Below are 72089 nucleotides of genomic sequence, written 5' to 3'. Positions count from 1 at the left end.
AGCATACATCAGTTTCCCTCGTAATCAGTGATCATGATCAACATCCATTTGCAGTTATCGGTCAGCGGCAAAAAGAAAAAGTGGGAAGTGGGAGAAAGCAGAAGCATGCCACTGATGTAACTAAGGTTGAGGGCAAAAAGAAAAAGGAACAGGATTTTCACATTCTTGAGTGGATTTTTCTGTCTGCTCAACCGAGATCAATTATTCAAACACAAATAGAGGCAGTTAGCAGACCTGGTGTGCAAGGGTCGATCTCGGATCATTGAGATCAGTGGACAAGGTCCGGGTGATATTAGCTTACCCATGGTTCAAGCTCACCTGGAATGGTGCATACAGCAGTCTGTACCATTGCAGGTGGCTCTGTTAGGTTATACAGGACAGGTCTATAATCGAACCCCAAAAGGGCCTTTGTGGCAGGTCATAAAAACATATGAGCGGCAGGAAAAACCACGGTTCTCCCCACGGCCAGTGATAGGTCGTACAGTTTACACAGACGCCAGAGTGGCAACAAGGAGAGCTGCTTGTGTGTGGTACGAGCAAGGTACCTGGGAGAAACATCTGATCCAGGGGGAACTGGGAGATTCTCGGCAAACATTAGAGCTACCAGCAGTTGTTTGGGCCTTCCAGCGCTAGCTATTTGAACCACTTAGTGTTCTATCAGACTCACTGTATGTAGTTAATGCGGTTAGCCAAATAAAAGATGCCCTGATACATCAGTCTAATCAAGATCATTTGCTAACACTGTGCAGCTGTGAGATGCTACCAAGGGAAGGCTGCTCTGAACATCAATGACACTAAGGCTGCTGACGGCATTAGCACCATTCATAACGGAAATTAAAACATGGCAAAACTTGAGGGTAACATGGGCAAATATAACTTGCACGCAAGAATTTTGTCTTTCAATGGCTTCAGCCACTGATCCCTTTAGGACATGCCTCATTGGGGTTCCTGGCTATGATCCACAGGACTTTAATCAATTCTCTGCTGCTATATGCAGTATGGGCATGGCGGTGGCCAACTGCTCGGCAAGGATATTGAACTTTCTTAATGATACATTGCCCTGGGACCCACAAGAGCTGCAGTTGGAAGACTCCCAGATGGTAGGAAAAACATCTTGTAACTGGACACAAACATGTTCTGTGTTCAGGGATGCCTTGCAGGATGCAAAACCTTACCAAAATTTGCATTTCACAGGACGGACAAATGTGACTGTGGGAGAGCTAAATGCTACGTAGCAAGAGCCAGGTGGTTTTTGTGGTACTACTAACAAACACCAAAGTCTAAGGAGCCTATAGCACTAATAGTGAGGGAGATGGTGACACCATATGGTACAACCACACAGCTAAAGCATTACCCCCTCGTGTTTCCTTGATCTCTGGAGACAGGGCCTGGCAAGGCACCCCTGCAAATATTAGAAGAGGACCATGCTATTTAAGGAAACTTACTATGTTTGCTAATAGTTTCACTCAATTGTGTAATATAACCTTGTCCACAGCAACCAGACTGTAGGGGAAATAACCCCAAAGAATGGTACTCAGAAAGAATAGCGCAGAGGATAGTATATTTTGTTAGGCTTCTATGGATAGTACACACACAACTGGTAAATAAAGAAAAGCTCACCTTTTTGGATGGTTGAGGCTCACCAACGATACTACTGAGGATGGATCTCCAACAAGAAAACCTTCCCAAGTGGTGGTCAGCCCTTAAATGGGGTCTGGGAGAGGTGGAGCCAGACTCCCCCCCTTCCAGTCACACAGGTACATTGCCTTCACCTGTGGCCCTGCAGCTGACTCAGTGCTTGCCTCAGGTAATCAATCAGGCCCTGATTCAACAGTTCCCATACACTCCACCCCTTCACAGCATGAACCACTGATCAAGTAACTATAGGGTGAGCTCCCCTTGATACAGAGACCCAATACATCGTGATGGTTACATAATTGTTCATCACAATGCATATCGATGTAATCCAAGATGAGTGTTGATTGGCATATAAGTTGTACTCTTCTTTGGGCCAGTGCTCAGTGGTGTCTACTGGAAGCATGCGATCACATGGTGCAGGTCCACCTTATACTTCATCAGTCCCGGTTAGACCATCAACAGATGCTGCACATGATCTTATAGCAACTCTGGAACTCTTCAGCATTATTTGGTTCCTTCTGGCGACTCATAGACTTATGGGGAGTAATATAAGTGTTTCAAAGGTACCAAGAGGGGAAGGTCTGCCCTCCAGGGCAAGATACAGGCCATAATCCTGTCTTGGGTCAACACTTCAGCTTGTACAGGGGCATGCCCTGGCCACCTGTACCAAACCCTTTGACCCGATGTCTATGGCTGCATGACTATATCAGGCACCAAAGGGGGTGTCCTGATCTGCCATAGAGGCATGATAGGGGTCCCTTTAGCAAAAAGACTGGAGTGTTGACCATAATATTGGTAGGTCATGTACCAATTATCAGGACTACAAAACCTCCCGCCTCCAGTAATCTCCCCCAAGGTGCAAGTAGGCCACACCATCGTGGTCCTACCTCCACCTTCCAGGGCCATCTTATTTTATTGGTACCTGGTTTTAGGTTCTCAGAGGAAGGGAGCAGAAGATTGTTTTCACGGCCAATTTGAGGTCTCATCTCATTATTGGTGCCCATTACTTGGATCCTAAGTGGGGAGGCCCATGTTGTCTGTAACATTTTCAAGGCACTGGGTCTGCAGTCTCTAGGTCTTTCATTCAGGTCCCGCAGGGTCTCGTGGAGTCTCTTTGTCCACCCCTGCAGAGACTGAGAGTGTGTCTTCAGGGTAGCCTTGAGAATACCACTGTAACGTTCGATAAGGCCTGCCCCCATTGGATTTTATGGCAGGTGGAATCGCCACTCAATATTATTTTCTTCTGCCCAGCGTTGTATAATTGCACCCGTGAAATGACGGGTGATTGCAGAGGTGATTGCCGAGCCACTTTCTGCCATCTATCAGAATTCCTGGTTATCTGGAGAGGTCCCACAAGATTGGAGGCTTGCCAATGTGACTCCCATCTTCAGGAAAGGCCATAAGGAAGACCCGGGGAACTACAGGCCTGTCAGCCTGACCTCAGTATCAGAGAAAATTATGGAGCAGATGATCTTGAGGGAAATCAAACGACACGTGCATGGCAATAAAGGGATCAGACCCAGCCAGCACGGGTTCACCAGGGGCAGGTCGTGCTTGTCCAACCTCATCTCCTTCTATGACTGGGTGACCAGACAGGTAGATGGGGGAAAGGCTGTTGATGTAGTCTACCTGGACTTCAGCAAGGCCTTCGACACGGTCTCCCACAGTATTCTCCTGAGGAAACTGGCAGCCCATGGTGTGGACAGGTTCACTCTTCTCTGGGTGGAGAACTGGCTGGAGGGCCGTGCCCAGAGGGTAGTGGTTAATGCAGTTAAGTCCAGCTGGCGTCCTGTTACGAGTGGTGTCCCCCAAGGGTCAGTTTTGGGGCCCATCTTGTTTAATATCTTTATTGATGACCTAGATGAGGGAATTGAGTGTACCCTCAGTAAGTTTGCAGATGACACCAAGTTGGGAGGATGTGTCAAACTGCCTGAGGGTAGGGAGGCCCTTCAGAGGGATTTGGATAGGCTGAACAGCTGGGCTGAGCTCAATGGGATGAGGTTCAATATGACCAAGTGCCGGGTCCTGCACTTTGGCCACAATAACCCCATGCAATGCTATAGGCTTGGGGCAGAATGGCTTGAAGAATGTAGAGAGGAAAAGGACCTGGGGGTGTTGGTTGATCCTCGGCTTAGCAGGAGCTGGCAGTGTGCCCAGGTGGCCAAGAAGGCCAACGGCATCCTGGCCTGTATTAGAAATAGTGTAGCCAGCAGGAGCAGGGAGGTGATCATCCCCCTGTACTCAGCTCTGGTACGGCCGCACCTCGAGTACTGTGTTCAGTTTTGGGCCCCTCACTACAAGGACATTGAGGCCCTGGAGCATGTTCAGAGAAGGGCAACAAAACTGGTGAAGGGTTTGGAACACAAGTCTTATGTGGAGCAGCTGAGGGAGCTGGGATTGTTTAGTCTGGAGAAGAGGAGGCTCAGAGGAGACCTTATTGCACTCTACCACTTCCTGAAGTGAGGTTGTGGTGAGGAGGGGGTCGGCCTCTTCTCCCTGATTAATAATGACAGAACGAGACGGAATGGCCATAAGTTGCGCCGGGGAAGATTTAGATTAGACCTGAGGAAACATTTTTTTTCTGAAAGAGTGGTCAGGCACTGGAATGGCCTGCCTAGGGAGGTGGTTGAGGCCCCATCCCTAGCACTGTTCAAGAAGCGTTTAGATGAGGTGCTAAGGGATTTGATTTAGTAGTTGGGTAGGGATAGTGATAGGAGGATGGTTGGACTAGATGATCTTGTAGGTCCTTTCCAACCTTATGAACCTATGAACCTATGAACCTATGACTTCCTTGGTCGCTCTCGATGACTTGTGTTGTCCCGTAGGCAGCCATCAACCTTGTGAGTGCCCTTATAGTGTATACCTGGTTGGCTTTTGGTACTGGATAGGGCAGTATTTGCCCACTCACGGTGTTGACACATGTTAGGGCATATCTTGCCCCCTCAGACCAAGGGAGGGGCCCAATATAATCAACCTGCCACCTCTGTAGAGAATTGTGTCCTCTAGCAAGATGGGCTGTAGTTTCAGGCAATGACCTCAGTCTTATCTTAGAGCAGGCATCACAGTCTCGGCATGCTTGAGCGATGTCCGATAGTTGTACAGGCAGTCCCCACGCTTTAGCGGCTGCCCACATGGTCTTCTGCCCAGCATTCCACAGCTTTTGATGTAGCCAGTAAGCGATATTCTCAGATGGCGAGTTCTCAACCCATCTAACTCGGGCCAGTGTGTCGGCTTCATCATTTCCTGGTGACTGTAGGGGTCAATGACCAGAAATATGGTAGACACGTACAGTTCTGTGTTTAACTGCATTCCATATGTCTAACCACATATCTTAGCCCCAGATCGGTCGGGAGTGGACAGTCCAATACTGGGTGCCCCACTGTGCGATCCAAAGAGTGAGCCCCCAATACACAGACCAACTATCTGTGCAAATATTCAGGATATCATCACCAGGTTCTTTGGTTATAACCACCTACACGGCCCGCAGCTCTGCCCACTGGCTGCTTTGACCATCCCCCTCTTCGAACCATATTGTGTCTGTGGCAGGATGGTACGCTACTGCTCCCCACTTACTTGGGTTGCCCTTGCTGGACCCATCCGTGTACCAGGCATCTTCAGGAATGGGATATTTTCCTTCCTGGATGGGACTCTTCTGTGGTGGAGCAACCAAAGTTTGTTTCGATGTATCATTGTGATATGTTACTGGATATAGAATCTTCTGAATCTCTTCTTTCAACGGTGAGGAAGACAGACTACTCCTCTGACTGAGATAGGCGACCCATCGTGCCACCATCTGTGCCTGGGCCACCCCTGTCTTAGGAAAGCCCGGAGTCTATACGGTCTTACATTAGTAATCCGTCATTGTTTTGGCAAACAAATTAGCTCATGTTTCGCATGGCCCCTCAATATTGTCCGTATTGCCCAGATACTAATGTACCTCTGCCGTAGTCTGAACTCTCCCACAGTCGTCTGGAGAGCCAGACCTCATAAAATTGGTATGCCCAGGATGTATTCTGGAATTGGGGTAATCAACACTTCATACTCCCGAGGCAGGAGACGCTCAACCCCCAATTTCAACCATGTTTGGGTGACTGGAATGGTCTGTCCCCCAAACCCACCAATCATCACTCTATTGCCCTTAAATTTCATTGGATCTCCATATATAATTGACGTTTCCACACCAGTATCCACTAGAGCCATCACTTTCTGCACATTTGTCTTAGACCAAAATATCGTTAATTCTACATAGGGCCTCCAGTCACATCCGGAGGCCCTAAGGAGACCAATGTTTTTCGTTAATCCATGAACTTTGCTAGATCCAGAACTTTTGCCACAGGTGGCTCAGGCACTGTAGCCCGTGACACTTGCCGATGTTTTTTTCTTCTTTTCGGTATTATGAAATCGGACAGATTCCAGATTGTCATAGGTGTTTCTTGTATTATTCGTACTCCCGATTTTCTGGGAGCACTCTGAAATTTTTTATCGTCCTTAAGCTGTTTCCACAGCTGTAACAAAACATGGTTGGGTTGCCCATAGATTTTGACAAATGCAACCCCAGCACGTATGAGCTTGTTGTACATAGTCTTTTGGGATACCCGTAAGGGCCCTGATCGGGGTATCTGTGGAGCAGGCTTTTTAGTTTTAATTGGGAAGGCCTCAGCTTCTTCCAATATGCGAACGTTGCGCTTGGTTCTTATGTGCTCCATTTCCCCTAAATCTGCCACCAACTGGGCTGCCTGTTGTATGATGGCCTCTGAAGCCACCAATGGATTTAGTATGGAAACTAACGTCTTGTATAGGTGGGAGAGGGCCTGCTACAATATTAAGTCTCGCATGCCTGCTGTAAATCTTTCTGTATAAGGGCTTTCAAATGTTTCTGAGTACATAGCCTCCCTCATACCTAATTCCTGGATTTATGTCTGAAAGTCCTCCATAGAGGACCAAAAACCGGTATTGAAGGGAATGTCAGTCTTGTTAGGCCATGTTAAGTGGCATACTGCCATCAACCAGTCAATAACAGAATGGTTTCAATTGGTATACTGGATGGCTGTATATAACCTTTGCCTCAAGGCTGGGTGTATGGTTATGGATGCTAATTTTGACATCTGTCCCATTCACTAAAACACTTTCAGCTCCTGTATCCCATAACCTTAGGAGCCATGATGGTATGCTTTCTCTCGGTTTTTGATGGAACCACTGTACTAGGTCCATCAACTCATTTGCTGTATATGGACGGGCTGTCACATGTAGGCAAGTTTCAGCAGGGGGCCATTGGTCAGGAGGCACCTCCACTGGTCTATCTTCTATCTTTTTTTTTTAATTTATTATTGGTCGGATCTCAAATGGATCCATCATAGATGGAGCTTCGAGATCTGCATTAGAAATCTTATTTCCTGAAATATCTAGGTCTGCTACTTCTGGTTCCTGGATGTCCTCTACTGATATGCTTCGTATTTGCCTTGTTGGGACATTCAGGCCAGGTTTTTTGGTTGTTAACGTACTCAACTGTTGTTATAGTTTTTCAGTGCATTTCCTTAATAATTTGTTTTCAGTCTCTATGTTAGTATTTGCAGTTTTTAATTTACGTAAGGCCATTACTAGAGGCCAGGCTGCTGCCGAAGCAGCTAGCCGCTGTTCCTTCATAATAAGTATATCTTTGTCTAGACCCTGAAAATAATCTGTCAAATAGGCTGGGGAGGGAGAGGCACTCCCTGGAACCCGCAGGGGTCCCCATTTCTCAATAACTGTTGCCAATCCATAATAGGGTGACCCCATAAACCCTGGAATTTGACCAGGGATTGTTTGATCTAGGGGAGTAATGTTCTCCCCCCTGACCCATTTGAACATATTCCAAATGAAAGACGTTTGATATAAATATATATATATATATATATTTTTTTTAAGCCTGCCTGGCTCGCCAAATGTAGGGTAAAAAATCCCCAAGGATGGTACTCAAAAATAGTATGGAAGATGGTATATTTCTGTAGGTCTAAATAGATGGTACACAAATAGTAAGCAAAAAGAAGGTGGCTCACCTTTAGGATGATAAAGGTTTGCTGTGGACTCCTTGTGGGAGGGATCTCCAAGAAGAGATCCACCCCTTCCAATCACACAGGTATATCACCTTCACATGTGCCCCTGTGGCTGACTCGGTGCTCACCTCAGGTGATCAATCAGGCCATGATTCAACAGTTCCTATACAGTTGTTCAGCCTGCCTTCAGCAAAGAAGGGCTCACAGGACTGCTGATAATTGTAACTATAGGTATTTTTAGAGTAAGCTGTCCTTGGTAGTCTATTCTGTTTAGTTAGCAGGTGTTCCCTTTGGGCTCTGTGTTATGCACTGGCCACGCTGATACGGTGCTCAAAGGAAACTACACTGTTTGAACATTGAGAAAAGTAAAAGCAGGAGATAGTCTGTGGCAGATGGAAAAGGAAAAGTACACATTGAAGCAGCAGGGGACACCCTGCCAGTGCTGCCTGCCACATCTGCCGCTGATGTGTTCCTGCCTTGTTTTTTAGGATTAGGACAATATCAAAAGTTATCTCGTCAAGGATGTGTTGAGAAACAGTACTGAGAAGTACTGTTAATTGTTGGGAGTTGTTTTAAAGTTGTTTTTCTTCAAGGCTCTCAGCCAATGATTGTGTGCTATTCTCTATACACCCCTGTCTTAAACACTATAAGAATAAGGCTGTCCGGGTAATAAAAGGAGCATGGTTTAACCATATTGGTGTATGTCACCAATATGATTGATGATCACCAAACTATATGATTGATAGGAGATTTGAAATTATTATAAGAGATACTGGAAGTGACAAAAAAAATGTGATGGCTATATTGATGTTGCTATTATGTTATTACAGAGTCTAAGCACTGTAGTGCTGTAAGAGATTATGTGACATTGCCTCAAAGCTTGCTGATGAACAAGTCCTGGCTAAGGGTTGCAAAATCCTTTGTCTGAGGGTCACAGATTGCCACAATTCCAGGGGCAACAAGAGAGAGAAAAGCTGCAGTTTAATGGCCAGAGAGCAGTGTTTTTTGTGGACTTATCTCAAGGGAGACAGCCATCTCAGGGGGTACTCACAAGGTACTTATTCAAGCACCCAGGGATGTCATGGAGGCAGGAAAAAAGGAGGATAAAAGAGGGATCCACAACCATGAGGATAGGTGTTCTGCCATCAGGAACCACAGGATCTGATCTCTGCATGCTGATGGACTCCCTCCTGGGCCTGTTACCTGAGACCTGCTACTTTCTCCTGGACTTCTCCTGCCACTTATTCCTGTTAACTGCTTGCTGCCCAAGGCTGGCCATTGCTGCTGCTGCTCTCCCCCTGTGCTTCTCCCTTGGAACACACCTCTACTTCCATTGGAACAGTGTGTAATGGAACTGCTCCTGAATACTGGTGGTGACTATCCCTGCTTTAAGCAATTCTTGCTTTTTTCCCATTTTTTCTGTTGCCCGCCTTCCATTCTGTTGTGGTTTTGTGGTTTTGATGCCGGTATTCCACATCAGAGCATCATGCAGCAGTTAAGGAGTTAATGCTGTGGGAGCAGCAGAGGGGCGGAGCTCCGCACCGGATGCCAGGCAGCGCTCTGCCTGGGCGCGTTCCTCTGGGCTGCTGTGGAGGTTCAGCACCTGTGTTTCCCCTGCAGTTTTCTCCTTAAGGTAAGCTCACGGCTTTTGGTTTGGAATTTTTTATCTCTCTCTCAATTGTTCAATTTTATTAGATTTAGTAAAGTTACCGTTCCTTCTCAGATCGTGCCGTTGTTTTCTTGTAGACCCATCTCTTTCCGCTGTTTCCCCCTCCCGGAGCGCGGCTCTGCTCGGGCGGCCGCGCGGCCACTGACGCAGTTTCTTTTTTTCTCTTCTCTCCCTTCTCGGTTTCCCTTGGGACACTGTCACGGATAACACCGTGACAATTATTGGTGGAGAATGCGGGCAGTGAAGTATTGGCACTCCATTGTAAATCTGGTGCTAAGTGGACTAAGGTTTTTCATGTACCTTATAGCATGCTGGCGTTTTTTTAAGCTCCTCATGTTCAGCACCGGAGTAATGTATGTATACAGCTACTTTAGTGTGCTGAGGGGGTTACATACCTCCTGCCTAAACACCCTGGCTAACGTGACAGATTATGCGGCATTTGGATTGGTTTCCAGTTACTCTTTTCAGGTCTTTACTTATATTCAGGATGTCAGCCTGGCAGTTGTGGCAGTTGTGTTATCTGTTTTTCTGAATGCACTCTCTGCAACAGTAATTTACATCATGTGGAGGGAGCGTTCCTCAAAACCAGAGAGTGTTGAATGGCAGGGAAGGTGGAAAAAATTAGGAAAGAAATTTGAAGCGTGGGGACCCCTGGTGTTATGCAGTTTTGATCTTGAGCACCTGTGGGATCCTGAGAAATTCAGTGAGTGTTTAGGTAAGGAATCATGTGACTCAGGACGATCTGAGAAGGAAAGGATTGTTTGGGGTCTGGCTTGTGCTTATCAAGCTATAATTGATATTCTGGAGAGAAATGGTTTCCAAACCAAGGTCCAAAGCAAAAATGAAAACCTCGAAGTTAGACCTGACCAATCACAGGAAGCACCGGCATCAGTGTCGGTTGCCCCTGTGGAAGGCCAGAAATGGACACAGCCGTCCTCGCGCCTAGAACGGAAAGAAGAAGAAGCAGAGAAAGAAAAGGAAGATCCAGGCAAGGGGCCCTCCTCAGCACCACCACCACCACCTAGAAAGGCCACTAAGAAAAGTGAGAGACATGGAGAAGACAGCGATGATGATGAAGTAACTGTTACCACTACTCGTCGGCCCCTAAAGATGACTGAAATCCAAGGTTCAAGAAAGGAGTTTGTACGGCGCTCAGGTGAATCTATTGTCACCTGGTTGCTGCGGTGTTGGGACAGCGGTGCCAGCAGCGTGTCCCTAGATGGCAGCGAAGCCCGCCAACTGGGAAGTATTGCCCGAGACCCAGCTATCGACAGAGGAATTGGCAGATGTCTGAATGGAGTTGCTACCCTCTGGGAACGAGTACTAGTGGCTGTAAAGGATAGATACCCTTACAAAGATGATCTGGAGCCTAAGGTGGAAAGATGGAACACCGTGGAGAAAGGCATCCAATTTTTGAGAGAAACAGCCGTAGTAGAGATGCTGTATGATCCCAATTTCGTCCCTAACAATCCACACCAGGACCGTGATCCTGATAGAGTAAGGTGTACACCTGATGTATATCGCAAGCTCTCAAAAACAGCACCAGAGAGGTACACAAGTACACTGGTAGCAATGTTCCATAGATTCGAGGGTCAAGACAGAAGACTCCCAGTTTATGAATTGACTATTACACTCCAAAACTTTGAACAACAGTTTCCACCATCACGTGCTTCCATTGCAGCTGTAGTAGCAGAAGAAGTAGGTGAGAAGAAGAAGACACAGAAAACTATACTGGAGGAACTGTCATTAATGATGAATAGGGATGAACCTGTGTCAGTATTGGAAACACCTGATGAAGACGAGCATGACCCAAAGAATCTGGTGAAGCAATTGATGAAACTGATGAAAGTCTCAGCCACCAAAGGGAACCACCTCCCTGCTTGAGCAAATGACAGCAGTAACATCATGTCATGTATGGCCTTGTGGAGCTTCTTACGAGAAAATGGAGAGGACATGAGGAAGTGGCATAAAAAACCCACTCCTGTACTGTGAGCACATGTGAGAGAACTACAGCAGAGATCAGCCACCAATGAAATTGCTCCCGTCACTGCAGGTAACCAATAGAGGGGCCCTGCCCTCAGCCAGGGGAGGGAAAGGGATAATAGAGTGTATTGGACTGTGTGGATTAGATGGCCTGGCACATTAGAGCCACAAAGATATAAGGCACTGGTGGACACTGGTGCACAGTGCACTCTGATGCCCTCGAGTTATAAAGGGACAGAATTGATTCATATTTCTGGAGTGACTGGGGGTTCTCAGGAACTGTCTGTGTTGGAGGCAGAAATAAGCCTCACCGGTAAAACCTGGCAGAAGCATCCCATAGTAACTGGACAGGGGGCTCCATGCATACTCGGTATTGACGATCTCAGAAGGGGACATTTCAAGGATCCCAAGGGTTACCGATGGGCTTTTGGAATAGCTGCTGTAGATGCAGACAACATTCAGCAGCTGTCTGTTTTACCTGGCCTGTCAGAAGATCCGTCTGTTGTGGGGGTACTGAAAGTGAAAGAGCAGCAGGTACCTATCGCTACAAAAACAGTGCACAGACGGCAGTACCGCACCAACAGGGATTCCTTGCTCCCCATTCATAACTTGATCCGTCAGCTAGAGAGCCAGGGAGTGATCAGCAAAACTCACTCACCTTTTAACAGCCCCATATGGCCGGTGCGTAAAACCGGTGGAGAATGGAGGCTGAGGGTAGATTACCGTAGCCTGAATGAAGTCATACCCCCACTGAGTGCAGCTGTGCCAGATATGTTGGAGCTGCAGTATGAACTGGAGTCAAAAAGCAGCCAAGTGGTATGCCACTATTGACATTGCCAATGCATTCTTTTCTATTCCTTTGGCCACAGAGTGCAGACCACAGTTTGCTTTCACCTGGAGGGTCGTTCAGTACACCTGGAACCGTTTGCCCCAGGGGTGGAAACACAGCCCAACCATCTGCCATGGGCTGATTCAAACCACACTGGAACAGGGTGGGGCACCTGAGCACCTCCAGTACATTGATGACATTGTTGTGTGGGGTGATAGAGCAGAGGAAGTTTTTAAAAAAGGAGAGGGAATAATCCAAATTCTTCTGGGTGCTGGTTTTGCTATTAAACGGAGCAAAGTGAAGGGACCTGCCCAAGAAATTCAATTCCTGGGAGTAAAATGGCAAGATGGACGTCGTCACATTCCAGGAGATGTGATTGACAAAATCACCAGTATGTCACCATCCACTAGCAAGAAAGAGACACAGTCTTTTCTGGGTGTAGTAGGTTTTTGGAGGATGCACATCCCAAACTACAGCCTCATAGTAAGCCCCCTCTATCAGGTGACCCGAAAAAAGAATAATTTTGCATGGGGTCCTGAACAGCAGCAGGCCTTTGAGCAAATTAAGCAGGAGATAGCCCGTGCTGTGGTCCTGGGGCCAGTACGGATGGGACAGGATGTAAAAAACATCCTCTACACTGCTGCTGGAGAGAAAGGTCCCACTTGGAGTCTGTGGCAAAGAGCCTCTGGGGAGACCCGAGGCCGACCCCTTGGATTTTGGAGCAGAGCATACAGGGGTTCAGAGGAGTGCTACACTCCAACTGAGAAGGAGATTTTGGCAGCATACGAGGGAGTTCGGGCTGCCTCTGAAGTAATTGGTACTGAGACACAGCTCCTCCTGGCACCTCGACTGCCAGTGCTGAATTGGATGTTCAAAGGAAAGGTTCCCCCCACCCATCATGCTACCGATGCCACCTGGAGTAAGTGGATTGCACTGATTACACAGCGAGCTCGGATGGGGAACCTCAACTGTCCACGAATCCTGGAGGTGATCATGGACTGGCCTGAAGGCAAGAAATTTGGAACATCCCCATCAGAGGAAATACCACGTGCTAAAGAGGCCCCACCATATAATGAACTAACAGAGAGTGAAAAAACGTATGCCCTCTTCACTGATGGATCGTGTCGTATCGTTGGGAAGCATCGCAGATGGAAGGCTGCTGTGTGGAGCCCCACACGACGAGTTGCAGAGGCCACCGAAGGAGAAGGAGAGTCAAGCCAATTTGCGGAGGTAAAGGCTGTCCAGCTGGCCTTAGATGTGGCTGAACGGGAGAGGTGGCCCATGCTATATCTTTATACTGACTCATGGATGGTGGCAAATGCTTTATGGGGGTGGTTGCAGCAGTGGGAACAGGACAACTGGCAACGGAGGGGTAAACCTATTTGGGCTGTTAAACTGTGGAAAGACATTGCTGTCCGAACAAAAAGGTTGGGTGTAAAGGTGCACCATGTAGATGCTCATGTGCCCAAGAATCGAGCTACTGAAGAGCAGAAAAATAACCATCAGGTAGATCGAGCTGCCAAAATTGAGGTGTCTCAGATAGACTTGGACTGGCAGAACAAAGGAGAGCTATTTTTAGCTCGGTGGGCCCATGAGACCTCAGGCCATCAAGGAAGGGATGCGACCTATAAGTGGGCTAGAGACTGAGGGGTGGACTTAACTATGGATGCCGTTGCACAGGTTATCCATGACTGTGACACATGTGCCATAATTAAACAGGCCAAGAGGATGAAACCTCTCTGGCAGGAAGGGCGATGGGAAAAGTATAAATATGGGGAAGCGTGGCAGGTTGATTATATCACCTTGCCACGAACTCGCGATGGTAAGCGTTATGTGCTCACCATGGTGGAGGCGACCACTGGGTGGCTTGAGACATACGCAGTACCCCATGCCACCACCCGAAACACCATCTTAGGGCTTGAGAAACAAGTCCTGTGGCGACATGGCACTCCAGAGAGAATTGAGTCCGATAATGGGACTCATTTCAAAAATTCACTTGTGGATATCTGGGCCAAAGAATACGTATCCATACCATATCCCCTACTATTCACCAGCTGCTGGTAAGATTGAGCGCTACAACGGGTTGTTAAAAACCATGTTGAGAGCAATGGGTGGCGGGACATTCAAGCACTGGGAGAAGCATCTGGCAGAAGCCACCTGGTTGGTCAACACTAGGGGATCAGTCAACTGAGAAGGTCCTACACAGTCCAGCTCCCTACAGACCATAGAGGGAGATAAGGTCCCTGTGGTACGTGTAAGGAGCATGTTGGGAAAAGCAGTGTGGGTCCTTCCAGCCTCTGGAAAGGGCAAACCCCTCCGTGGAACCGTTTTTGAGCAGGGACCTGGGTGCACCTGGTGGGTAATGGATAAAAATGGGGACGTCCAGTGTGTCCCACAAGGGAATTTGATATTTAGGGAATGCAGTCTGTAATTACATGTATATGTATGTATATATATATGTTTCTATGTAACTTGTGTTACTACTGTTTTGGTTACGTATAGATGTGTGTTAAGCATGATGTGATGATGTGGAATAAGGGGTGGAATGTTGTGGTTTTGATGCCGGTATTCCACATCAGAACATCATGCAGCAGTTAAGGAGTTAATGCTGTGGGAGCAGCAGAGGGGCGGAGCTCCGCACCGGATGCCAGGCAGCGCTCTGCCTGGGCGCGTTCCTCTGGGCTGCTGTGGAGGTTCAGCACGTGTGCTTCCCCTGCAGTTTTCTCCTTAAGGTAAGCTCACAGCTTTTGGTTTGGAAATTTGACCTCTCTCTCAATTGTTCAATTTTATTAGATTTAGTAAAGTTACCGTTCCTTCTCAGATCGTGCCGTTGTTTTCTTGTAGACCCATCTCTTCCCGCTGTTTCCCCCTCCCCCTCCCGGAGCGCGGCTCTGCTCGGGCGGCCGCGCGGCCACTGACGCAGTTTCTTTTTCTCTCCTCTCTCCCTTCTCGGTTTCACTTGGGTCACTTTCACGGATAACACCGTGACACATTCCCAATCACCCTAATTGGTAATTGTGTCCATCCTCCCCTTCCCCATCTCCCTGATTAAGATTTGTAATAAACTGGTCAGACCAACATTTGGACCATTGTTTCTTAATCTCACGACGGGTATACATATACCAAAGAACCTCCTCTCCCTCCTATAAACTGGAGCAAGACAAGTGCTTTTGGTGTTAACTGTCTTTTAGAGGTAAGATCTGTGTCTCCTTTGAGTAGCTGGAATAGAGGGTGTAGCTCTTGAGCAGAAATACCCAAAAGCAGTCACAACCAGTAGATGGTTCCTAATAATCTTTGAAGATCATTTAATGTCTGCACATGAGGTTCTATTTTGAGGATTTGTGGCTGAATGGTATGAGATGTAATTTTCCATCCTAAATATTTCCACCGAGAGCTGAGTTGCACCTTTTCTTCAGATATTTGTAAACTGACAGATTTTACTGCCTGCGGGATGAGCAGAAAACATCTATTAGGCTCTCTTCTTGTTATGCTGCTATTAATGTATTATCCATGTAACGATTAATAAGAATGGGAGATCTATCTTTTTTTACTGGTTGTAATGCATTTGCATTCCCAATACACCACATGATGTTATGATGTGGCATATCAATAATATAATAAAAATCACAAAACCATGATACACTGTCAATGGGAATATTTTTGGATTATTTTCAAAGCATTGCCTATCCATCTGTGCCTGGTCTTGAGGTGCTGTCCGAGCTCCTTCCCTCAGGAGCTCCTCCATTGCCAATATGATTTAAGTTAGCCAAATTACCTGTAGCTTGGACTGTAACCTGTTATCAGCATTCATTTATAAACACAGTATACTGCATGGGAGATAGAACCTTTCGTAACAAAACTTTCCAATCATGAGAAGTCATAACACAGCTGTCACCAATTGCAATCAAAAGATTATATGTAAAGGTAGACTGAATTCCATAATCTTTCACCAACTTCCGTAGCTCTTTCACTTCCTTATAAGGCAAGGTTTCCCACCAGGGGGGTCTGATTTGCACAATACATCACAGGAAAGGCTTGCAACCTATCAGCATCACCCTGTGATAATGCTTCTTTTCTGCATTACTCTAAAGCACTGTAGAAGAGACAAAATTTTTCCTTCTGTTATGGTTTTATGATTTTTGTTGTATTATTGATATTCCACATAATAACATCATGTGGTGTATTGGGAGTTAATGCTCTAGTTCTGTGGATCGTCAGTAGTTCTGGGTGTACCTGTCTCAGAAGAGAAGAAGAACTGCATTCCCCAAAGGACTTTGCGATGCTTTGCATTTTTACATATTTCCGCCCAGAGGGAAAGATAAAAACTGTCTGCGATCACGGGACTCTCTCTTCCCTTCGGGACCGAGCTCGGCAGTGGGTGTTTGTTGCAGCCGTCTGCCTTCAGCGTTAGCGTAAGGCCTTCGGTTTATCGGACACTCTCTCTCTTGCTCATTTTATTTGATCCATTTGCCTCAATTCCAATTATATTATATTATATTGTGTTATTTTCCTTTCTGATATCTTATTTAGTAAATTAGCTTTCCTCCTCAGATCGTTGCCGCTGTTTTGTTCCTAGGCCCATCTCCCTTCTCCTTTTTCCCTATTCCCCTTCCCCGGGGTGTGGGCCCGTGGGTCCCTGCCTCAATTGTCACGGTACCGGGTCAAACTGTCCCGCAAACCGTTGACACCTTCCAGTCCCCTTCAAATTATTGTCAGGAAAGGGTTTGTTCTCTGGACAAATTCACCTGTGTGACTGGAAGGGGTGGAGTCTGGCTCCACCTCTCCTATACCTCACTTAAGGGCTGACTGCTGACATGGAGGGATCTCTTTCTGGAGGTTGCTACTTTAGTTTTCCCACTCCGAGTCTGGAATATGGGTGAGATTTTCATCTCGTTTTGATTGTTCCGTTCCAATGCAAGGATCACTTTTGTTATATATTTTGGCTACCATACTGTTTGAGCTGCTTATCCTGTTAACTACGTCTGTTTATTGTACACTGGCTAAACGTGAGTTGTTATTATCTTTACCTGTATATTGGTAATCAATTTACAGTCTTTATTTCTAATTTCTGTGATGCTAGAGAGACAATGAATGAAATCCTTATCACGTTCTTATGCAGTAACAACATACTATTCTTACAGGACTCTCAGGAATTCTTGTTCAAGTTCCTGACACTTAGAATGTGGGTGGAACATATATTTGTTGCTTTTTTTTAACGGGTTTAATAGTATTTGTCATTATAGTATGATTGTGTTGTCTTATGTTCTTATGTTCTTCATGTTAACAATTGAAGCCTTGTTAAAGTCTTGATAACCTAAATGAATCTGGCAGTACTGTTACTAAATGTTATGTGAAATGAAGGAGATAGCTCTAACTCAGGTGGTTGGGATGCTGTGTACAAGGTGTGATTACTATTAATATAGTTAGTGTTATTTTGTAGTATGTTAATAGTTTGCTAATAAACCAAAAAGGAGGAGGGGGGTTGTGGGAGTACAAGAAAGTATATTCAGAACAGAAGTTGTGGAACAAAATATACAGCATAAGAAAGGAAGGCTGAGAACCAAAGACTCTTCCAGAAGAAAACAGGATCAAGTAAGCTGTGTGATGGTAGACCCCAATTGGAGGAAGAGTGCATGGCTTGGAACAAGTCATGACCCAGGTTGAATAAGTGCCAGCATGCACAGTTAAGGAGTGTTTTGGGAGAATTTTTTTGACATGTAACGGTGTGTGGGAATGATACAAGAGAACTTGTGAGTGTATATATGGTATGTTAGAACTTGTAATAAATGATTTGGACTGTTCGCATCTGAGTCTGTGCCTCAGATGCTGCAATTGGTTAAACTGCAGCTGGGGGAACAGAGTTAATAGGTTAATTTTCTGGTTGATTCAGGTGTCTCTTACTCTGATAAATTATTATTACCTGTAGATGCTGTTTTTCTACCTATAGTAGGAGATACTGGCCAACCAGAGAAGGCTTAATTTTTGGGTCTAATTGGATACAGGCTTTGAAAGCAAGTAGGCTGTCAATGCTTTATGGGCTGGTTCGGCTGGGTTGTGTAACGATGAGTGCAAGGAACCCACGTCTCAGGAAAGGGAAAAAGGGGATGGACCTAAAAACAAAACAGCAGCAATGACATGAGGAGGAAAGCTAAATTACTAAATAAGATATCGGAAAAAAAATAACACAACATAATACAAAATAACTAAAATTAAAACTTATAATTAAAATAAAATGAGTTACAGAGAGTGTCAGATAAAGCGAAGGCCTTACGCTAAATGCTGAAGGTGAGACGGCTAGTGAGCACGTGCTGCTGAGTCTATCCCAAAGGAAAGTGTGTGTCCCGTAACACAGAAGGAGTTTTTATCTTTCCCTCTGAGCGGAAACATGTAAAAATGCAAAGCATTGCACAGTCCTCTGGGGAACATAGTTCTTCTTCTCTTCTGAGACAGGTATACCCAGAAGTATTGATTATCGATAGAGATGGAGCATTAACTCTTAAACTCTTAATGCACTACATGGTAGTATGATGTGGAATACCAATGCAAAATATCATAAAACCATGACATTCCATCCCTTATTTCACATCACTACATCGTGCTTGATATATACAGAAGAGCAGTGATTAACATGCATTAAATACACACACACACAACATATAAACATGGAATTACTGACTACACTCCCCCAACATCAAATTCCCTTGTGGCACACGCTGAACATCCGCATTCTTCTGTATCACCCACCAAGTGGACCCAGGTCCCTGAGCAAAAACAGTTCCACGGAGAGGTTTGCCCTTTCAAGAAGCTGGAAGGACTCAAACCACTTTTCCTTTTTTTCATGTTCTTCACATGTACTAGAGGGACTGTATCTCCTTCTACAGCAGGTAGAGATCTGGATTGGGCAGGACCATCGCGATTCATGGATGCTCGAGTGTTGACCAACCAGGTGGTTTCTGCCAAATGCTTCTCCCAGTGCTTAAATGTTCCTCCACCCATTGCTTTCAACATGGTTTTTAGCAACCCATTGTGTCTTTCAATTTTACCAGAAGCTGGTGCATGATAGGGGATATGATAAATTCTCTTAGTGCCATGATCTTTTGCCCAAGTATTTACACAAGAATTTTTGAAATGAGTTCCATAATCTGACTCAATTCTTTCTGGAATTCCATGTGGCAATAGGACTTGCTTCTCGAGACCTGAGATAGTGTTTTGGGTGGTAGCATGGGGTACTGCATATGTTTCAAGCCACCCAGTGGTTGCTTCCACAATGGTTAAGCACATAACGCTTGCCATTGCGAGTTTGTGGCAAGGTGATATAATCAACCTGCCACGCCTCCCTGTTTTTATACTTTTGTCATCGCCCTTTCTCCCAAAGAGGTTTCATCCTCTTGGCTTGTTTAACTGAGGTGCATGTATCACAGTCATGGATAACCTGTGCAATAGCATCCATAGTTAAGTCCACCCCTTGGTCTCTAGCCCACTGTTATGTTGCATCTCTTCCTTGATGACTCGAGGTCTCATGGGCCTACTGAGCTAAAAATAATTCATCCTTGTGTTGCCAGTCCATGTCTACTTGAGCAACCTTAACTTTGACAGCTCGATCTACCTGATGGTTATTTTGTTGATCTTCAGTTGCCCGGCTCTTGGGAACATGTGCATCTACATGGCACACCTTTACAACCATATTCTTTAGTTGGGCAGCAGGATCTTTCCACAGTTCAGCAGCCCAAATAGGTTTACCCCCTCTGTTGCCAGGAGTTTTGTTCCCATTGCTTTAACCACCCCCATAAAGCATTTGCCACCATTCATGAGTCAGTGTAAAGATAAAGCACTGGCCACCTCTCGTTCAGCAATATCTAAGGCCATTTAGACGGCCTTTACCTCTGCAAATTGACTTGATTCTCCTTTTCCTTCAGTGGCCTCAGCAACTTGTCGTGTGGGGCTCCACAGAGCAGATTTGCATATGCATTGCTTTACCATAATATGGCTTGTTCCTTATGTGAACAGGGGAAATTTATTTTCATTTTCTGGTAATTCATTGTATGGAGGGGCTTCTTTGGCACGTGATACCTCCTATGCTGGTGTTGTTCCAAACTCTTTACCTTCAGGCCAGTCCATGATCCCTTCTAGGATTCCTGGGTGACTGAGGTTCCCCATCTGAGCTCACTGTGTAATCAGCACAATCCATTTACTCCAAGTGGCATCAGTAGCATGATGGGTGGAGGGAACCTTTCCTTTCAACATCCAGTTCAGCACTGGCAATCGAGGTGCTAGAAGGAGCTGCATTTCAGTGCCAATTACTTTGGAAGCTGCTCGAATCCCCTCATATATGGCTGAGATCTCTTTCACAGTTGGAGTGTAGCACTCCTCAGACCCCCTGTACACTCAACTCCAGAATCCAAGGGGTCGGCCTCGAGTCTCTCCAGAAGCTCTTTGCCGCAAACTCCAAGTGGGACCTTCCTTTCCAGCAGCAGTGTTGAGGATGTTCTTTACATCCTGCCCCATGCATACTGTCCCCAGGTCCACAGCACGGGCTATCTCCTGCTTAATTTGCACAAAAGCCTGCTGCTGCTCAGGACCCCACACTTGGCTGCTTTTGAATCCAGTTCGTACTGGAGTTGTAGCATGTCTTGCACAGCAGCACTCAGTGGGGGTGTGACTTCATTCAGACCATAATAATGTATTGTCAGCCTCCATTCTCCACTGGCTTTACACACCAGACATATGGGGCTGTTAAAAGGTGAGTGAGTTTTGCTGATCCATCCCTGGCTCTCTAGCTGATGAATCAAGTTATGAATGGGGAGCAAGGAATCTTTGTTAGTGTGGTACTGCCGTCTGTGCACCGTTTTCATAGCAATCAGTACTTGTTGCTCTTCCACTTACAAGTGGAACCCCACAACAGACGGATCTTCTGATAGGCCAGGCAAAGCAGACAGCTGCTTAATGTTATCTGTATCCACATGAGCTATTCCAAACGCCCATTGATACCCTTTGGGATACTTAAAATAACCCCTTCTGTGGTAATCAGTACCAAGTATACATGGAGCCTCTGGGCCAGTCACAATAGGATGTTTTTGCCGGTCTTTACCTGTGAGGCTTATTTCAGCCTCCAACACGGTCAACTCTTGGGAACCCCCAGTCACCCCAGAAATATAGATTAATTCTGTCCCTTGGTGACTCGAGGGCATTAGAATACACTGTGCACCAGTGTCCACCAATGCCTTATAGTTTTGTGGTTCTGATGTGCCAGGCCATCGAATCATCGCTTTTACTATTCTCAGTGTTCAAACAGTGTAGTTTCCTTTGAGCACTGTATCAGCGTGGCCAGTGCATAACACAGAGCCCAAAGGGAACACCTGCTAGCTAAACAGAATAGACTACCAACGATAGCTTACTCTAAAAATACCTATAGTTACAATTATCAGCAGTCCTTTGAGCCCTTCTTTGCTGAAGGCAGACTGAGCAATATAATCACAGAAGTTTCCCATAGACATCTTGGCAACTTGGGTTGCTCAGCTGAAGCAGTTCATGTCCACCTTGAGTTGTTTGTCACTTGGCCCAGGGACATCATGACCTCCTATCAACCTCTAATACTTTTCCATGAGTATATAGTCTGTGCTGCAGTGCAAACTATGCTCGTACATATCACCGTGACCTCCCTGCTCCTGGAGCCATTTCCCTACAATTTCTTCTTTTTTTTTTTACGAGCATAGCTTTCTGTATAGCCTTGTCAATACCCCTTATAATACAACTATACAGTATGCGAAGCACAATAAGCATGATTACAATAATCAATAGCCAATGCAAACCCTCCTTTACAAGGCTTGTAATCCATGGGGAAAGACCCCCTGAATAATGATCCTAACAAATCATCAAAGGGATTTTTGTCTACCTGTATTTTCTGTGTTTGATCCCTTAACTATTGGAGTTGACTATGTATAGACTGACTGTTGTGGTTTTGTGGTTTTGATGCCGGTATTCCACATCAGAACATCATGCAGGCAGTTAAGGAGTTAATGCTGTTGGGAGCAGCAGAGGGGCGGAGCTCTGTACCAGATGCCAGGCGGCGCTCCGCCTGGGCGTGTTCCTCTTGGCTGCTGTGGAGGTTCAGCACCTGTGCTTCCCCTGCAGTTTTCTCCTTAACATAAGCTCACAGCTTTTGGTTTGGAAATTTGACCTCTCTCTCAATTGTTCAATTTTATTAGATTTAGTAAAGTTACCGTTCCTTCTCAGATCGTGCCGTTGTTTTTTGTAGACCCATCTCTTCCCGCTGTTTCCGCCTCCCCCCGGAGCACGCGGCTCTGCTCAGGCAGCCACGTGGCCACTGATGCAGTTTTTTTCTTTTTCTCTCCTCTCTCCCTTCTCGGTTTCCCTTGGGTCACTGTCATGGATAACACCGTGACAATTATTGGTGGAGAATGCGGGCAGTGCAGTATTTGTACTCCATTGTAAATCTGGTGCTAAGCGGACTAAGGGTTTTCATGTATCTTAGAGCATGCTGGCGTCTTTTTAAGCTCCTCATGTTCAGCACTGGAGTAATATGTGCATACAGCTACTGTAGTGTGCTGATGGGGTTACATGCCTCCTGCCTAAACACCCTGGCTAACGTGACAGATTATACGGCATTTGGATTGGTTTCCAGGTACTCTTTTCAGGTCTTTACCTATATTCAGGATGTCAGCCTGGCAACTGTGTTATCTGTTTTTCTGAATGCACTCTCGGCAGCATTATTTTACATCATGTGGAGGAAGCTTTCCCCAAAACCAGAGAGTGTTGAATGGCAGGGAAGGTGGAAAAAATTAGGAAAGAAATTAGAAGCGTGGGGACCCCCGGTGTTATGCAATTTTGATCTTGAGCACCTGTGGGATCCTGAGAAATTCAGTGAGTTAGGGACAGACCCTAAGAGGCGTAGCCATGGAAGAAGATATAAAGAGATGTACGGGACAATAAAAGCGGAACTTTTGCCACACCACATTGGTGCAGTTTATTTACGTCAGGCAGCACCAGCACCGTATAGTTCCCAGGTTTGTCGGAGCGACGACAAATGGTGCCCCGTGTGAGGATCAGGCACATGTGATGGTGCTGGCTGCTTGCTGACGGGCTGCGACACGGACGCAGGAGCCCACCGTGGTGAAGCGGTGGAAGAGCCTGGCGGGGGTTGGCCACCCTCTGGGGCTTAGACGCCGATTTGGAGCCTCCAGTTCTCGCAGGTTACGACGAATCGGGGAAGGCGGCAGGGGAGCGGAATGTCCCAGGTGCCGCGATGGAATCCGTGATTAAGGTATTGCTTCAACTTTGTAAGAAGTACTGTGATAAGTATGCACCTTCTAAGAAGGAGATCGCAGCTGTTTTAACACTGCTCCAGAGAGAGGGGTTACTGACCTCCTTAGTGGAGATCTATGAACCCGACAAATGGGATCTTTTAACAACAACCTTGTCTCAGCATGCCATGTCTACGCAGAAGGCAGCTGAGCTTAAAACTTGGGGGTTGATCTTGGGAGCCCTTAAAGCAGCCCGAGAAGAGAAACAGACCACTTTCGGAGACTCAGACGAGCGTCCAGGGGGGTGTACAGGGGGGTCAGGCGGGGGAGGTTGTTCTGTTCCTGCAGACTCCAAGATGGCATCTGAGCCCTGTGCCCCTCCCTGGGAACCATCAGATAAGAACAAAGAAGTTTGCTCCTTATCACATATGCCAGGACGATGGAATGCGGAAGTCTCATGCGGCCCGCCTATCGGGAATGCGGGCCTGTCGCTGTATCCTTCCTTTCGTGACTTTTGCCAGGGGGAGGATCTTGCACGGGGAGGGGGAGGGGCTGAGGGGGCTGAGCAGCGGCCGCCCCCTGCCCCTGTGCTGCCCGCTGTGACTCCACCTGAGCGGTTGCCGCCCCCCGCAACCCCCCCCCGCCATCTCCGCTTTTCCAAATGCCTCCCCAAACAGCCGCGCCTCCAACTACTCTGCCTCTAACTAACTACTCTGCCTCTAACTACTCTGCCGCAGCAGAGTGGTGTGCGGTGCCAGCCAGGCAGGGGCCCAACCTCACTCACTGACTGGAGGCAGATAAGGGAGGAGATGGGAGCAGCGGAACTTTTGGGCGGTTACAGAGCTTTCCCAGCGGAGATTAGGTCAGGGGGACCCATTTGGGTTCCTTTGAATCCGAAAGCGGTGACTCGCCTTGCTGAGACGAGAGGGAAAAAGGGCTTGGGAAAAAGGGCTTGCGATCGCCCACCACGATCTCCGCATGTTGAACCTTAGCTGTGTTTGTGGGAATTTTAAGTAAAGTTGATCTTTTTCCTGTGTGCACCTCCTGGAGTTGCAAGGAGTGATAATTAGAGAATTTTAACGTGAGCACCTCTCAAGGAAGATCACTCCACATATTGAAACTTAACTGTGTCTTTGGAACTGTTTGTGTGTGTGCCTCTCGGGAACCTACGTCACACTCCAATATAAAGGAGGGAGACGAGGTTCTTAGATTATGTATATACCCAGCGTGATATTAAAAAACAACGGTTCAAATGTTGGTCCGACCAGTTTATTACCAATATTGACCAGGGAGATGGGGAAGGCGGACACTGTTAGGGTGATGGGGAAGGCGAGCGATAGGAAAGATAGGAAAGAAGCAAGGATTTGTATAACGCGGGGAAAGTCACCAGCCAGGATCCTGGGGCAGTCCGGTTGCAAACGGCTCCGACGGTCTGAGCCAGAAGAGCAGTGGTGGCAGAAGTGGGGAGAACAGCAGCAGCGACGGGCAGCCTTGAGCAGCAAGCAGCTGTCCTGGAGAAGCGGCACCGGGTCAGCACAGGAGAAGCAGCATGGGGAAGGTCAAGGAACAGCATCAGTCAGCACCGGAGAAGCAGCAAACAGTGATCAGCTCGTGAGGGTTCAGATGGTAGAACACCTTGAAGGAGCGGCGAGGTCCAGGAGAAAGCAGCATGTCTCAGGCAGCAGGCCCAGGAGGGAGCTCAGCAGCAGGGAACAGCTCATGAGGTTTCCGATGGAAGAACACCAACCCACAACAACAAAACCACAACAATCTCATGGTGGTCAATCCCTCTTTTATCCTTCATTTCTCTTGCCTACGTGGCAAATCCCGTGCTAGCCTGCCAGGTAAGCTTCTACTGAGATGGCTATCTCCCCACGGAGATGAGTACCACACAAAAGAATGTTCAGTGGCCACTGAGCTGCAGCTTATCACTCTTTCGTTGCCCCAGGACATGCCCATCTGCTTGTCCCTTAGACAAAGGATTTCACAACCCTTGCCCAGGACTAGATTGGACATGTTCGGACATGTTCATCAGCAAACTTTGAGGCAATGATATAAAATATTAGTCTCATACACCACACCGTGACTCAATGGTTGCTTAAATATTGGACAGTGGTGATCCATGATGGTGAGAAAAAGATAGGAAGCAGAAGGGTAAAGGAGGGAGGGGGGAGGGAATCAAAAGTTTCCTATGTTACAAAAGATTCTTTAGTCTTGGTTACAGTTGTTGCCCTGATACGTTTCATTTCATCAGCAGAGGAGGTTGTAAAGTACATAGAAGATAGCACATGTTGCCCAAGTTTACAACTGAATAAAACAGGGTATTATACAAGGAACGAACATAAGAGTTGCAATAACACACAATAAATAAAATATGTTTAGCCATGGGCCACCTGGGAGCCAGGAAAAGAGGTCAAGGTCTGGGCTTTTCCAAGTTTGGACAGGAACATGTGCTATTTTTCGTATACCGTGAGCAATTTGCTTGACAATTTTCCCATTATCATCAATCTTTAGACAACAAGTGGAATCATTTAATCTGCCACAGACACCCCCTTCTTCAGCTAGCAGGTAGTCCAGAACAATGCAATGCTGGATTACTTCTGCCCGCATCTGTGAGGCTTGATCTGCAAGGAGATCAAGGGCATAACATTGGGCGGATTACTCCAACATAACATACCCCAGTCCAGTTTACAGGTAGTCGTTTATATGCCTAATGAAAACAAATCAAATAATGTCCCTTCAGTGCCAATCGTGAGCTTCCTAACATTCACCCTTCACCCCCCCACTCACTTGAGAGGTGAAGGAATTAGTTTCCTGATGACTCTGGTAGTTCTTCTGGTGCTGGAGAGGCAACTAGGACCTAGGGTTTTGCTTTCCTCAGATCTAGTCAGCCATCCAGTCACCAGCATTTCGAGCCTATCTGTTGTCAGTCCATCCATCAAGTTTCATGGAATGCCCTTTTTCCAGCCCAGAGTCCAAAGACCATTACGTTTATGATCAATGCTTCGCCTACCCGTTCTTAGTGGGCATGAAAGCTTTTCAGTCTCATTAAGCTTTGGGCTAGGTGGCCTGAGGACAAGTCTGGCTGCTGCAAGCCTTACTCCTCTTGGCTCAAATTTACTGGAGGAAGAAACCACCGGCCCATATTTTCTTCCATAGTTAATTAACTCTTGGGCAACCTCCCCCCATGTCCATACTCTGCATCCTGACTGCAAATTATTAGAGGTTGCAGTTCCTTCTAACATTGCCCGGGTTCTTTCTCCCTGAGGCATAGCCTGTATCTTTCCTTGCAACTGTATGCCTATGGGTTTCAGTGATTCTGGAAGCCCCCTGATTAGAGGGGTCATTCTCTCAGGATCAACGGGCAACATCATGGGTGATTCATGGTGTAACTGCAGCTTCCTGTCATACATCATTTGGAGACAGGCAGCCTTCTGAACATTCTCTACTAGTTGATCAACAGTTCCAGTAATGGCAAGGGGGTCTCCCCTTTCTAGGGGATTAAGACCACCTGCCCAATAGGCAGCTCTCTGTGTAAGGGACCAAGGAGCACGACAGTTACCAGTAGTTAAAAATACTCCTGGTCCCCAATAACCTTCAGCCTCCTTTTCAGTTAAAAGTATCTGATCTCCACCTGTGAGGCTGACCCTCCATACGTACTCTGTTTCTGATTCTTTAGGAGAGCGGCCAAAATCTCTTTTCAATTTTGCTAGCTCAGTAGTAGAGAAAGGGATTTCTTTAATGTTCATTTGAGGATCTAAATCCTCGCTATTATTGTAGGAATACTCAGTTTTTATTAAAGGACGCAACTGAGCTGGGGAGGCTTCTAACTTGTCTACACTTGCCTTTATACCTTGCAATTCCTCCCTTGGATAAGTTTTCTCTTGAGGTGCACTAGTACCACTGGCATCCTTACTCGTTAACACTTCCCTTAAAGCTATTTGCAACAGATCAGAATTATGTTTTTCTCTTTCTACTTGCTCTTCTAGGTTTACAATTGGATTTTGCAGAGCTTTTATCAATTCCTGACTTACTTTAACTGATTCATGCAATGCTTGTAAAGCTTGGCTCTCTGTTTTAAGCTGCTGGTCGCGGAATTCTACAGCTGCAACCAGAGCAGAGCCCAATACCGCACAAATAAATGCCTTCCCTTTTCCAACTCGGGTACGAGCATTCTTTTGCAGAACACTAATACGGTCAGAGACGCTCTGCACATTATACCAGTTCTGCCGTGCCCAGTCTACCCCTGTTAACGAGGGTTTAGCACCATGCTTTTCCAAAAGTTCAAATAATACATCTTCACAACTCATTGTGGCACTGTCACACATTTTCTCAATACCCACAAAAGGTCTACACCGAGGGAGAGGAGGTATTCAAAAGCACAAATAACACCTCACCCCCACCCAGGGAGGCACAACACACCTATCAAGCAAAGGTAAATACTGTTCCAATCACTCCTCCCTTTTGCTGAGAGGAGTACACAAAAAGACAAAAGCTAAAAACAACACTTTCTAAGGTAAACAAACTTCTTGGAGAGGTACACAGTTCCTCACTACCCAAGAGGCGCACACGAAAAAGCTTTAGTTATCAAACACCAAATGCAGAGAGGTCTTCCCGAGGAAGCATGCACATATTTCACAAGTCCTCGAGAGGTATACACATAAACAGTAAAGTTTCAGAATTTGGAGCGGTCTTCCTGGAGAGGTGCCCACATCTAAGTTTTCAAAAATATCGCTCCTTGCAACTCCAGGAGGTACACACAGAAAAAGGTTCCAATTTCACACTTAAGTTATCAAATTCAGAATTCAGAGTGATCTTCTTGGAGAGGTACACACATTTAAATGAAAAAATATCACTCCTCACAACTCCAAGAGGCATACACAGAAAAAGGGTTCAAATTATATCTGGAAGGACAACACTCTCACGAAGGATATCCTGCCGACTACGCCATTAGAAATGTCAGCAGGCAATATAAAGGAGGGAGGCGAGTCATGGAAGTTATCCTGCCGACTACGCCATTAGAAATGTCACGCTCCAATATAAAGGAGGGTGACTAAGGTTCTTTGATTATGTATATACCCAGCGTGAGATTAAGAAACAACGGTTCAGATGTTTGTCCGACCAGTTTATTACTACTATAAACCAGGGAGATGGGGAAAGCGGACACTGTTAGGGTGATGGGGAAGGGAAGGCGAGCGATAGGAAAGATAGGAAGGAAGCAAGGGCTTGTACAAAGCAGGGATAGTCACCAGCCAGGATCCCAGGGGCGGTCCGGTTGCAAGCGGCTCCGACGGTCCGAGGCAGAAGAGCAGGGGCGGCAGAAGCGCGGAGAACAGCAGCAGCGACGGGCAGCCTTGAGCAGCAAGCAGTTGTCCTGGAGAAGCAGCACTGGGTCAGCACAGGAGGAGGGGTGCAGGGTCAGCACAGGAGAAGCAGCGAGGGGTCAACCCCCGGAGGGGCAGCAGCGAACAGTGATCAGCTCGTGAGGTCTCTCCAAAGAGAAGGCCTCTCCAGGAAGCAGCAGGCAGTGATCACCTCAGGAGGTCTCTACTAAGAGAAAGCTTCTCCAAGAGGAAGCCACTCCAGAGAAAACCCTCCAACTTCGTGGCTGCAGGACCCCTCTATTTATCTCCCAGATTTCTCCAGTCTACCTAACGAACCCCTCGAACCCCTCGAACCCCTCCTGCTTGGGCATCAGGCGGGTATCGCCTGAGATGGTTATCTCCCCCTGGAGATGAGTTCCACAAATGAGTGTTCTCCGGTCATTGAGCTGCAGCGTCAGGGGAGTATCACCTGAGATGGTTATCTTTCCCTGGAGGTGAGTTTCACAAAAGAGTGTTCAATGGCCACTGAGCTGCAGCTTAGGCTGCCCCAGGACATGCCCATCAGCTTGTCCCATAGACAAGGGATTTCACAACCCTTGCCCAGGTCAAGCTTGGACATGTTCAGACATGTTCATCAGCAACCTTTGAGGCAATGGTATAAGATATTAGTCTCTTACAGTGTCCCACAAGGGAATTTGATGCTGGGGGAATGCAGTCTGTAATTCCATGTATATGTATGCATATATATGTTTGTATTTAACTTATGTTATTACTGTTTTGGTTATGTATAGATGTGTGTTAAGCATGATGTGATGATGTGGAATAAGGGGTGGAATGTTGTGGTTTTGTGGTTTTGATGCTGGTATTCCACACCAGAACATCACGCAGGCAGTTAAGGACTTAATGCTGTTGGGTGCAGCAGAGGGGCGGAGCTCCGCACCGGATGCTAGGCCGCGCTCAGCGTGGGTGCGCCACGCTCAGCTGCCTTGGGAGTTCAGCACGTGTGCTTCCCCTGCAGTTTCCTCCTTAACAAGCTCACAGCTTTTGGTTTGGAAATTTTCTCTCTCTCTCAATTGTTCAATTTTATTATATTTAGTAAAGTTACCGTTCCTTCTCAGATCGTGCCGTTGTTTTTTGTAGACCCATCTCTTCCCGCTGTTTCCGCCTCCCCCCGGAGCGCGCGGCTCTGCTCAGGCGGCCGTGTGGCCACTGACGCAGTGTCATAAACGCTCAGAGTCCAATTGGAGTTTTTGCAATATTTTATTACAAGCAAAAGGTGAAAAGCAATAAGCAAGCAGCGCTGGGTGTGCCGGGGAGTCTCGCTCCACCAACGACACACACCAAAGAAAGAAAGAATACCTATTTAAAGGTATAGTTCATACATATTCATCACATTCCAAACTCTGGTTTATAGAGAGGATTACACTTAAGGGTCGATCTTGCTGTAAATCTTCAAACCTTGAAGGGGGAGAGCCCCTCACTGGTGTTTTGTTAGGAGGGACATCCATTTGGTCATCCTGTTGGGGGAACAGGATGTCCGTCCTGTTTTCTTATCGATAAGCTTAACACAGCTGGCCCAACAGATAAATCAGTAAGGGGATAGCACCTTTGGCGCCATGTGGTCCTTTTCCAGTGATCAGCTTCTCCAAGCTAAGTACCCCGAAAAGGACTACTGGCCCCTATTTACATCCATAACAGAGACATTAAGGCGCCGCGATCATTATCAAGATGATTTGCAGTCGAAAAATTCCCTGAAGCCCCTCTTCTTCAAGTGGCCTTTATGGATGAAGGCTGTTTCCTATTCGTCCCTTGGTGCATTCCAGGCCGGTCTTTGCAAGGTCTGCGTTAAAGATGCTTATCTCTCACTCCTTGGTGTGAGGATTTTGCTTTGTTTTGCAAGGCTAGTGTTTGAAATGCAGATAGAGTTCTATCCTTCCATGCCTTACAAGGAAATTTTACTTCTTTAAATAACTTTATATGCCAATTGGAATTAATGCCAGTTTAAGAGTATTGTGTTAGCAGCTTTGACTTTTTATCTTTGACACGAATCACCTTTACATGTTTCACACGCAGTTTTCTTCTTTTTCTCTCCTCTCTCCCTTCTCAGTTTCCCTTGGGTCACTGTCACGGATAACACCGTGACACTGACTATGACCCGAAAGATTAAAACAGTGAAACAGCGCTGGGTGGCCGGGAGTCTCCGCTCCACCAGAGGCGTGCAGCAGGGGCCTCCCGATCCCTCTTTTTATTGTCTCTTATCTCTGCATTCACGTCTTATCTTTCTCTTCCTGGGCTGCACCGGCTGTTATTTGGGGTTCATTCTCTGCCTCCTGGTGATCGAGATGATGAAGGCCGTAGTCCTCTTCAGCTCTGATCATGCGCACTTAAGAGGAGATTCACTTATTTTTCTTTTGCAGTTTCTTAGAAGGTCACTGCTATCTGTTGTTCATTGTCCAGGTGTTAGAACTAAGTGCTGTAGCTCCAATTTGCACAGACTACAAAGTTTTTAGACAAAATATTTATATATCTATTTTGAGACTTCTACAAACTACAGAACTCTCAGAAAAAAACACTGAAAAACACTGACACATCTGTCTCAAGTTGGTTTGATTAACGAGTACAGAACTTATTTTTATCACACTACCATGTACCAGCTGCTGGTAAGATCAAGCGCTACAACGCGTTCTCAAAAACCACATTGAAAGCAAAGGGTAGCGGGACATTTAAGCATTGGGAGAAAAATCTGGCAGAAGCCACCTGGTTGGTCAATACTAGGGGATCAGTCAACCGAGAGGGTCCTACACAATCCAGCTCCCTACAGACCATAGAGGGAGATAAGGTCCCTGTGGTACGTGTAAGGAGCATGTTGGGAAAAGCAGTGTGGGTCCTTCCAGCCTCTGGAAAGGGCAAACCCCTCTGTGGAACCCTTTTTGCACAGGGACCTGGGTGCACCTGGTGGGTAATGGATAAAAATGAGGACGTCCAGTGTGTCCCACAAGAGAATTTGATGCTGGGGGAGCGCAGTCTGTGATTCCATGTATATCTATGTATATCTATGTTTGTATGTAATTTATGTTATTACTGTTTTGGTTCTGTATAGATACGTATTAAGCATGATGTGATGATGTGGAATAAGGGGTGGAATGTTGTGGTTTTGATGCGGGTATTCCACACCAGAACATCTTGCAGGCAGTTAAAGAGTTAATGCTATTGGGAGCAGCAGAGGGGCGGAGCTCCGCACCAGACGCCAGGCTGCTTTTTCTCTAGGCTGCTCATAAGTTCATAAGTTCATAAGGTTGGAAAGGACCTATAAGATCATCTAGTCCAACCATCCTCCTATCACTATCTCTACCCAACTACTAAATTAAATCCTTTAGCACCTCATCTAAACGCTTCTTGAACAGCGCTAGGGATGGTGCCTCAACCACCTCCCTAGGCAGGCCATTCCAGTGCCTGACCACTCTTTCAGAAAATAAATGCTTCCTCAGGTCTAATCTAAATCTTCCCCGGCGCAACTTGTGGCCATTCCCTCTCGTCCTGTCGTTATTTATCAGGGAGAAGAGGCCCACCCCCTCCTCACCACAACCCCCCTTCAGGAAGTGGTAGAGTGCAATAAGGTCTCCTCTGAGCCTCCTCTTCTCCAGACTAAACAATCCCAGCTCCCTCAGCCGCTCCTCATAAGACTTGTGCTCCAGACCCCTCACCAGTTTTGTTGCCCTTCTCTGAACACGCTCCAGGGCCTCAATGTCCTTCTTGTAGTGAGGGGCCTGTGGAGGTTCAGCACGTGTGCTTCTCCTGCAGTTCCTCCCCAACGTAAGCTCCCAGTTTTTGGTTTGGAAACTATCTCTCTCTCAGTTGTTCAATGTTATTAGATTTAGTAAAGTTACCGTTCCTTCTCAAATCGTGCCGTTGTTTTTTTGTAGACCCATCTATTTCCTCCGTTCCCCCCCCCCGGAGCGCACAGCTCTGCTCGGGCCGCCGCGTGGCCACTGACGGTGCAGTTTTGTTTTTTTTTCCTTTCTCTCTCCCTTCTCGGTTTCCCTTGAGTCACTGTCACGGATAACACCGTAACAGTTTAGTATTCCCCTACATTCCTCTCCCCTAGCAAAGTTCTGGCACAAAACTCAGGAGAGACAGCTTTTCAGCACCAGGTTAGCAGGGGAAATGGTTGGAGAGGAAAGAAGCAAATAAGACCTAACAAGGTCCAGCTGTAAACAGAATTTAAACAACTCAACTTCTTTTACAGCAGTAATCCCTCAGACTTATCTCAAATCATACATAGCTGTTTCCAAAGAAATGTTAACAAAAACCCTTCTGAAGCTAGAACAGTGTTCAACTTCATGAGACTAGGTTAGCTTCTCAAAAGGTACAAATTGCTGAAAAGGGGAAAAGAAAATCCCAACGTTAATATGTTGACACTTCTGCAGCTTTCCTTCTCCCAGTCTATTTTAAAAACATAACTACACAAGCCACCTGTACATGCACAACTTTTATGCACCTATGTTTTTCTTGATTAATTTGCATTTTCTCTTTACGCCTTTTTTGAGGTTGATTTTTCCATAGAACTTATTTACAGCCTTTCTGTAGTGGGATTGCCTGGTCACAGCCTGAACCAGTGAATGAGCATCTGAGTGACCCGAACGGAGGAGCCCAGGTCCACCGGTCCTCTCGCTCTCTCCCTCTCGGTGGTGCTTCCGGCGGTGCTTCCGAGAGCACAGATAACGCTCAGCCTGCGCGGGTTGCCCCTCCCCCCCCCGGCTCCCTTCTTTCCGGCACGCCAGTGTTCGAATGAGAGGTGGCTGCGTTCCTTAACCAAACGGTCGCCAGGAGGGAGGGGTGAGTTCGCTCCCCTTATCTCTAATATCTCTTTCTGTAGCGCCTCGCCCCTAATAAAGGCTCTGTCACCGCCTTTGCTTGCTTTACACTTTCCAACACAAGTGCCAATTCTACATTTTTGTTTACTGGGAAAACTGTCACAGTTATGACCCTAGACAGAGTTTTTTGTTTTTTTTTTTTTAATCATTGATTATAGTTTTGCTAAGGATGTCACCTCTTATCTCCTTCCCCATTAAATTCTAAGTCATTCCTTGTTATGACAGCCATTAACCCCACATGGTTCAAAAAGCAAAAAGTTCTAGACCCACAGCCCATCTGCCAAAGGGAAAGAATCCACTCTTAACTGGATCCATCACATTCAGATTTACAAAGTTCTTTTGCATTTTTAAAATTGTTTTTATTTAGGAACTGAAATAAAAACTTGTAAATTAAAAATAAAAACGTCAAGGTATGGATATTTCATGTAATAGGTACATAATCTTTTTAAATTTCTCACATTTCCTATGGAATTGAACACACAACAGGGAAACCAAACAATTTTAAGTTTTGCATACAATTAAAAGCAATTTAGATACTGCTAATTTGCAAGTTTGTAGACTTCATACAGCTGAAAGTTCTGAAAAAAAAAAAAACCCCAAACCCTACAACTCGTGTATTAATGGTACACTAACTACATTTCTAAAACTGTTATCTGCATTGAAAAAAGTCTAGAACAAGGTGTGTGTAACCCACAACTCTATGGTATAACAAATTTATTTTGAAATATTTTATTTATATATATTAGTGACAGTATATACGTACTGCACATGGTTAAACACTTGCCAAAAAAGGTCAAATTTTACACAATGTATACATTATTATTTTTGCAATTTTCCTCCAAATATCAAAGATGAACCAGTGTTTTCACAGTTTCTTTAATCTGAAGGAAAAAATACATGCAACTCCATCTATATCAAATAAACAATAAAGCAAGCTTAAGAGCACCTATTATTTACGCATTTTCTTGGGGAAGGAGATGGGAGGATCCTGACACTTTAAATATTACCTTATGTACACTAAAAAAAGAATGACCACCAAGAACAGGTTCAGTAAATTTATTTGAAAACCATAAAACATTTCTTACAAAAGAGTATCACATTCTGCACACTGCTTTCAAAGGATGCCAGGGACATGTTGACTATCAATCTTCACCCCAATTAAAAGAAACAAAGCCCCCCCAAAACAGTGTAAATAAAGCGAAGTGTTCATGTTAGTTACAGCAAAAAAAAAAAAAAAAAAAAAAACAACAAAAAAAAAACCCCACTACATTTTACCACTACAGTGAACAAAAATAAAATTCAGTCTCTGCTGCTGTTTCAAAATTTCAGTGTCTTGTGTGCCCCTTCCTTTCTCTCAAACGTTTTTAAGCAAGTAAAACATCTGGTGAACAGCAGATTCCACTACACCTCAAATGCAGAACACCTATGAAGCTGAGGAATGTTGGCTTTTTAAACAGAAGCAGATATTAAAAAGTTAAAAAATAATAATAATAATTAAAAAAAGATGCAGGACTCCTTCAGTTCTTCAATAGTCTTAGAAAAACTTTCCAGAATACTGCTTCACACTATAAAAAAGAAAAAATAATCTTGCATTAGAATCCTTCAACATCTGCATACTGCTTCACACTATAAAAGAAAAAGAAAAAAGCATGTATTAGAATGGTGGACCACACATCTTGAATTGATATTCACAATTACATTCTTAAAGATTAAACTACAAACTCTCAATACATTTAAAAGTAAACACTTCTAAAGATTAACGGCTAATAATCATAGGTTGGTGAGTATTTTATGTACATTTAAATACTAGTAATCTGAAGAAAAACATTCTAATGGAATATTAACAAATGTGATGATAACCAACATGTTAATAAAACAAAATTAAGTACATTTAATCTGAAATTGTTAATATTTGGCAGAGATGAAAAAGTAATGCTAGTGAGGTGTTAAATGCTACATAACAGCACCAATTTATTTCTACTTGTCCTGTAGAGGCATAGTCTGTGCCATATGGTAGACTGTGATTTGTTGTCAATTTAGTTATCTAAAAACAACAAAAATCACTAGTCTTCCACACAGAACTAGACCAATGTCCACTGAAACCTTCTGTGCTTTCTACAGGTTCTATGTAATTTATTACAAGTAGGGTTTTGATTTTTTGCAGCAATTTCCACCAGAGAAACGAGAGGACTACTTGATTAAGGCATTTTCCATCAAGATTAGTTTTGACGGTCTTCATTTTAGTTGGAATGGAGAACAGAAGAGAAGAAAGACAGAACTACTACAGGAGAAGTTCACAGTTACTTTAAATCCTGCCTTCTAAACATATAGCACAGAGAAGAGTTTTAGAGTCTATTAGGAAGTAAGCTTAAAATTGACAATTAAGGACAGCATTAAGCTTAATCAACTTGCCTATTCTGCAGTAAATACTGTGCATTTTGTATCTGGTCCTGTGTTCCCGTAATAGTTATTATTCGGTCTTCTGAGCCTTCTAGGGGTTCATCAATTTTGATTGAAGCTCCTGACTCATGTCGTATCTGTTTGATTCTCTGGCCACCCTTTCCAATAATAGATCCTGCCAACTAAGGGAGAAAAAGTATTCATTTACTGATACAACTTTCTCTGTAAAAGCACAGTACTGTTCAAGTAGCTTCCATTAATTTAGCTTGATGAGCTGCAATGAAAGCATACTCTTTTAGAGTCTCAAAACAGCCTCTGCAACATTTATTATATAAACATAGTTGAGATAAAGTTGCAAGAATCAGGTATTTATTTGCAAAACCAAGCTATATAGACTGTCTTTATTACTGAATATGAACAATTAATAAAATAGTTCATTGCATCTCTAAAGTGAAAACAAAACATTCTTTAAAATAGACTTCTGGTGATTTAGAAGCAGTTGCTTTATATTAAAAGTACTCATCAAGCATCTCAAATGCTTTTGGTTTACTTGCACAGTCTGAGAAAAGGCTGTGACTTATAAAAATGCAAGCATAAAGCAAGTCAACTCAACTCACATCTTTGGGAATTGTTACTTGTGTTGTGATGATGGGCCCACCAAGATCTCCATACGAACCACGGCCCCCTGCATAAGAATAGTCTAATTTAAACATACGCATCAAGCCTTTTACTGATTAAATAATGAAGTTAGCGTCAAAGTTCTCTATAAAAAACTTACCATATCCAGAGCCACCCTCAAACTATAAGAAAAAGAGAAAGAAAACGCTTAAATAGCAAATAATCATGTTTCATTCACATAACATATCACAGTATCATAACATTAACTTTGAGATTATTTTATGCAATAATCCTAACCTACATCCTTAATCTAAGTGTAATTAGGAAGATGGGAGAGGGAGAAGGCTATCTCATGAGAAGCTCTTAGCTTGTCCAGTCAAAATCTCTAAGAGTAAGGCATCAAGTGATACTGAGGATTAAGCTACAGTAGTTTATCAAGCACTCATATCAATTCAGCTGCTGGTGAACAATTCTCGATGTTGAAACTTGATATAAACCCTTGAACTAAACGAATGTTCAAATCAATATCAGAGTTCAGCTTCGTTACTACTACCTATACAGCCGAGGAGAAATGAGTGAACCTAACAACTATCAATCCTCCTACTCCATCTACATCTTGAGGAAAAAAAAGCAGATCAACTCTAAGAATAGCTTTTATGATTTTATATGTCTATCCATTCAGATTGCTACAATTCTTTGTATCTTAGAAGAAATAATCATGACAGAGGGCCACCTTTACTGGTGCAGACATTTTTTTCCCCTTTTTTAAATAAGAGAATGGCATACAGGCTCTTGTTCAATACTAGCGAACGTGCATAGCTAATGGTGATAACTGTGTTGAAAAATAGTGTCATGTAGCTGATAATTTGCTCTATCAAATAGCATTACTGTGCTCTTTGTATCTGTTGAAGTTTCCACGTGTACAAGAACTGTTGAATCAGGACCTTAACCACTGATTGATCACCTGAGGTGAGCACTGAGTCAGCTGTGGGAGCACAGGTGAAGACAATTCATCTATGTGACCAGAAGGGGTGGAGTCTGACTCCACCTCTCCTTGGCTCCATTTAAGGGCTGACCACCACTAGGGAATGGTTGTTTGTTAGAGATTCCTCCTTTGTGGTTTCCCCTTGTGAGTCTTGATCCTCAGAGATAGGTGAGTATTTCCTTTTATACTATTTGTCTCTTTGCTATCTTGGTAATCTTTCTGAATTACACCATCCATAAGAGATCTTGGTTATTAATGCTATTTTATTATTCATTTTGATACATTCGCATCTTCTATAAAAATGAACGCTTTCCTGAAACCTAAGACTAAGAAGCTTTTTGATAAACACAAATGGAATGCTCCCAAATAAATGGGTAGATAATGAAAGTTAAACTATTTGGTGCTGTTTGAAACAGAGAACACAACACAAAGGTAAAATATGTACCCTGAAAAGTATGCATCTGCATGGTGTTGGAAATCAAGTGTTACATTGAAAGCTACTGTTTAGAACACTAGAATGGGGTACAGAAGGGGCAATATAACAGGAGACCTCTCTTTTGGCTGTGTTGTTGCACACTTCTATTGTGGAACAATAACTACCTGTACAGGAGCTAGAAACTTAACTTTAGTGATCTTTCTGTAGATCGAAGATGCTGCTGACTACATTCAAGTTATCGCTTAACCTGTTCAAGAAAGGGATTTTCTCAAAAGTCAACAGTTAAACACCAATTAAATAAAAGCATGAATGCACTCACCAACTCTGGTGGCTGCATGTCATCACAGGTGTCCACGTGACATTGCATCATCTTTCAGGCAGGGAGAAAAGGGTAAGTTAATCCAAATCAAGTCCAAGCTATGGAGGCTTATATGCAACTTGGCAATCAAATGCATATATACTGATACAGCAAAATGTTTTTCTGAACTACAGTGATTCAGAAGTATATGATATAGACTAGTTACAAGACTCACTCCTTTTTACTTTCATTGCAGGGAAACTATAACTGATCACATTCATATGTTTCTGTAAGTAGATTTTGCTTTTATGTCAAACAGGTAAGGGAAAAATAAAACTTGAACAGATTTTTTAAGAGCTAAAACTGTACTATGTACTAAAAGATGTTATTCTCAAACACCCAAATCTTCTATTTATCTCATGTGTAAGAAGAGTTGTCATTGATATATCTATGTAAGCAGCAGATCAAGCAGGAAGGATGTGGCTTCTCATATTTCATTTCATTTCCATGTACTTCAAATAGCTGCTAATTAAACTAATGATCTTATGGTGCTTAATGATATCAATAATGATATCAACAGTCTAATTACATTTTTAATGGTGATATATATCATATTTACATCAGAAATGAACTATACTCTTAAAAGTAAAGCCAAGCAAGTAATTACAGAAATATAATTTGTAGACTCTACTTTATATTTGAATCTGCTATCTATTTAAACATTTGTGCAATCTAAAAATGGTTCCTAAGGTATTAGGTGCAGGATAGATCATGATATGTAACAATTTTCTTCTCAATAGACTCATTTGTTGTAACTTCCATTTAATTTCAGTTAGTAAAATTGGAAACCAAATGAAACAGATGGCAAGAAAACACAGTATCAACAAGAATGTATTGACTTTTACAACTAAATAAAAGAATATGCACACAATCTTAATTCATAACATAATTCCTTTATGCAACTTTTCCTTATTTTTAAAAGATTCAGAAGAGTGGTATGTTCATTCCTCCTAATTTTATGGAAAAATGAGCGTTAAGCTTTTTTTTACATGCTCCTTAATATAAAGTCTCTTTTAAAAAAAATATAAGTTGAAAGTGAGATGTTTAAATGTATGTACCTTTATTGAAATCTTACATAGCCCAACATGTATATTAAAAAATAAGTGGGAATTAACTCCAAATTAAAAATAATTTAGGAATTAGGAAACACTTTAGGAATTAAAAAACCCACACAAAACAAAACTAGAAAACAGCCTACACCAAAAATCACAACAGGGTTTATGCTTTATATGCCCTTGCACACCTTATCCCTGGCCCAGTTCATTGCTGTGCATGTGTATATGTGAAAGAATATCGGGATTTTAAAAACAAATTAAACAATGAGAACAAAAAAAGTTATGCCACCACATCAAGAGAAATACTAAAAATGTGTTCAGGTTTTCTCAGCTATCAAAATGGTTTTTATGGTCCATTTGATTTGGAGTAGTTACATACTAAAATATGTAGCTCTGTAATAGAGAAACAAAACAAGTCTCAATGTATGGGAACTGTTGAATCATGTCCCAAACCACCCCAGAAGGGGTGGAGCCTGGTTCCATCCTTCCTAGACTTTAAGAGCTGACTGCCACTTGGGAAGGATCTCTTTCTGGAGGTTGCTCCTTCTGGAGATTTTCCACTGTGAGCCTGAGACTTGGGTGAGCATTCTATTTTCAACTATTCCTTTCCACTGTGATAATCTTTCTTATTATACATCCTGACTACCATAATATTTGAACTGCTTATTCTGTTAATTACACTTCTGTTAACAATACATTTGGTGAGCAGGCAGGCTGAAGTACTAAAATGTCTTTCTTATGGAACATCTGTAAATGGAGCAGGACATTTCCCCCCCCCCAGCCCAAACAATCCTGGGTATATGACAACTGTTGCGTTATGGCCTGAGTCACTGATTGATCACCTGAGGTGAGCACTGAGTCAGCCACAGGAGCACAAGTGAAGGAAATTCACCTGTGTGACTGGAAGGGGTAGAGTCTGACTCCACATCTTGATAATCTTTTTAAGTTACACCATCTATTGAATATCTTAATACCGAATGGTATTTTCAGTCTTATTTTCCACCCTACAGTTGGTGAGCCAGGCGGGTTTAAACACTAAAATGTCTTTCCTCTGGAATATCTTTAAATGGGTCAAGGGGGGGAGACCATTACCACCCTAGAGGAAATTATTCCAGGACAGATCCCAGGACTTCTGGGATCACTGGATTACAGATTAGTCACAGTCATTGAAAAATGGGGTCCCCTGCAGGTCATGGGAATCTTTGCTTAAACCTTGAAAATACTAATTACAAAGGAGTGTCAGCTAGCTGCATCTACTGTGGCTTGGCCTCTATTAATGGTATTAAATCAGACAGAAATAACTAATAATTTAGAAAACATAAACCAACTATTGTGATTGCATCAAAAAACTGAAACAACTGGGCATACTAACAGCAAAAAAAGAGAGGCCTAAATGTTCCAATTATTACAAATTTGTTTATTTAAATAGATGGCACCCAGGTCCCTGAGGCAACAGAGCTGGGTAATTGAGCAGATTTCTAAATCAGATCTTGAAGCTCCATCCACAATGGATCCCTTTGCGAGCTGCCCCATAATAACACAACAAACAAAGAAGATAAGTTCATAAGTTCATAAGTTCATAAGGTTGGAAAGGACCTATAAGATCATCTAGTCCAACCATCCTCCTATCACTATCTCTACCCAACTACTAAAGGGTAAACTGGCACAGGTGCCCCCTGATCAGTGGCCCCCGGCTGAAACATCTGCATGTGGTGGCTCATCTGTATATGTCAAATGAATTAATGGACTTAGTAAAAAAAATCTGTCAAGAGCCTAGAGAGTGTGTGCCATTGTGGCTATTAAGGCTATTAGTATCATCCAATACAGGCTGGGATCACCTTTCTCAAGATTGATGGGCAGCCCAATCATATTCTGCTTCAGTTATGGAAGCAGTTAAGAAAAATCAGACATTTCAAAGTACTCCCAGAAAATCAGGAATATGAATAATACAACAGACACTTATTAAAACCTGGAATTTATAAGACTTCAAAGTGCTGAATAGAAGAAAAAACCTCAGGTGGCTCAGACTACCATGCCTGAGCCACCTGAGGTGAAAATACCTTGACTTGGAAAAACTCATGAAGTGACAAGGGATGTTGGTTCCCTTAGGGCTTCCAGATAGGACCAGAGGCCTTATGCAGAATTTACAATATTCTGGACACAAACAAATGTGCAAAGAATCATGGCTTTGGTTGACACAGGTGCAGGGATGACAATAATATATGGGGATCTGTCTAGATCTAATGGTGATACACTGATGATTGGTGGTTTTGGAAGACAAACTATTACAGTTACTCAGACATATTTAAAATTGGGGGTTGGGTGTCTCCCACCCCTTAAGCATAAAGTGTTTATTGTCCTAATCCCAGAACACATCTTGGACATAGACACTCTATGGGGTCTGGCTCTCCAGATGACTGTGGTAGAGTTCAGACTTTGGCAAAGGTACATTAGTGTCTCAGCAGTACAGACAATACTGAGAGGCCATGCAAAACATGAATTTATTTGCCTGCTGGAACCATGCTGGATTACTAATGTAAGACAGTATAGACTCCTGGGGGGACAGAATGAAGCATCAAGGACAGTGCAGGAATTGTAGGAAAGTGGGTATTATAAGACCTGCACACAGCCCACGTAATTTTCCCATATGGCCTGTGTGAAATTTGGATGAAACATGAAGAATGACGGTGGATTACAGATAATTAAATAAGGTCATGCCCCCCATTCATGTGGCTGTACCCAATACTGCCTCCCTAAAGGAGGCACTGAGTAGGGAAATCAAAATCTACCATTGTGTCCTAGATTTGGCAAATGCATTCTTCAGTATTCCGATTGCAGAAGAATCACAAGACCAGTTTGCATTTAAATGGGGAGGTGGGCAGTGGACCTTTCAGGTCCTGCCACAGGGGTATGTGCATTTGCCAACATACTGTCATAATTTGGTGGTGTGTGACCTAGCCAAGCCTACTAATGTTAGCTTGTACAACTATATTGATGATCTCCTGTTAACATCTGACTCGCTGGAGGCAGTAGGAGAGACAGCAGGTTCATTAACTGCTTGCCTACAAGAAAGAGGATGGGCTATAAATCCTCAAAAGATGCAAGGTCCATGCCTATCTGTAAAATTTCTGGGGGCGGTCTGGTCAGGAAAGACTGAAGTACTACACAGTGCCATTGTAGATAAGGTTCAGGCATTCCCAGTCCCTACAACACCTAAGCAGCTGCAAGAATTTCTAGGTATATTGGGATATTGGCATTGCTTTTTACCTCATTTAGTGCAGCTGCTGAGACCTTTATACAGACTCATGAAAAAAGGGGCAACTATGGGACTGAGGGAGAACAGAACACAATGCTTTCCAACAGGCAAGACAGCTGGTTAAACAAGCCCAGGCATTAAGTATATTCAAGCCTACCCTCCCAGCTGAATTGGACATTCATGTCACTCATGATGGCTTTGGCTGGGGCCTGTGGCAATGTCAGAGTTCTGTTTGGACCCCTGTTGGTTTCTGGTCTCAGGTATGGCATGGAGTAGATTAGGGATATAGTATGATTGAGAAACAGTTATTGGTTGCCTACTCCTCATTACAGGCAGTAGAGCCAATAACCCAAACATATTACTTCATAGTGAAGAAGACCACTCTGCCAATTCAGGGGTGAGTTAGGTATCTGACCCAACTTTCTAAGACAGGGTTGTGGCCCAGGTGTCATGTTTGTATGGTTTTTGGTATTGGTACTCCACATAATAACATCATGTAGTGCATTGAGAATTAAAGAGTTAATGCTTCAGCTCTGTGGATCATTGATAGTTATGGGTATACCTGTCTCAGAAGAGAACTATGTTCCCCAGAGGACTTTGTGTTGCTTTGTATTTCTATGTTTTTTCTACTTAGAAGGAAAGATAAAAACTACTGGAGTGTCATGAGACACTCTCTTTCCTTTTGGATTGACCCAGCAGCAGGTGTGTTCTAGCCATCTCACCTTCAGCGTTTAGTGTAAGGCCTTTGGTTTATTGAACACTCTCTTGCTCATTGTATTTGATTTATTAGCTTTAATTCCTATTATATTGTTGTTTTGCTTTCGATATCTTATTTAGTAAATTAGCTTTCCTCCTCAGATCATTGCTGTTGTTTTGTTTCTAGGCTCATCTCCCCTTTCCCAGGGTGTGGGTCCCCTGCATCAATTGTCATGGAACTGGGCCAAACCAGCCAATAAACTGTGCACACCAGGTGCAGACAGTAGCATGATGGGTTGCCTGTCTCAGTCAGAGGAGTAATCTGTCTTCACCACCACTGAAAGAAGAGCTTCAAAAGATTCTAGGCCCAGTGAAATATCATAGTGACACACAAAAGGAAACATTGGTCTTTCCACCAAAGAGTCCTGTCCGGTAAGGAAAATATCCTATTCCTAAAGATGCCTGATACATGGATGGGTCCAGCAAGGGCAACCTGAGCAAGTGGAGAGCAGTAGCATACCATCCCTCCACTGACACAATCTGGTTTGAAGAGGGGGAAAGTCAGAGTAGCCAGTGGGCAGAACTGCAAGCTGTATGGATGGTTATAAGCAAAGAACCTGTTGATAGTGTCCTGAATATTTGCAGAGATAGCTGGGCTGTGTACTGGGGGCTTGCTCTTTGGATCACACAGTGGGCCACCCAAGACTGGACTATCCACACCTGACCAATCTGGAGTAAAAATATGGGGTTAAACATATGGAATACAGTTAAACACAGGAGTGTATGTGTCTACAATGTCTCTAGTCACCAACCTCTACAGTCACCAGGAAATGATGAAGTGACACACTGGCCTGAGTTAGATGGGTTGAGAATGCACCATCTGAGGAACGTCACCTGCTGGTTACACCAAAAGCTCTGGAATACTGGACAGAAGACAATGTGGGCAGCTGCTAATGCATGGGGACTGTCTGTACAACCATCTGTCATTGCTCAGGCATGCCAAGATTGTGATGCTTGCTCCAGGCTGAGACTGAGGTCTTTGCCTGAAACAACAGCTCATCTTGGTAGCCTATGCTGCTTTCCAGTGATGGATGATTACATTGGGCTCTTCCCTCAGTCTGAGGGGTGAGATGTGGCAAACTGTCAACACAGGTTAGGGCATTGAGAGGAGGAATGGTAATAGGTTACAGCTCGGTGACACAGGCAACCCCTATCCTGACCTACCTTGGTTCCTCAGGAGCCTCTATGCAATAGATTTGAAGCCCTGAAACTGGAGGGTGAGGTGGCTGAGGATGAGCTGCCTCTGCAAAATAGGTTTGAGGCCCTGGAACTCAAGGGAGAAGTGAGTGGAGGTGTGGAGGGGGGCCCACCTGTTAGGTTGCCTCAGGTGAAACCACTGGCCCTGTGCTTCAAGACCGCTTCCACCTGGAAGGACAGAAGGGTAGTTGTCATAGGTGATTCCCTTCTGAGAGGAGAGGAAGGGCCTATATGTCTGCCCAACCCTGTCTGTAGGGAAGTGTGCTGCCTCCCTGGGGCACGGGTCAGGGACATTTCTAGGAAACTTCCTAGACTGATTTGCCCTTCACATTATCTCCCCTTATTGAAAGTTCAGGCTGGCAGTGATGAAGTTGCTGAGAAAAGTGTGAGGGCTATCAAAAAAGACTTCAGGGGACTGGGATGGGTAGTTGATGGAACAGGCATTCAGGTTGTTTTTTCTTCTATACCTTCAGTGGCAAGGAAGGACACTGAGAGCATCATCAAGAAAGCCCACCTCATAAATAAATGGCTTAGAGGTTGGTGCAAACACAGGAATTTTGGTGTTTTTTTTTTTTACAGTGGGGCAATTTATTTGGCACCTGGCATTGATGACTGCAGATGGAAGTAGCCTGTCTCCAAAAGAGGATCCTAGCTAAGGAACTGGCGGGTCTCATTGAAAGGTCTTTAAACTAGGTATGAAGGGGGAAGGGGACAAAATGAAAGCCTCTGGGGTTGAGCAGGTAGTTTGAGGCCTTGAACTGAACTTGATGGGTGAAGAGGGTGGAGTACAAAGTGATAGAGTAGGGAAGGGAGATGCTGCTGTTCTAGGGGATCCTAGATCCTCTATAATGGTGGTGAGACAGAAAGCCCAGCTGAAGTGCCTTTATACCAATGCACACAGCCTGGGAAATAAGCAGGACCAGTTGTTAACTGTGTTGCACTTGGAAAGTTATGACATTGTTGCTATCACGGAAACATGGTGGAATGACTCCCATAACTGCAATACCATTATTGAGGGGTATTGGCTCTTCAGAAGGGATGCAAAGTAAGAAGAGTGGGGGAGTTGCCCTCTATGTCAAAGAGTGGATACATTGTGAAGAGCTGTGTCTGAGGAACAGCCACAATCAGGTTGAGAGCTTGTGGGTAAAAATCAAGGATCGGTTCAGTAAAAGACATCTAGTGGTTGGGGTCTGCTACAGGTCACCTGATCAAGGGGAGCCTGTTGATGAGGCTTTCTTGCTCCAGCTGCAAGGTGTCCTGTGTGCAGGCTCTTGTCCTGATGGGGGATTTTAACCACCTGGATATCTGCTGGGATAGTGGCACAGTGGGTGGCAGACAATCCAGGAGATTCCTGGAGTTTGTCAAGGACAACTTCCTGGTCCAGGTAATAGGTGGACCGACCTGAGGTGAAGCCCTACTGGACCTGGTCCTCACAAATGTGGAGGAGAGCATTAGAGAAGTTAAGATTGGAGGCAGCCTGGGCTGTAGTGACCATGCCTTGGTGGAGTTTGTGATCTGGAGGAATGTGGGCCTAGCAAAAAGCAGAGCTAGGACCCTGTGCTTCAGGAGAGCGAACTTCTGGCTGCTCAAGGAACTGCTGAGTGGGATCCCCTAGGAAACTGTCCTTAAGGGCATGGGTGCAGAACAGAGCTGCCAGCTCATTAAGGACACCCTTTTGAGAGTGCAGCGGCTCTCCATCCCCCAGCAGAAGAAGTTGAGCAGGGGAGACAGGCAACCATCGTGTCTGTGTGAGTACCTGCAGCTTAAACTGAGGGAAAAGAGGGAAATGTACAGGAAGTGGAAGCAGGGTTGTGTAGCCTGGGAGGAATACAGGGCTGTTGTCTGTGTGTGTAGAGATAGGATTAGGAAAGCCAAGGTGCAAATGGAGCTGAACTTGGTGAGGGATGTGAAAGATAACCAAAAGGAGGTTCTACAGGTACATAGGCAGGAGAAGACAGGCCAAGGTGACTGTTCCCCCCTGATGAAAGGTAACAGAGAGCTGGCTTCCTTAGACATAGAAAAAGCTGAGATACTCAATGAGTGCTTCACAGATGGTCAGACTTTTCGTGTCTGCCAGGACCCTAACCTCTAGGTGAGGGTGTGCAGAGTGGTTTATGTCCCACTGTAACAGTGGAAAAAGTCCAAATCCTCCTCATGACATTGAATGTGTATAAGTTAAGTCCATGGGACCAGATGACATCCATCCTAGGGTTCTGAAGGAAATGGCTGATGTGGTTGCTGAGCCACTCTCCATCGTATTTGAAAAATCCTGTCTGTCTGGTGAAGTCCCTGTAGACTGGAAAAAGTGAAATATTACTCCCATTTTTAAGAAGGGGAGAAAGGAAGACCTGGGGAACTACAGGCTGGTGGGCCTCATCTCTGCCTGGGAAGATCATGGAGCAGATCCTCCTAGAAGCTATGCTAAGACGCATACGAAACAAAGAGGTGATTCAAGACAGCCAGCATGGCTTCACCGAGGGCAGATCTTGCCTGACCAATCTGGTGGCCTTCTATGATGGAGGGATGGCTTCGGTGGATGGGGGAAGGGCAATGGATGTCATCTACCTGGACTTCTGCAAAGCGTTTGACATGGACCCTCACCACATCTTTCTCTCTAAATTGGAGAGGTGTGGATTTGAAGGATGGACTGTTCGATGGATTACGAATTGGCTGGTGGGACGCAGCCAAAGGGTTGTGATTAATAATTAATGTGATTAATTGTTCTGTGTCAGAGTGGAGGCTGGTCACAAGCGGTGTCCCTCAGGGGTCAGTCTTGGGGCCAATGCTCTTCAACATCCTCATCAATGACATAGATGATGGCATCAAATGCACTCTCAGCAAGTTGGCGGATGATACCAAGCTGAGTGGTGCAGTTTATACATTGGAAGGAAGGGAAGCCATTCAGAGGGACCTGCACAGGCTGGAGAAGTGGGCCCATGAAAACCTAACGAGGTTCAATAAAGTCACGTGCAGGGTGCTGCATTTGGGTCAGGGCAACCCCAGGTATTTATACAAACTGGGGGAAGATCTTGAGAGCAGCCCTGAGGAGAAGGACTTGGGGGTCCTGGTTTACGAGAAGCTGGACATGTGCTGGCAGTGCATGCTTGCAGCCCAGAAAGCCAACTGTTCTGGGCTGCATTAAAAAAGGGGTTGCCAGCAGGAAGAGGGAGGTGATTGTCCCCCTCTATTCAGCTCTTGTGAGGCCCCATCTGGAGGACTGTGTCCAGGCCTGGGGGCCCCAGTACAGGAAGGACATGGAGCACTTGGAACAGGTCCAGAGGAGGGCCACTAAGATGATCAGAGGGCTGGAGCACCTCTCCTATGAGGATAGGTTGAGGGAACTGGGCTTGTTCAGCTTAGAAAAGAGAAGGCTCTGGGGAGACCTCATTGCAGTCTTCCAGTACTTGAAGGGAACGTAAAAACAGGAGGGGAATGCCTGTTTACAAGGGTGGATAGTGAAAGGACAAGGGGGAGTTTACTCTCCTTTAGTTGATGAGGCAGGGAATGTAACCATGGAGGATAAGGAAAAGGCTGAGGTTCTCAATGCCTTCTTCACATCTGTCTTTAATAGACAGAGCAGTTGTCCACAGGGTACTTGCCCTGACCTGGAAGTCCGGGACGGAGCGCATAATAAACCCCCTGTGATCCAAGCAGGGACGGTCAGAGACCTGCTCCTCCATCTGAACTGCCACAAGTCCATGGGACCAGATGGGATCCACCCGAGGGAGCTGGCAGAGGTGATTGCCAAGCTGCTTTCTACCATCTATCAGAATTCCTGGTTATCTGGAGAGGTCCCACAAGATTGGAGGCTTGCCAATGTGACTCCCATCTACAAGAAAGGCCATAAGGAAGACCTGGGGAACTACAGGCCTGTCAGCTTGACCTCAGTATCAGGGAAAGTTATGGAACAGATGATCTTGAGGGAGATCACACAGCACGTGCATGGCAACCAGGGGATCAGACCCAGCCGGCACGGGTTCACCAGGGGCAGGTCGTGCTTGTCCAACCTCATCTCCTTCTATGACTGGGTGACAAGACTGGTAGATGAGGGAAAGGCTGTTGATGTAGTCTACCTGGACTTCAGCAAGGCCTTTGACACGGTCTCCCACAGTATTCTCCTGGGGAAAATGGCAGCCCGTGGTGTGGACAGGTTTACTCTTCTCTGGGTTGGAGAACTGGCTAGAGGGCCATGCCCAGTGGGTAGTGGTTAATGAGTTAAGTCCACCTGGTGTCCTGTTACGAGTGGTGTCCCCCAAGGGTCAGTTTTGGGGCCCATCTTGTTTAATATCTTTATTGATGACCTAGATGAGGGAATTGAGTGTACCCTCAGTAAGTTTGCAGATGACACCAAGTTGGGAGGATGTGTCAAACTGCCTGAGGGTAGGGAGGCCCTTCAGAGGGATCTGGATAGGCTGAATAGCTGGGCTGAGCTCAATGGGATGAGGTTCAATAAGACCAAGTGCCGGGTCCTGCACTTTGGCCACAATAACCCCATGCAATGCTATATTGGCTTGGGGCAGAATACCTTGAAGACTGTATAGAGGACAAGGACCTGGGGGTGTTGGTTGATGCTCGGCTTAACATGAGCCGGCAGTGTGGCCAGGTGGCCAAGGTGGCCAACGGCATCCTGGCCTGTATTAGAAATAGTGTAGCCAGCAGGAGCAGGGAGGTGATCATCCCCCTGTACTCAGCTCTGGTATGGCTGCACCTCAAGTACTGTGTTCAGTTTTGGGCCCCCAACTACAAGAAGGATGTTGAGGCCCTGGAGTGTGTTCAGAGAAGGGCAACAAAACTGGTGAGGGGTCTGGAGCACAAGTCTTATGAGGAGCAGCTGAGGGAGCTGGGATTGTTTAGTCTGGAGAAAAGGAGGCTCAGAGGAGACATTATCTCACTCTACCACTTCCTGAAGGGGGGGTGTGGTAAGGAGGGGGTGGTAAGCCTCTTCCCCCTGATAAATAATGACAGGACGAGAGGGAATGGCCACAAGTTGCACGCCTGCCTAGGGAGGCGGTTGAGGCACCATCCCTAGCGCCGTTCAAGAAGCGTTTAGATGAGGTGCTAAGGGGTTTGATTTAGTAGCTTAGTGGGTAGGTATGGTGATAGGAGGATGGTTGGACTAGATGATCTTGTAGGTCCTTTCCAACCTAATTTATCTATGATTCTATGAACCAGGTAAGACCTCAGGTTGGCAATGAGAATAATCTGCTCCCTGCTGCTGAAAACCTAAAACCAGGTGCCCACAGAATAAAATGGCCTTGGAAGGTATAGGTAGGACCGCAGTGATGTGGCCTACTTGCACCTTGAGGGTGATTATTGGAGGTGAGAGGTTTGGTAGTTCCTCTGGTAATCGGTACATGGCCTGCTGATATTGTGGTCAACACTCCAGTCTTTATTGCTAAAGGGACCCCTATTATGTCCCTGTGGCAAATCAGGACACTCTCTTTGGTGCCTGATATAGTTGTGCAGCCACAGACATCTGGCCAAAAGGCTTGGTAGAGGCGGCCAGGGCATGCCCCAGTACGAGCTGGAGTGTTGACTCAAGATAGGAATACAGCCTGTATCTTGCCCTGGAAGGTAGACCTTACCCTCTTGCTACCCTTGAAACACCGATATTACTCTCTGTTAGTCTAAGTCTTCAGAATCACTGGAAAGAACAAAATACTGCTGAAGTGTTCCAGAGTTGCTGTAAGATCTTGTGTAACATCTGGTGATGGTCTACCTGGGACTGATGGAGCGTAGGATGGACCTGCACCATGTGACTGCATGTTTCCCGTAAACACCACCAAGTACTGTCCCAAGAAAGAACACAAGCCACACACCGATCATCACTCATCCCAGATTATACTGACATGCATCACAATGGGCAATTACATAAGCATTGCAATGTACTGAATCTCTGTATTAAGGAAGGCTCACCCTATATTTCAACTTGATCAGTGGTTCATGCTGTGAAGGGGTGGAGTATATGGGAACTGTTGAATCAGGGCCTGAACCACTGATTGATCACTTGAGGCAAGCACTGAGTCAGCCACAGGAGCACAGGTGAAGGCAATGTACCTGTGTGACTGGAAGGGGTGAAATCTGGCTCCACCTCTCCCAGACCCCATTAGGCTGACCACCACTAGGGAAGGATCTCTTGTTTGAGATCCCTCCCCGGTGGAGTCCTGGATGAGCCTTGACCTTCTGTGACAGGTGAGCCCTTTCTCATTAATCAGGTGTCTATAACATCTCTATAATCCATGCAAAAATATACTGTCCATCTTTGGTATATTGTGTGGGTACTATTCATTCAGGATATTCACCCTACACTTATTTACTAAAGAATCATAGAATCACCAAGGTTGGAAAAGACCTACAAGTTCATCCAGTCCAACCGCCCACTGAACCTGAAAAGGTCATGATTGCCCTTCTCTGGGCATGCTCCAGGGCCTCAATTTCTTTCTTGTAGTGAGGAGCCCAAAACTGGACACAGTACTCTAGGTGCAGCCTCACCAGTGCTGAGTTACAAGGGGAGAATTTCTTCCCTGTTCAACATTATTTCTGATACAAGCCAGGATGCCATTGGCCGCCTTGGCCACCTGGGCACACTGCTGGCTCATGTTCAGCTGAGCATCAACCAATACCCCCAGGTCTGTTTTCTCTCTACAGTCTTCCAGCTATTCTGCCCCAAGCCTCTAACATTGCCTGGGGTTGTTGTGGTCAAAGTGCAGGACCCAGCACTTGGTCTTGTTGAACCTCATCCCATTGGCTTCTGCCCAGCTATCCAGCCTGTCCAGGTCCCTCTGTAGGGCCTCTCCCTACTCCCAGTCAGATTGACGCTTCCAGCCAACTTGGTGTCATCTGCAAACTTACTAAAGGTGCACTCAATGCCTTTGTCCATGTCATCAATAAAGATATTGAAGAGGACAGGCCCCAGAACTGACCCCTGGGAAACACCACTCGTGACCAGTTGCCAGCTGGATTTAACTCAATTCACCACCAATCTTTGGGCCTGGCCCTCCAACCAGTTCCTTACTCATCCAAGAGTGTACCTGTCCAAGCCCCAGGCTGCCAGCTTCTGCAGGAATGCTGTGGGAGACAGTATCAAAGGCTTTGCTGAAGTCTAGGTAGGCTACGGCAACAGGCTTTTCATCATCCACCAAACAGGTCACTGTATCATCAAAGGAGATCAGGTTGGTCAAGCATGACCTGCTCTTCACAGAATCACAGAACTGTAGGGGTTGGAAAGGATCTCTAGAGATCATCTAGTTGTCATCCCCCCCTCCCCCACAGCAAGCTCTCTTGACCAGGTTGCACAGGTAGGTTTCCAGGTGTGTCTTGAACATCTCCAGAGAAGGAGACTCCACCACCACTCTGGGCAGCCCGTTCCAGTGTTCCGTTGCCTTCACTGTGAGGAAGTTCCCATGCAAATTTGTGCAAAACTTCCTATGCTTGTTTGTGGATGTTTCCCCTCATTCTATTGCTACACACTGCAGAGAAGAGTCTAGCCTCATCTCTTTGTCTCCACCTCCTTAGACAATTATAGACATGGACTGAGTCTTATTTTTTCAAGGATGAACAGACCCAAGTCTCTCAGCCTTTCCTGATAAGGAACTTTTTTTCCATACACTTTTATCATCTTTGCGGCCCTCTGCTGGACTCTTTTCATGACTTCTCCCATCTTCTTTTGTACTGGGGAGCCCAGAACCGGACATAATACTCCAGGTGAGGCCTCACCAGAGCAGAGTAGAGGGAGAGGATCACCTCCTGAGGAAGCATTTCTTTTTCTGAGGAAGCATTTCTTTTCTGAGGAAGCATTTCTTTTCTCTGAGGAAGCATTTCTTTTCTGAAAGAGTGGTCAGGCACTGGAATGGCCTGCCTAAGGAGGTGGTTGAGGCACCATCCCTAGCGCTGTTCAAGAAGCGTTTAGATGAGGTGCTAAAGGACTTAATTTAGTAGTTGGGTAGAGATAGTGATAGGAGGATGGTTGGACTAGATGATCTTATAGGTCCTTTCCAACCTTACGAACTTATGAACTTATGAACTTATGAACTCCCTCAACCTGCTGGCCACCCTTTTTAATGCACCCCAGGCCTTCTTGACAACCTTGTCCTCGTGATCAACTGCTTTGAAATTAGCACAGCCGGAGCTGCAGTGGCTGACTGAGGTACAGGGAGGGTTTTCGGGAGGTTCCTGTCTCACGGGAACCGAGTGAGAGTTGCCAGACCCTTAGGCTGTTCTCGCGAGAGGCTGACGAGATGTAGGCGTTGCCAGGGTTTCAGCGCCCTCGCCCACACCCCTCAGCTGAATAGGGCTCAGGGAGGGCAGCGAAGTGTTACTACCCACTGTTTGTTTGTTTGTGTTTATATATATATATATAAATATTATTATTTATTTATTTTTAAGTTATTACAATTCATATCTATATATACAAATATAAACTATTTTTATTTATTTATTTACTTACAATTTTCATTTATTTGTTTTTATTCTTTTTTGTGCCATGGTCTCTACTAGACAGAGGGCTTGCCTTAAAAAGGCTGTGGCGACCCAGACAGAAGGTCTGCCTAGAAGCGTGGCTACACAGGTCTCTGGTTGCAAGGAGTGCCAGAGCCTGCTACTGCTGGATGAAGGTGGTAAGCAGTTCTCCTGTGCAAGGTGTGAACAGGTGGAAGATCTGCTTAGCATGGTGGCTGAACTGAAAGAGGAGGTTGAGAGACTGAGGGCCATCAGGGACTGTGAGCGGGAGATTGACTGGTGGAGTAGCTCCCTAGAGCGCCAGAGAGAAAGGCACCGGGGAGATCCCCCGCAATTGGTGGTGGACTCCCTGACCTGTCCCTGTAGGGCAGAAGGGGGATATCTGAGAGATAGGGAGGGCTGGCAGAGGGTCCCTGCTCGGTACCGTGGGCAATCTCCCCCTCTGCCTCCCCAGTGTCCCCTAAGCAATAGATTAGCAGCATTGGATGTTGAAGAGGTGATAAGGGGTGAAGTGCAGGAAGATTCCCGCAGGAGGTCACCAATGGCAAGGCAGTCAACTCCATGCATTGAGACTGCTGCTACTAAGAAAGAAAGAAAGGTGATCAAAGTGGGTGGCTCCCTTCTAAAGGGAACTGAGGGCCCCATTTGCAGACCAGACCCAAACCGCAGGGAAGTGTGCTGTCTCCCTGGGGCCCAGATCAGGGACATTGCTAGAAGACTCCCGAATTTGATACGCCCCACTGACTACTACCCACTACTCATAGTTCAGGCAGACTGCAATGAAATATCTCAGAGAAGTCTGCGAACTATGAAAAGAGATTTCAGGGGATTAGGGCAATAAGTTCAAGGGGTGGGAGCACAAGTGGTGTTTGCTTCCATACCTTTTGGGGTGGGAAGGACACAGAATGTGCTAAGAAAACACAGGTGATGAATAATTGGCTGAGAGGTTGGTGTAGAGACAGACACTTTGGGTTTTTTGACCACGGGGCAGTTTACTCAGCTCCTGGCCTGTTATCTGTTGATGGAATGCACCTGTCTCAAAGGGGGAAATGAATCCTAGCACATGAGCTAGCTGGACTCATTGAGAGAGCTTTAAACTAGCTGTGATGGGGGAAGGGGATAAAACAGGGCTCACCAGTAAAGAGCCTAAGGAGGCTTTGCTGGAGAAAGGGGTGAGGCAGATATCTCAGCTGAAGTGCATCTATACCAATGCACGCAGCATGGGCAATAAACAAGAGCTTGAAGCCATTGTGAAGCAGGCTAACTATGACCTTGTGGCTAGAGGGAGACCAGAGGGATTTGGATAGGCTGAACAGCTGGGCTGAGCTCAATGGGATGAGGTTCAATAAGACCAAGTGCCGGGTCCTGCACTTTGGCCACAATAACCCCATGCAATGCTATATTGGCTTGGGGCAGATTGGCTTGAAGAATGTAGAGAGGAAAAGGACCTGGGGGTGTTGGTTGATGCTCGGCTTAACATGAGCCGGCAGTGTGGCCAGGTGGCCAAGGCGGCCAACGGCATCCTGGCCTGTATTAGAAATAGGGTAGCCAGCAGGAGCAGGGTGGTGATCATCCCCCTGTACTCAGCTCTGGTACAGCCGCACCTCGAGTACTGTGTTCAGTTTTGGGCCCCTCACTACAAGGAGGACATTGAGGCCCTAGAGCATGTTCAGAGAAGGGCAACAAAACTGGTGAGGGGTCTGGAGCACAAGTCTTATGTGGAGCAGCTGAGGGAGCTGGGATTGTTTAGTCTGGAGAAAAGGAGGCTCAGAGGAGACCTTATCTCACTCTACCACTTCCTGAAGGGGGGGTTCTGGTGAGGAGGGGGTGGGCCTCTTCTCCCTGATAAATAATGACAGGACGAGAGGGAATGGCCATAAGTTGCGCCGGGGAAGATTTAGATTAGACCTGAGGAAACATTTTTTTTCTGAAAGAGTGGTCAGGCACTGGAATGGCCTGCCTAGGGAGGTGGTTGAGGCACCATCCCTAGCGCTGTTCAAGAAGCGTTTAGATGAGGTGCTAAGGGATTTGATTTAGTAGTTGGGTAGGGATAGTGATAGGAGGATGGTTGGACTAGATGATCTTGTAGGTCCTTTCCAACCTTATGAACCAGGGCACACTGCTGGCTCATGGCCAACCTGGCCCTTCGTGAACCCCATGCTTGTCTAGGCCTGATCCCCCAGTTGTCCCGCACATGTCCCTCAAGGTAATCTGCTTCATAACCTTCCCTGGCACCGAGGTCAGGCTAACAGGCCTGTAGTTCCCCCAGATCCTCCTTACAACCCTTTTTGTAGATGGGAGTCACATTGGGAAGCCTCCAGTCTTCCGGGACCTCGCTAGTCAACCAGGGGCACTGATAAATGATGGAAAGCAGCTCAGCTATCACGTCCACCAGTTCCCTCAGCACTCTCAGGTAAATTTCATCCAGCCCCATAGACTCGTGGCAGTCCAGTTGGAAATACAGTTCTCTGACTGTTTCCTTCTGAATTGTGGGGAGTTTATTCTGCTCCCCAGCTAAGACTTCCAGGTCAGAGAGGGGAGTACCCTGAGGAGAACTGGTCTGACTTGTAAAGACAGATGTAAAGAAAGCATTGAGAACCTCAGTGGTCACTTTCACAGCTGCATCCAGTAAAGAAGAGAGATTGTCTCTGGTCCTCCTTTCACTATTGATATATTTGTAAAAGAGTTTCTTGTTCCCTTTTACCCCAGTGGCCAGGTTGAGTTCAAGCTTGGCTTCTGTATTTCTGATTTTCTCTCTCCACATGTTCTTGGTACTCTTCTAGAGTTGCCCGTCCCTTCTTCCACAGGAGGTAGATTCTTTTTTCTCCTGGATCCTCAGGAAAAGCTCCCTGTTCATCCACCATCTTCTTCCCCACGAGCTCAATTTGTGGCTCAGGGGGCCCTTAAGACTTCCTTCTTGAAGAGCAACCAGCTGTCCTGGACCCCTTTACCCTCCAAGGCTGAATCCCAGGGGACTCTCCCCACTAATTTTCTGAACAATTCAAAGTCTACCCTCCAGAAGCCCAAGGTAGCAGTTTTGCTGTCCCCACTCCTGGCTCTACGAAGAATCAAGTACTCTACCATTTCATGGTCACTCTGTCCAAGACAGCCCCCAACCTCTACATCTCCCACCAGACCTTCTCTATGAACAGCAGGTCTAGCAGGGCTGCTCCTCTGGTAGGCTCTCTCACCAGCTGCATCAGGAAGTTATCCTCCATACACTCTAGAAACCTAGACTACTTCTGTGCTATGTTGTACTCCCAGCATATGTCAGGGAAGTAGTAGTTCCATACGAGGACAAGGGCTGGCAATCACGCCACTTCTTCCAGCTGCTCATAGAACACCTCATCCATCTCTTCATCCTAATTATCTGGTCTATAACAGACCCCCCACCACCAGGATGTCTGCCTTGTCAGCCCTTCCTCCCCTGATCTTTACTGTCATGGTTTTATGATTTTTGGCATTGGTATTCCACATCATAACATCATGTAGTGCATTAAGAGTGAAAGAGTTAATGCTCTAGCTGCGTGGATCATTGATAGTTCCAGGTATACCTGTCTTAGAAGAGAACTACATTCCCCAGAGGACTGTGCAGTGCTTTGCATTTTTACATGTTTCTGCTCAGAGGGAAAGATAAAAACTGCCTGCGGTCACAGGACCCTCTCTTTCCTTTCAGATCGACCCAGCAGCAGGTGCTCGCTGCCATCTCGCCTTCAGCATTTAGCGTAAGGCCTTTGGTTTATCAGACACTCTCTCTTGCTCATTTTATTTGATTTATTAGCTTCCATTCCAATTATATTGTATTTGTGTTTATATTTGTATTTATATTGTGTTATTTTGCTTTCTGATATCTTATTCAGTAAATTAGCTTTCCTCCTCAGATCATTGCCGCTGTTTTGTTTCTAGGCCCATCTTTCTTTTCTGTTTCCCCCTTCCCTAGGGCATGGGTCCCCAATTGTCATGGAACCAGACCAAACCAGCCTGGTAAACTGTTGACACTTTACCCACAGGGATTCAACCTTATCATCCCCAGCCACAAGCTCAGTAACATCAAAGCACTCTCTTTAACATGGAGAGCCACGCCACCACTCCTCCGTCCTTGCCAATCCTTTCCAAAGAGCTTGTAGCCATCCTATTGCAGCACTCCAGTTATGGAAGAGGTCTCACCATGTTTCCATAATGGCAACTAGGTCATAGTTTGCATGCCACACAATGGCTTCCAACTCTTCTTGTTTGTTGCCCATGCTGCGTGCATTGGTGTAGATGTACTTCACCCTAATCCCATTGCCACTCCCCTAGGCCCATCTCTAGCAGGCCTGGTTTTATCCCTTTCCTCCTTAATATCTAGTTTAAAGACCTCTCTACAAGCCCTGCCAGTTCCTGGGCAAGAATCCGTTTCCCCCTTTGAGATAGGTAATACCCATTGGCAGATCTCAGGCCAGGTGCCAAGCAGACCACCTCGTGATCAAAGAACCCCAAATTCTTGCATTTGGGCCAGCCTCTCAGCCAAATGTTTATAAGGTGGGTTTTTTTGCTCCTCTCAAGTGTCCTACGCTACCACTGTAGGAATACAGGCAAATACTACTTGTATGCCAGCTCCATCAACTAACCTCCCCAGTCCCCTGAAATCATTTTTTCTAGTTCTTAGGCTTCTGTCAGTGACCTCATCACTGCCGGCATGATCAATAAAGGATAATAATCAGAGGGCCAGATCAGAATGGGAAGCTTTCTAGCAATATTCCTAACCCAGGCCCCAGGGAGGCAGCACACCTCCCTATGGGTAGGGTCAGGCCAACATATAGGGCCCTCTGTTCCTCTCAGGAGGGAGTCACCCACAACTACCACCTCCTTTCTTTCCTGGCAGAGGCAGTCTCTAGGTATGGAGCTGACCACCTCACTTTAAACAACTTTGGAGGCAGACCTCCCACTGCATCCTCACCCACCTCTCCCTCTGGTTGCGGGGCTTCAAACCTATTACATACAGACAGCTGGGGAACTGAGGTAGGTTGGGATGGAGGTTGCCTGCATTGCCAAGCAGAGACCTGTTGCCATTCCTCCTCTCCTCTCAAGCTGGCTCTATCTGCTTGACTATGACAGGGAGAGTGTCCACCATAGTATGTGGGATGCAATCCCTGTGTCAATCTCACAGAGAGTTACTATACCCGTCAATCTCCCAACTGCACTCTCTGATGGTCCTTAATCTCTCCACCTTCTCTCTAAGCTCCACCACCAGGATGAGCAGCTTATCCACCTGCTTGCACCTCACACAGGTGGAATCTTTGCCACACCCCCAGCAGCAGCAGGAGGCTCAGGCACTCCCTTGCATTCAGAGGGCCAAACCACTACGTTCCTGGACAGGCCTTCTGTCTGGGTCACCACAGTCTTCTTGAGGCAAGCCAGCTGTCTGGTAGAAACCACGTGTAAACCTGTGGTCTCAGGGACAGTCAATAGGAAAGCTGGTCTCCTGAGCAAAGACTGACAGCTCTTACACACCCTGCCACTTGACCCACCTCTCACATCTGCTGTTGCAGCGTGCTGTTGGCAGCGTGTTGTGTGGGCAAAAGCTAGCATCCACCCTCCCTAGGGCTACTTATAGCCTAGCAACCAATGGTTGAGGTCAAGAGATTAAGAGTTCTAACTCCACCCCTGCTAGTTCAGCAGCCTGCCTGCAAGCTGCCAGTCCCCCAGCACCAGTGCTTTTGCTGACTTCAAAAAAGCCCTAAAAGGAGCTTTTTTGTCAGCCTTTTTCACTTTAAATTCCTTGCCCAGTGCATTCTTACCTGCCCTGAAGCTGGTCTCTGCAAAGTAGTTTCATCTCAACCCACAAATTCTACTCCCCCCCCCCCTCAATTCTCTACCCCATCCAACTAGGAAGAGAGGGGGGAGGAGGAGGGGGGTGAATGAACAACTTTGTGGTGCTTAGCCACCTGCTGTGTTAAACCACGACACATTCTCATTAAAGAAAGAAAAATAAATCAAGAAGGCAACGTAATAAAACCTGCATGGACCATGGTCTACTGACTTTCTACAAGACTGTTAATGACAAGTAGGAAAACCAAGACAAAGTTGAAAAAAAATAATTAAAAATCAAAGAATGAAAAACAAACTTCAAAAAAAAATATATGAAAAGCAAACAACAGAAAAGCACACAGCAGATCATACCACAGATATCCTTTACACCCTGAACATTCTATACAAATGATTCCTCCGGAAAGAGAAAAAGACATTTTGTTACCATAAAAGTTTATGATAAGCATGCATGTCAAGACACTTATACATGTATGTATTCAAGAACAAGCTTCTTCATATATTCAAAGTGTTAACTAATTACACTAAACATAACAGTATGAATTTTTCAATTCCTACCATTCCATCATAACGGTCTCCAGGTCTGCCCCTTCGGTCATAAGACATAAGATCTCTAAAATGATAAAAGCATGAGTTCTGTGCTGCTGTTATGAACTAGGTTATATATTCTCATTCAAACATTAATTTTCATGACTTGCACACAACTCAGTTTGACTGCTTTAGCCAAGTTCCAAATGACATAAACTAAAGTTACAGAAATATTGACTATAGTCCTGATAGACTGCTATATCACAGAAATTATTACATTCAAGTTTCTCCAGTGCAATACACACACAATCCTGAATAATCACTACCAACATGGAATTGTGAAACAAGTCCTGCGAACATTAACATAATTCAGAAAATTGTACTCAACCTCAGTTTTATAGAACATATTTATACAACAACTCACCCGCCACGAGGAGGTGGTGGAGGAGGAAGAGGAAGATTACGAGCTCTGCTGCCACCTCTGCCACCACGACCAGGTGGAGGTGGTGGAGGTCCTCTGCGAGGGCTCATATCATCATAGTCTCTTCTTGATGGAGGCATAGGTCGTCCACCACGATTGGGAGGCATTCGATCAAAGCCTCCTCTTCCACGCATTGGAAAGCCTACTGGACGTCCCCTTCTATCATCAAACATCATTGTGAAGCCACCATAGTCATACGTTTCATCATAGAAATTGGGATCATAAGGCTGGGCCCGTCCTTTAATTGGAGACTGAGACAAACACACGCACACACCAGTTACCACTGGCTGTTACATTTACACATTCTGAATACATTATTGATTTCATAATGCTGAAAAGAAAAGGCAGAGACAGTAACATGCTTTCTAAGATTGAAAACTATGAGAAAGATACTACTGTTAATGATAGGTGGCCCTCCCTTCCTCACCAACTTTACGTTTCTTCTTTTAATGATCGTAACAGTCCATCCGTATCAAAAATTGCTTCCCTCTCCCACAGTAGATCTCAAACATAAGAAACAGGAATAATTTCAGACTATGCTAACAGTCCAACACTTTCTTTGTTAGTGGAGAAAAGGTACTTAATTAAAAACAGAAATGAAAAGATACAATTTTCCACCCTGACTTTCACAAACACTAATGTAAGAATAAAATAAGACATTACCTCAGAGATAAGATCCAAAATAATCTTGATGCATTCCACAACTCTATCAGGTTTTCCACCGATAAGCACCACTCTATCAGTGGAATGAGGACAACACTCTTGGAAGAGCTTAATGGTGGTCTGAGTATTCTGTTGAAGAAAAAACAAAAACTTCAAACAGAAGTATAGGAGTTCTTTAAACCATTTTATGTACATTAAAAAAAAAGACTAAGTTTTAAATCTTTTAGTTATGACTCACATACACAGTAATTTAATTGACTATTAGCAAAAGAATCACGTACCTATTGTAAGCTTACAGGTTTAGAACTTTCATACATCATAAAAACATGCTTTGGACGCAAGACAGTGATGTTTTCAGAATTATCATAGAATGGCTTAGGTTGGAGGGGACCTTATGTCTAGTTATCTTACTGCCCTCAATCCACACAGACAGACTGCAGGTTACACCTGATCTGACCTAGAATTGCCTTTAACACAGTGCCAGTAAAGGATAGAAAACAACTCTCTAGATTCATAGAGCAATTCCTCATTCCTTCACAAAATGAAACAACAGTCTTCAATGAAGTAGAAGAACAAAACAAACAAGCAAAAAAAAATTAAAAATCCAAACATATTAAATTATCATCATTACAGTTTGTGGAAATGCATCCATGCTAAATCATTTTACTACCACCAATACATATATAGTCTACTCCACAATTCATTCCAGAAGAAGTAATGAATGCCATTTTAACTTAAAAATATATATATATATTCTTTTTTTCTTTGTTTATAAAGGTTACTCTATTGCTAATATGCTTAGAAGTTCAGTAGGAAATCCTAGGCTCTATCATAAACAGCTATTTTATTTGTAATGGTTTGCAAAAAAAGTTGCAATAAGCTACTCAACTCAATCATAGAACACAGAAATAACATATAGAATATGGAATATGTTCTGAAGGAATTATTGTACAAAAGATATTTGTACACTTTGCTTATGAACTCAAAACACTTAATTTGTTTACAGAATCAAAACAATCCAAAAAAATAGGTAACAGTACCTCTCTGAGTTCTTTGATTTTAGCACCCTTGACACCAATGATTCCTCCTGCCAGACTTTGGTGAATTAGAAGCCTTAGTTCACAGTCAAAGTCACTACCTTTGTAGTGTTGATACTGTAGGAAAAATGCATATATGGGAAGAATAAAATATTAATCACAGGGGAAAAATAAGATTATAAAATACTATTTTCTAAACTAAATAAGTTTTTTTCCCTTGCAAATATCACAGTATGGACTTGTTCAACTGTAACACTGTATTTACAATGATAAAAAAAACCACCTATTTAAGCACTTTATCTCAACTTGAGGTGATATGTCGAGTTAGTTTTCCATTTATTTTTTTTTTACATTCGTATAAAACATTAAGATACCAAACAGCACAACAAACTTGCTAACAAAGTCAAGACAGAATGGAAATTACAATACAGCTACTTGAAGCTGGAAGCTGAACAAGTCAGGAGACAAGTGTTTTGAAGAAGATACTGTTCTAAATATTAATTTTGTAAGAGACCGTCTGTCTCTATCCTCCACCAAAAAAACCCAAAAAACTGCACAAAACAATGTAGCTTGAGATCTATAGGCCTTTAAAAAAAAAAAAAGAAAAATTTAATGTTATTACACAATTATCTAGACTCATTTTACTTTAAAATCTAACTTTATACCTCTGAAGAAGAAACAAACCCAAGAGACATACCTCTTCTAAAGTAGGGATAATCTTCTTCAATATTTCTCCAATCGTCTCTGTATCTGCACTTATACTCAAGATACTGTCAGAAGTCAAGTGTTAGAAAATATGGAGATGTAAAAAAAAAAAGCAGTAGCAATAAAATTCATATTCATAATTATATATGAAATTCTATCAAGACTAACTATACAGAAGAACATACAATTAATATTCCCCATTTTGAGTAAACCTGCTCACTGAATTTACAACACGTGGATCTTGGATTATGCTCATTACATATTAATGATAAATAAAAGAATGTCTTGCAGAGAGAGTAAGCAAGAAAGAACAAGCAAGAACTTTCAGGTGGGCTCAGAGTAAATGGGCAAGAAACCCACACAGAACTGAAGCAGAAGTGAATACTAACTTTCCTCATCACCACTAATTTAGGATATCCTTGTTATTACATTGTTAAAAACGGCACACAATTCTTGTAGAAAAACTGTGAATATGCAAGTGGTCAATGCTACATCTAGAGTGAGATTGTGAGACTAGTGAGAGATTATTAATGGGCTCTGCAATAATAGAAATGCAAATAAAAGACAAAACAAATAAAAACATAACACAAACAAGAAGTGAAGGAAAAATCAACCAGTTATTTCATTATAAATAATTAAAAACAGACACTACTGGGGGGAGCAAGGTAGGCCACAAAGACAGGGGAAGAGACTCTGGAAACAATTTGATTTATAATGCAGTGAATATGCAGCACTTGAAGCTATACTCCTTTCAAAAAAAAAAATAGTAGTAGATTAAGTGGGCAAGTCATGTAAAAATTCAGTGACAGAAAGACTTAATGGTGAAAATAAAACAGAAAACCTGAAGAAAAAATACAAACAAAACAATACACAGTCTATATGTGGATGCTATTTAATTATATAAATGGCAGGTAATAAAATACATTTATCTGTTTCTAATCAGGCAGTGAGGCATAAACTATTGGGACATACCGCTCAGGGCCACTGCTGTCTGGGACTGAAACACTTGCATTGTACTGCATTGGTCATGGATGTTCGTGGATGTTGGCATTGGGCATGGGTATTCAATCAGAAGTTGTCAAGTATGGTACCCATTTGGCAATGGGCACATTTTTGGGCATAGCCAACCAGGGTTTTCACATGGGCGTTCAGGGCAGATGGGCCAACGTCATGGTGGGCAACGCAGGGGCAAGACGATCCAGTACATGGGCAATGAAGATATATGGCCAAAACAAAAAACCAACACAAGGAGAGGGAAAAGGGGGAAAATTGATAAGTTTTAATTTAATACAAACTATACTTCTTAATCTCAATTAATTAAACAAGCTAAGTTGTTCTGAATATTAACACAATAACAAATCGCTACGTGAGTTATTTTTATCTATCTAAACTACTTTTTACTTTTAACATGAGGTTTCAGTAGCAGGCTGGCTCATGAGGGTAGACACAAAACTTGTTGAGCTCCATATTACTAAAACATTGGGCAAATCAGAAAAGCTAGCATTACAGACCAATCCAAGTTAAATATATACATCAATATATTTACTTAAAAGCAATGAAACAAAAACACTAGCTGACAAAGTCAGTGAGCGTATGAATGATTTCTGACCATTAAAACTTAGTTTTCAGTTCTAGTCACTATAGGTCACTTAGTTGGAACTTATTCTGCAATGATATATAACCAAATACTGTGTTGAACACAGTCTTACTTGAAAAAATGGTTGTAATTGTAGCTGATGCTAAGTACAGAAGTGTAAACAAATTCAAGAAAAACTGCCAAATGTTATTAACATATTAATACTGAGCATCTCTAATCACAAGTCACCCCACTATAAAAAAATAAATAGATGTCATGACCATTTAAAAACACTTAGTGTAAAGTGTTTATTTATTGATCTATACCCACGCTTAAATCATGCAAACTTAACAGTCATGTTTTTGTGTATCATGTCCAAACTATTTCATAACAACAGATGGACCATTACTTTTCCCCTCCCCTAAAAGAAATTAAAGCACTGTCTATCACTGGGTTAAGCCAGTCACCTGTAATGGCTTTAAATAGTATTATTATTCACACATATTAATACCCTTTACTGTACCATTTTGCATCTTTGGCAATATTTGTAATTAAAGATATTAACTCAATTGAAATGCATAATGTAGAGAAAAACAGAACGAAAGCAGTTTAATATAAACCTATCACCCTACATGACTCAAGCTGGAATTTAATTACAATACAAACTGAAAAGCTTATCTCCTCTAAGAATCATAAACAGCCCATAATTAGCTTACTGATTAACTAGAGTTGAATTTATACATTTATAGGAATGTACACAATCAAGTTTGCAATGTAGTGCTCTGAAAGAACTGGTGCTAAATTAATTCAAACTCATACTCACATCTGTACGAAGTGCCTTAATATTTTTGCCACCTTTTCCAATCACCGCTCCAGCATTCTGTAAAGCAGTTTTCAGAAATAATCTTATTCAGTGCTAGCATAACATGTTTTTGAACTGAAAACTAAGAACAATGCATCTATTTCTGCATTACCTTGTGGGATAGTTGTTTTGCTTTTGAAAGGTTCAAATTAAATTGAAACATACTAACGTAGCTCAGGGTTGGTGGGTTTTTTTGTTTGGTTTTTTTTTTTTTTTTTTTGGAAGCACGCTTGCAAATTTCACATTTGCATTCTGAACATTTGATTATTTCAAACATTACCTCTGGCTATACCTACGTAACTCAACATAACACTCAAACAGATACAATCTAAAGAAGGTAAAGCCAATACAATTATTCATCTCCAATTGCTAAAATCAACAGGAATAAACTAGCAGATATTCAAGGACACTTGAAAAACCTAGTTTTTACTGGGCTACTTCAAGAACTACACACAACTATTGCTTTTATTACACAGTTTGTACACAATGCTAACAGCACACAAACATTTTGCAACACTCCACGCAACTTGACTATTAACCATAAATGTGCAGTTAAGGTAACATTTCCCCACCCCAACATAGAAGACTGAGTTACTTCAGACCATGCAAAACATCTGTAACGACCAGAAACACTAGAACAGATTAATAAATAGCAACTTTACTGTCATAATTTATACTATCCAATGAAGCAATTGCAATCCCTAAAGCATCAATCTCATTTTTTTTACTTGTTAATACATACATATTTAGTAAATCTAAGAAAACTACTAAAATTTGGAGAAAGTCCTCACCTTGCCTCTCATATTTGATTTACCATCATTAGCTGATTCTTCTCTAAGCTGCTTGCTTTCTGAAGACTAACAAACAGCCATTCCCTTCAAAAACAATGGCCTTCCCTCTAACACTGAGGATAATTCAATTGCAATATCCTTCTACTATCATTACAGAACCACAGCATTGAAGGGGTTGAAATGGACCTCTGGAGTAGTTTGCAGAGGACAGCATCCAGGTGGGTTTTGAACATCTCCAGAGAAGGAGACTTCACCTCTCTGGGCAGCTTGTTCCAGTGCTCTGTCACACCCTCAAAAAAGTTTTTCCTCATGTTCAGATGGAACTTGTGTTCCAGTTTGTGACCATTGCCCCTTGTCCTGTCACTGGGCATCACTAAAAAGAGCCTAACTCCACCCTCCCTTTAGCTATTTATAAACATTGATAAGATCCCCTCTCAGCCTTTTCTCCATGCTAAAACAGTCCCAGGTCTCTCAGCTTTTCCCCATGAGATGTTCCAGGCACCTAATCATCTCCATGGCCCTCTGTTGGACTCTCTCCAGTAATTCTGTCTTTCTTGAACTGAGAAGACCAGAACTAGGTACAGTCCTCCAGGTGTGGTCTCACCAGGTCACAGTGGAAGGGGGAAGTAACCTCCCTTAATATTCTGGCCACACTTTTTTATCGCACCCCAGGATATCATTGATCTTCTTAGCCACAAGGGCACACTGTTGGCTCATGGCCAATTTGTTGCGTTCCAGGACCCCTAAGTCCTTCTCAGAATTCCTTTCCAGTAGGTCAGCCCCTATCCCAGGGGCATCCAACCTGAGGCACACAGGCTGCACTCAGCCCAGAACAGCTGGCCCTGCCTCCTGCTGCCACACCATCATGGTGGCAGCTCTTCCTCTCTGAGCTGCGCGGTCCAGCCAAGCACAGCCACAAGCACAAACCCATTAACCAGCAACAACCAAAACATCAGCCAGAAACAACTCCTTTTTACTCAATGCAGTCCAGATAAACCAAAAGGTTGGACACCCATGCCCTAACCTGTACCAACGGATGCAGTTATTTCCCCCCGTGTGTAGGACTCTACGCTTGCCTTTGTTGAACCTCATTAGGTTCCCCTCTATCCAATTCTCCAGTCTGTCCAGGTCTTGCTGAATGGCAGCACAGCCTCCTGGTGTGCACTTACAAATATTCCTAATAAATTATTTTACACTAAATAAAGCATATATTCTTTCTAAACATACACCACAAAATACACTTGGTCACCATTGTCTTAAGCAATGCTATAAAAAGGAAGAGTGATACTGAAAGAAAAAACCCAACATACTTTGCTTTGAAGCAGAATGCGTAACTCAACCATCTCATCTGTGTTCCGAGATCTTTTGAAGGCCTGCTCTTCTTCCATATCTTCTGCAGGACGTTTGCCTGTAGACAGGTCCATGGGGAGGAAAACACATACACTTAAAATTAAGTCACAATGAAACAGTATGTGCATCAAGCTTATGCACTGTATTCCTAATAAAGTATTCTTTCCTATTAGCCCAACACTAACTTTGGACACGTATTCCGAGCATCTATACAGACAGAAAATTGTTTTTTTTTTTTAATTTCATCAACCTACTGATGACCCATTCCAAATCTACATACTACAGTTGAAATGAAAACTTCACAGACTTCACGATAAATTCAGATCACTTCACTTAAAGTACTGCATCATATGCCTAGCATTTATTTAAAAATTCACAACTGTGAAAAACTCAAAGCAAAACAGCTCAAAAGTAATTCACCCAACACTGTAGTACTGGTAGAACAGAAAAAGTTTCTAAACTGTTTTGAAAAACTAGCACAAATCAACCCATTGCTAATGCACTAACTTCTTCACTTAAGATATTCACATATATATGCACATTCCTGCAATGTAGCAACTGCAATGAATATAGTAATAAGACATACCTGACAATATTTTTTAGATATGATCACACTTAAAAAAGAAAACAAAACAAAAACAACATACAACTGAATATTTAGTTATCAAATATATTTCAACTTCTATAACTAAGGGTTTAGAAATATTTGTCATGTCTAAAACACCCCCCTCCAAAAAGTATATTTTCATGATAGAAAAACCATGCATAACTATATTGGATACTTAAAAAATAAAAAAAAAAAACAAAAAACAAAGATGAAATGAAAAAACACTGCTGATAGAAACATATTTGATATAGTTAAAGTACTGAAAAATAACAAGAATCACCGAGATTTAAAAAGGTTCTCTCTCTCTCTCAAAAAAAAAAAAAAATCAAATAAAAAATAGCCCTTTAAAAATTTACCATTTGTTTCTGTGTTGGTAAAGGTCTCCTCCTGTTGTTCAGTCTCCATTATCTTTTATTCTTAGGCAGATAAAACCTGTTGTAGAATAATTAAAAAAAAAAAGAAACAAAACATTTGGGGAGAAAAACATACATTGTACTAAAGGGGGGGGGAACAAACAAACAGAGAGATGCTTAGATGCTTACTTTTAGAACTTACCTGTTTTATATTTTATTTTTGCTTGTAGAACAAAACACAGGTGTTTTGGACAGGATCAATACCCAACAACCTACTGCTTCAAAAGCCTATAAAAACAGCATACATCAGTCATAGCACCATTTGTTTACAGCTCTGTTTCTTACTAAAATGAAATTCTGGGGTTTAACCTAAGCTTTTACTGCAAAGCTTTTCTTTATAAGAGGAGATATAGTCATATCTGTAAACTTAAACAGTTACAGTCTGGATTTCCTTAGTTTTCAAACAATTGCTAGTTTTAAACAGTCATGTTTACTGATAATGACTTTCAAGTATTTGAAGTTCCTACTTTTATTACGTTACATAACATGCCTTGGACTTCCTTTCTGAGAGATGCTAAATATCAATTTACTCCTATTGTTTAGTTCTAAACAATTTAGACCAGAGAGTACAGAATTTTATAACCTCTCCATCAACTTACTAACAGGTTCTCTATCATGTCTTCTATTTAAGCGTAACAGATGAACAAGAGAAGTCATGCAAGCCACACTAAAAAAAATACTAGTAAAAACAACGTAGTTACACATAATCATCCCCAAACATGCACCAGGAATCTAAAAGCAGCTAAACCTTTATTATTCTGTTTGTGATCTATTTTTTATAAAGTAGCTACTAAAGAATAGAGGTATCACCAGCGTCCACAGACATGACAAAAAAAAAAGCCGGTGGACGCCCGCGCGTCTCTACTCCCACTTCCTTCGGGACAAACTGCCTCGCCCGCACATCCCCTCCCCTTCTGCAATCCTAGCGCAAACCGCGCATTAGCCATTTCACTGTCTGCTCGGGGCAACGTTCGCCTTTACCTTTCTCTCCACATCGCCACAGAACACTCAAAAGCCCGTCTTGCTCCTAGGTAGGGGAAGAGGCGGCATTACATAAACCCCCACAGCCCTGAACCAATGGCGGGGATCACCAAAAATGGCGACTACTGTAATGGCGCCTATCTGCTACTAGGCGGAGCCAGGACCGATTAAACCATCACCACGCGGTCACAAGATTTCAACCCCTCTGCCCAGAAAGATACAAAGGAGCGCGACCCAAGGCCGACAGAACGCAACGGCCCCACCACCGCCGCGATCGCTCCCGAAGGGAAATCAAACCCACTACAGAGAGTTTCTTAATCAGCCTCATACAGCCATTTCCGTACAGGCCACAACCGAGAGCGTACTCCCTCCTCTTCCCATCTGCCCACCATAATTCCCAACAACAAGCTACAGTTATGTGCAAGAAGGCGACGGCCATTCCGTTGACTTTAGTGCACGCCTGTTAGCGCTACCGATCTCCATTACATTGTTAACTCCGAGTGCCTAAACCACGGCCACTGAGGAGCATTAGTTGCCTGCAGAAACGAAAAAAAATCCTTCTCACGCTTTCCCCTTTGGGCCTGCAGGTTACGCTAAGCCACCCTACATTTGCTAAGGACGTGTCACTCTCAGCTCCCTCCTTCACGCAGACCTACTCAAATCAACAGCCCCACCAACAAATAGCACTATCTTGCCGTTATCCACAAAAATCCTGGGGCCTAGCAGCGGCTCAGGCCTCCCATATTGTTATGTCGTATAGCAGCAAGGAGAGGTGAGCGGTCACAACCCTACTACGCACAACCATACCTAACTCAAAAGGCCCTACCCTCAGAATGCGTACAAACACCTCCCAATTGCATGCACGAGACTCACCTACCTGCGTCCATAGTGTACGTGAAAAGTGAACACCGTCAAGTGACTAAACGAGTCGCTTTCCCCCATCGGTAGGGGGCCCTCCGCGGCCCCATTGGGTAAGGCAGCTGCCCATCAGACCGGAGGCTGGTTTCCCCTTCGCCCCGCCCTCCGTATGGACCAGAACGTCCCAGGCCTGGGTATCACGAAGAAATTAGCATGCTTCACTCCACACTGCTGCAGCGTGCCTAGGTAATTTTGGTTGTTTTTTTGTTTGTTTGTTTGTTTGTTTTTACTTACCTGACGGGAGCCGTGATCAGAATAGCAAAAATGGTAGAAACGGAAGGCAGTAAAGAACAGCAATAAAAAAAAGGTGTCTGAAAAGTCAGCCTTGTCCCCTAGCGCCGAGGGGCGGGGCTGACTTTCTTGCGATGGTTTAAAGGCGCGTGTGGCTGCACAGCTTCTATTGGTTGCTACGGTACGTGGGATTGGATGTCTCAAAAACAACCGATAGGTCTGTTTGATGATTACAGGGTTTAGTCCTTTCTTTTTTCAGTCTAATGCTCCTCTCTTGATTCTGTGTTGATGTAAAGCACCTATAACAATTGAAGAGTGGTTTTAACTAAATAACGTGTGTTAACTTGTAGATTATATTATGAAGTATTTAAGTCAAGATTTCTCCCGAAGGGCTATTGAAAATTATTGTATCTATTCTCTCTCAGGAACAACATTGAGAAAGTAAAACAATGAGATGTATTGGGAGGTAAGAAATGCTAACATTAAAATATTTTCTTAAAACTTATGCTTATTTTCAAATGCTCATAAATTGTTTTAATTCTGCAAAATCTTCAGTGTTCTTGAATGGTAATCTAAGGTAACAGACTTCATCAATAAATGACTAACAAAGAACAAATCAACTTATTCCATTTTTTCAAGAATTATTACCTTGATTTTTAAAAGGTCACTACAGGACACTTGCTAGTCTTGCCTTGAAGCCAGGATCTACTCCTTCCCAGACTCCATTTAAGGATTGGTAGTGGAGGTACAGGTATATCATCTAGTAATCTATACCTACCTGAGAACCTTACAGACCTTCTAAAGGTAAGCAGTTTATTTCCCTTATTTCTGTGTCTACTTCTCTCGCATATAAGCAGATTCTCACTTGCTGTAGCCTAAGACCTTGCCGCTCTGCTATCTTGTTATGCTTTCAGTTGTGTTACAACATGTTTGGAATTAAAAAACAACTATGTACTTAATTAAAAAAAAAATCAAACAAAAATACCCTAAGCTCTCAAAATATTACTAACAGAATGACTATAGCATATAGAGGTTCTAATTTTTGGCATATTTAATTATTGCTAATTGTTTTGAACCTACAGCCAACTTAATGAATTAATTCCTAATGTTTACTATTTTAATCTTCTCACAATGCATTCAAATACTTGCGTTACAGATATGTTGTAGTGTTAAATTGTTGAGCTTAATTTTGTATTTTTTATGTATTTGAAAAAACAAGCCTAATAACACTTAATATATTTTGTAGAAGTTTGCAGTAATTTTCAAATGAAAATATGCACTTAATTGTGTGCATAGAGTATCAGAAATTGTTTATTATATGTAAAGGAAACAAAGGCGGTGGCAGAGCCTTTATTTGAGGTACAGGCGCTATAGAAAGAGAGCCCTAGAGATAAGGGGAATGAACTCACCCCTCCCGGCGACCGTTTAGTTAAAGAACACAGCCACCCCTCGTTCGAACACTGGCGCGCCGGAAGGAAGGGAGCTGGAGGGGCACAACCCGCGTAGGCTCTGAGCGTATCTGTGCTCCCGGAAGTACCGCCGGAAGCACCACCGAGAGGGAGAGAGCGAGAGGACGGGTGGACCTGGGCTCCTCTGGTCACTCAGATGCTCATTCACTGGTTTAGGCTGTGACCAGGCAATTCCACTGCATTATGTTATTTTATTATGTTATTTTATTTGCTGAAAATGTAAAGCTAGTAGTTAAGAATATTTCAATTGTCTTCCATAATAACATTTTATTCTAAATAGTAGTTGTTAGACCACTGGAAACTTCTGTAGAAGGCTGTCGTTGCCTTTTCTTCTTTCCCTCAACACTTGAGGCATGACTGCAAATACCCTAAATACTAGAAAGCTTGTTGAGCAAGATAAAAATGGAAGGTAGATGAAGGGCTTTGTAAAGCATGAGCCTTTCTAGGCTTAATTTTATACAGATAGTAAATTGATGACTTCCTGTTTCTTTTTCCTCTTTTCAAGAAAGCCTGAGCAAACAACAACCCTACAAGTAATACT

General features: G+C 44.2%; 1 protein-coding gene across 2 annotated transcripts; it reads right to left on the bottom strand.

The window, feature by feature from the left end:
* Positions 1 to 34867: 34867 nt before the first annotated feature.
* LOC136056595 (heterogeneous nuclear ribonucleoprotein K-like) lies at positions 34868 to 67970 on the bottom strand. Of its 2 annotated transcripts, none has more exons than XM_065748880.1 (14): positions 67893 to 67970; positions 66890 to 66987; positions 64750 to 64806; positions 63323 to 63366; positions 62343 to 62415; positions 61649 to 61762; positions 60609 to 60737; positions 59889 to 60196; positions 59495 to 59549; positions 38369 to 38419; positions 36789 to 36810; positions 36628 to 36710; positions 36023 to 36192; positions 34868 to 35236 (listed from the first exon to the last, which is right to left on the bottom strand). In XM_065748880.1, exons 1-14 carry the CDS (start codon positions 67939 to 67941, stop codon positions 35203 to 35205), a joined length of 1287 nt encoding a protein of 428 aa, XP_065604952.1. In that variant the 5' UTR covers positions 67942 to 67970; the 3' UTR covers positions 34868 to 35202. The 2 variants fall into 2 exon arrangements, with proteins under 2 accessions (XP_065604952.1, XP_065604953.1); XM_065748881.1 differs by having other exon boundaries at positions 36628 to 36695.
* Between the last annotated feature and the right edge of the window lie 4119 nt (positions 67971 to 72089).

The sequence above is a fragment of the Cyrtonyx montezumae genome, unplaced genomic scaffold, assembly GCF_038088225.1.
Source record: "Cyrtonyx montezumae isolate F1298 unplaced genomic scaffold, pur_monq_1.0 scaffold_55, whole genome shotgun sequence".
NCBI lineage: Eukaryota > Metazoa > Chordata > Aves > Galliformes > Odontophoridae > Cyrtonyx > Cyrtonyx montezumae.
The sequence above is the reverse complement of the archived record's forward strand: the minus strand, read 5'-3'. Positions and strand labels throughout refer to the sequence as shown.

What these genes read in the sequence shown, in the direction of transcription:
- LOC136056595 (XM_065748880.1), bottom strand. Translation starts at nt 67,941, where the DNA reads ATGGAGACTGAACAACAGGAGGAGACCTTTACCAACACAGAAACAAAT. An exon ending in GCATTCTGCTTCAAAGCAAA is followed by an intron (nt 64,807 to 66,889) that starts GTATGTTGGGTT and finishes ACTGCTTTACAG; the next exon opens with AATGCTGGAGCGGTGATTGG. An exon ending in TTATCCCTACTTTAGAAGAG is followed by an intron (nt 61,763 to 62,342) that starts GTATGTCTCTTG and finishes TTTTTCCTACAG; the next exon opens with TATCAACACTACAAAGGTAG.